We start from the raw sequence: 72,089 nt of genomic DNA, 5'->3' as shown, positions 1-72,089 counted from the left end.
GAGATTAGTTTATGTGACAGTCACAATCATAATATCCATCCAATAATAATCAGTGAAGCCTTACTCTGAGCATTGCTCCACAAACAAAGCTCCTTAGAAACATCTTATCAGTTAAATAATCTCTTTATGAAACCTCCTTCATTGCCACTTCACAGGTTCTGCCACCTTTCTGTCTGTCTTGATGATGAGAGTTTGGAGCTTAGTGTGAGTGCCTGCACAAGAGGAAAGCATGCCTAAGTTGGCTTTGTTTAACAAAACAGGGCTGGGAGCACTTTACTGGCCAGAGAGCCTCTGGCTTGGCAGAGTTTGCTGGGCAATGCTCCTAACTCAATGTCCACCCACAATAAAATGCTCTGCCAATGGAAATTTCTGAATAAGCTCCCAACATTTCACATCAGCTCAGCAGAGTATCGCTGAAGCAATCTCAGCAACCAGGCAGGAGCTGGAAAAGAGGCAGTGAAATGCTCTGTGGAAATACAGGAGAACTTCCAGGGTTATTGAAGCTTACTGCTTGTCTTTTCTGTTTCTGGTTAATCTGTGATATCATTAAGGAATGTGTGTTGCTTCCACCAGTCTTCCTGCTTGCCTGTCTCTCAGCCTTCCGTCTCGACACATGTGTTATTCCACTTTATGCCAGACTCTTCGGTAGATTAGCAAACTACATTCAAATAACTGAGACATGCACAGTCTGGAATACAGAGAATTAAAGCCTGGAAGATGCTCTAGTCTTAACAATAAGTGTTTCCTCTCTTTAATTACAACACATTCTATCATATGAAATGAAAGCATATTAATATCACAAGCATTAGTCAAAGGGAAAACCAGAAGCAAAAGAGATAATCAAAAAGTACATGCTAAAAAATAACATTCCTGCTATATCTTTTTTTGCATCACATTTTGTTTGTTAACCTTCAAATATTAATGACAAATTCAGCTAAGTTATTCTTATTCAATGATTTACGTGCAAAAATATAAATCTCTAACATAAACCTGAGAAACAGTAAAATTAACTTTGTGCAGGCTGTTTTGTTTTTGCAGTTCAACATTTTCTGGTTTTATGAGGAGTTCTGCTTTTATTTCTGCAAAGCATCAACAATCTACAGTCCAAAAGATCACTTTCAGCTTTGACTATTCAACATGGAATCAAGGTTTATGTAGAACGTAGCTCTTTCTGAGCTCAGCTCTGTACAACTGACTGAAGCACGCAGAAACCTTCCCTTATTTTGGTTTAATACTTTAAGAGTGGCCTGAGACAGACAGGTGACCCATCCAGAGAACAACCCACCTCTCACCCTAATGACTAACTTTTTTGTGATATTGATTGTTCAACAAACCCAAACAACTGCTCTGTAAGAATTGTTTTTACATTTCCTGCATAGTTGCTCTTGAGAACAACAGATGTCCACATAAACGGTAAACTTGTGGTTGTAACGGGTGAAGTATTCCACTTCACAGGTAACGTTGCATTCTGTCTCTAGTTCATTAATCAGAAGTGATGGATGTTGAACCCTGTCCATCTGTGTGTAATTACAGTGCACCAGTTGTGCTGTTGTAAACAGTATGACCTTTATGACCCAATCAAACTAAGTTTGTGTGCAGCTATTGCTGTATTTGGTACAAAAATTGTTTTGATGCTCAATGTGTGACCTAATAATTCAGTAAAATATTCCCTCCGCTCCCTGAACCCGGACAGTCTGTGCTACCTTTCAGTTCACACATATACAAAAAATCCCACTGCATCAAATCGAACCTCCCCAGACTCCAACAGGACAAGCGGGACCCCCTTAGCCCCAACAGAGGACCCCAAACCTCCTTCCCCCCCAATCTACCCACCTCCACTTATCTCCATTAAGCCCAGACTCCCCTCTCCTGGATTTTACTGACATGAAAAACCTTGTCAGGATCGGAATACAACTTACTAACAAATCAATGTAGGAATGTGCCATAATTTTCTCCAGTTGAATAAATACAAAACTGAAGTAAACGAGGAGCGATCAAGAGTTAGCCACAGCTTTAGTTACTACAGCCAGAAACCACAGATCAGGTCTGAAATCTGCATGTAGTGATGGACTCAGAGCCAAACCTTCAGAGGCACAAGAAGACAATCACTGAGTCAGTCTTCTATCACCTAAAGGACATTTCCAGGATTAAAGGACTAATGTCCCAACAGGATCTTAAATAACGTATCCATGCGTTCATCTTTAGTAGAGTTGGTCACTGCAGAAGTGTCTTCACTGGTCTGCCTAAAAAGTCACTCAGACAGCAGCTGATCCAGAACGCTGCTGCTTGCATCCTTACTAAAACTAAGAATGTGGAGCACATCAGTCCAGTTCGAAAGTCCTTACACTGGCTCACTGCATCTCAGAGAACAGACTTTAAAATACATCTGTTAGTTTATAAATCACTCAATGGCTCAGCACGAAAATACAAAAAGATGTGCTGTATCAACCTTCCAGACCACTCGGGTCTTCTGGTTCAAGTCTACTCTGCCTCCCCAGATTCAGATCCAAACACGCTGAAGCAGCATTCAGTTTAGAATGGAATGATTTCTAAATGTAGTCTGTCTTCATGTTCAGGGTTAAAGGCAAGAGCATTACAGCTATTATACCAGAAACAAGGATGGGTCTGGCCAGAACGAGGCCCGGAAACAGCACCTCAAGTTGGACACTTCTCTAAAAACTGCCAACTGGCTAACTGGAACTGCGAGGTAAAACCTGTGATTAGTTGTTCATTTCAGATTCGGCCACACAGATTTGTCGTGTTCTTAGGGAAAGAAGCAAAAAACGAAGCCACAACAGCATATTTGGTTCAAAACTGGATACTGTTGATACCCTCAAGGAACTGAATTATAGAATCATTCACCAGCCAGCTTAAATTCACAGGCCACTTTATCATATACACCTATTCAGCTGCTTCAAACCAACTCAGCATATTTAGGCATCTAGACATGAAGAAGACAACCTGCTGAAGTCCAAAAAGAACATCAGAATGGGGAAGAGGGATAATTTAAGTGACTTTAATGTGGCATGGTTGTTGGAGTATTTTACAAACTGAATTTGACACACAACCATCAATCGGGTTTACAGAAGATAGTCAGAGAAGATTCAATACCCAGAGAGCAGCGGTAATTCGTAAAAATATGTCTTGAGGATGTCTAAGGTTAAAGGAGAAAGGAGAGACTCGTTTGAGATGATAGAAAGGTGACCACAACTCAGATAAACAGTGATAACAACCGAAGTGTGCAAAACATACAACGTGAAGAACCTTGAAGCAGATGGGCTACAGCAGCAGAAGACCACAGCAGGTGCCACCCTTGTCATCTAAGAACTGAAGTCACTAAAATTGGACAAGGTCGGAGTTTCAGTTTCAGCTGCATCATTCACATGGTAGGTTCAGAATTTGTGGTAAACAACAAGAATGCATGGATCCATCATCAACAGTTCAGGCTGGTGGTGGTGGTGTCATGGTGTGGGGTATATTTTCTGGGGACAGTACCAGCTGAGTATCATGAATAGAGTTATTGACCACATAATGACCACGGTGTACCCTACATCTGATAGCAACTTCCAGCAGGATGATGCACCATGTGAAATAGTTCAGATCATCTCAAACTGGGTTCTTGAACATGATAATGAGTTCACTGAACTCCAATGGCCTCCACAGTCAGAACTCCATCCAACAGACTACCTCTGGGATGTGGTGGAACTGGAGAACGTCATGAATGTGCAACCGACAAATCTGCAGCAGTTGAGTGATGCTGTTATAGTTTTGACCTTCATTAAACTTCATCAAAATGTATGCAACACAGGTTAGTTTAAAGGAGCGAGTTATAATCAAGAACAATCTGAGTACTAAGAAACGATTTGATTAAATGTGCTACTGCCAAACAAAAAAAATAAAATTAGATTTATAAAATACCAGAAAGTTTACAATGTGATTCCAGACAGGTGCAATGGGAGTGAGCAGAAAGCCAACAGGTTTTGGCCTGAGAAAACCAGGAGAACAATCCAGTCGGGCCAGTTTTACTCCAGATGGATCATTATGTATCACAGTGTGTGTGTGTCCACTGAATCTGAACCTATGTGGAGGAAAGTCTAATAAAAGAGAACTAATATTTCCAGTGAACAGGCAGAACAAGAACTGTGTTTACGTGATGAATGTGTGAGACGGCAGTAGAATCAGTTCTCCATAATGTAAATGCAACAGAAGCAGAAGCATATCTGATGTTGTGATTTGACATGATTGAAAGGAGAGAAGATAGAAGGTGGTCATATCAGAACAACTGGTAACTCTAATGACTTCAGTGGGTGTAGCAGAAATACAGCAGACAACTGGACCGGGTGGAAGTCCTGTTCAATAACAGAGTACAAGATGGAAAAAGGGAACCAGCGAAGGTTTGATGGTTTGGATCTCTGGAACTCAGTTTGACCACAAACTCTATTTGGTTGACAAGATGATTGTGATATCTTTGTGTGGTGTGATCTCTTTTCTAACAGTTTCTCAACCAGTATTTACTCAAATTGTCTGTGTTTGTGACGTCGGCCAGGCGTCCCTTATCATCACCAGTCTTGCAGCCAAGGCCTTAAGTCACATAAAGACATGGCAATACTGTGACATTTGCTGGAATGACATAAAGAGAAACCTAACCATGAAAAAACCTACAGCTTTTAACTTCAGCTTGCTCAAGTCAGAAGAGCCAGCCTGCTTCAGCTCCATGATCTAAACTCAAATCTTAACCCTCCCTGACGAAAACACCACGGGGAACCTCAAACCAGGTTGAAAGGGCATTGCTGCAGTTAAAAGCAGACACACAATATACTGACTGCACAGATGAGAACTGTCTGACCAATGCTAGCTACCCCATAAGTAGAGTACAGTACAGTATAGTTCAACAAACCCCTGATGCCTTCACAGAACAGCTGTATGTATACAAGTAATACATGAGATACAGGTGAACTCTACTGATTAGGTGACCTCTGGGGAAGTTGCTTGCAGTGGATTTTATGAAAGAGGCATCAGAGTAACGTGTTCAATAAAAGTACGTTGAATACTTCTGCAAGGCACTGATGTTTAACGATGCTCAGCAGAATATAATGGTAAAGTACTTGTTTTATTTATGAAAATCACAGTCGAAATAAAACGTGTAATGCTGTTAAACATCAGTTTTTCACAGATCCTTTCTACACTTTTGTTCTCTAAATAATTGTTCATGTTTAGATTCTTTATTTCCTGTGTGCAGTGCAGCATTATTTAAGGCGGAATGTCACAGTCTATAAAGGTACGATACAGACGATGACTGGCACATGTTGTCTACCTGGACTAAAGGATTCTGTGTACAGAGTGTGATAGGGCAAAAATATCACATACTGATGAAGTCCTAAAACTGAGGAAGCACAGTAGAAAAATGCTCCAACAAGCTTTCACTGAGAAGAGGGAAGACCTGACAGCAGAACAGCAATAACTACATTCCCTCTTAGTCAAGTGAGTCCCTGTCAGCAAACATCTATCACTTGATCCATATTAACCCCGATCCTTGGAGCCAATGGTTGCTCTTTCACTTCCCTCCAGCCCAGTACGCGAGCATGACTAACAGCCAGGGGATCACTAACATCAGCAGCACTGGCAGACTACAGTGGCTGAAAGCAGCTTACAGTGTAACCTCTGCTAAACAAGAGTTCACTGAACTTGGGTAGCTCTCTGTTTGTGCCTGGAGGAGAGCCAATGAAAGCATAAAGCCAGCCTGTATCTTGTGATTGCTCGCACAGTGGAACCCAACACTGAGCAAACGCAGAGTATCTCCTCTAGAGCATCCTCCTGCTGCTTCCCCATAGGCTCCTCATAACAATATAATCACCTTCAGGACTGTGCTTTGGGAACCAGCATTCGAGAGTCCTGGGTAAAAAAGCAGGATGAATTTCATAAAAGAACGCTTTGCATAGAAAATAGTAAATGAGTTTATTTTTCTTTAAATGTGTACATCTAGATATGCATGAGGCCAAGAGACAGACAGGTATGGAGGCATTGTGGACAGTACCATAAACTGGACTCCTAGTAATGGTACATGAGTTGGAAAGGATATTACATATTTGTAGTGAATGAGTCATTTTGTTTGTTCATCTTCATAAGCAGGGCTGTACCTGGCTGTGTACACAAGGGGCCCAATGCGCTTTGTATGAAAAGGTGTTTGGATCAACAATGTCTAAAGCCGCCATCTTACAACAATAATTGTTCTATCTGAGGAAATCGTGAACATCATATGATGATGATGATGTGACTATAAACAGTATGAAAATGTAGTCCTAGTATACAACTTTGGTTGCTACTGAGATAACAAATACGTGTTTCTGAAAACAGACAAATGCTGCAATGCAACACAATCAGGAAGTTGGTCTTAACAAATACACTATTTTGGGTCACTTGCATTCACTCATACAGGTCCTTCTAAAAAAATTAGCATATTGTGATAAAGTTCATTATTTTCCATAATGTAATGATGAAAATTTAACATTCATATATTTTAGATTCATTGCACACTAACTGAAATATTTCAGGTCTTTTATTGTCTTAATACAGATGATTTTGGCATACAGCTCATGAAAACCCAAAATTCCTATCTCACAAAATTAGCATATCATTAAAAGGGTCTCTAAACGAGCTATGAACCTAATCATCTGAATCAACGAGTTAACTCTAAACACCTGCAAAAGATTCCTGAGGCCTTTAAAACTCCCAGCCTGGTTCATCACTCAAAACCCCAATCATGGGTAAGACTGCCGACCTGACTGCTGTCCAGAAGGCCACTATTGACACCCTCAAGCAAGAGGGTAAGACACAGAAAGAAATTTCTGAACGAATAGGCTGTTCCCAGAGTGCTGTATCAAGGCATCTCAGTGGGAAGTCTGTGGGAAGGAAAAAGTGTGGCAGAAAATGCTGCACAACGAGAAGAGGTGACCGGACCCTCAAGAAGATTGTGGAGAAGGGCCGATTCCAGACCTTGGGGGACCTGCGGAAGCAGTGGACTGAGTCTGGAGTAGAAACATCCAGAGCCACCGTGCACAGGCGTGTGCAGGAAATGGGCTACAGGTACCGCATTCCCCACGTCAGGCCACTTTTGAACCAGAAACAGCGGCAGAAGCGCCTGACCTGGGCTACAGAGAAGCAGCACTGGACTGTTGCTCAGTGGTCCAAAGTACTTGTTTCGGATGAAAGCAAATTCTGCATGTCATTCGGAAATCAAGGTGCCAGAGTCTGGAGGAAGACTGGGGAGAAAGAAATGCCAAAATGCCAGAAGTCCAGTGTCAAGTACCCACAGTCAGTGATGGTCTGGAGTGCCGTGTCAGCTGCTGGTGTTGGTCCACTGTGTTTTATCAAGGGCAGGGTCAATGCAGCTAGCTATCAGGAGGTTTTGGAGCACTTCATGCTTCCATCTGCTGAAAAGCTTTATGGAGATGAAGATTTCATTTTTCAGCATGACCTGGCACCTGCTCACAGTGCCAAAACCACTGGTAAATGGTTTACTGACCATGGTATCACTGTGCTCAATTGGCCTGCCAACTCTCCATACCTGAACCCCATAGAGAATCTGTGGGATATTGTGAAGAGAACGTTGAGAGACTCAAGACCCAACACTCTGGATGAGCTAAAGGCCACTATCGAAGCATCCTGGGCCTCCATAAGACCTCAGCAGTGCCACAGGCTGATTGCCTCCATGCCACGCCGCATTGAAGCAGTCATTTCTGCCAAAGGATTCCCGACCAAGTATTGAGTGCATAACTGTACATGATTATTTGAAGGTTGACGTTTTTTGTATTAAAAACACTTTTCTTTTATTGGTCGGATGAAATATGCTAATTTTGTGAGATAGGAATTTTGGGTTTTCATGAGCTGTATGCCAAAATTATCCGTATTAAGACAATAAAAGACCTGAAATATTTCAGTTAGTGTGCAATGAATCTAAAATATATGAATGTTAAATTTTCATCATGACATTGTTGAAAATAATTAACTTTATCACAATATGCTAATATTTTGAGAAGGACCTGTATATTAATTTGAGTGAGATCCCATTTTGATAGGTTTGGGTTTCATAGGTTACAGGTCTTAATATGCTGTTGATCCAATCTTGGCATCTACAAATCTTCTGGGAAGGCTTTCCACAAGGTTTAGTAGTGTGTTTTAGGAGAACGTCTAACCATTCTTCTGAGAGCACCGGTGAGGTCAGCCACTGATGCTGGGCATGAAGCCCTAGTTCACAGTCTGGACTCTAATCCATCTAGAAGTTTTTTTTTTTTTATCAGGTTGAGGTCAGGACTCTGTGCAGGCCAGTCAGGTTCTTCTAAACTAACTCAATCAACCATGTCTAGAACATGAAGGGAGCATCCTCAAACTATTCTCACAAAGTTGAGAGCAAGAAATTATCCAAAATGTCTAGGTATGCTGAAGCATCAAGAGTTCCTTTCACTGGAACTAAGGGGCCAAGTCCAATTCATAAATAAAACAGTCCAAAACCATTATCCTCCCTCTACCAAACATTAAACGTCCCACAATGCAGTCAGGCAAGGGCCGTTTCCTGGTAACTGCCAAACCCAGAGTGGTCCATTGGATCAGCAGACAGAGAGGCATGATTGGCCATGATCTCCTTCAGTAAAGGTCCATGAGCAGCATATTTTAGCTGTCATTCTGCATTATGACTCATACAGAATTATAACAATTTTACATTTTCTTTTAAAAACAGAAATATATCTCTATCCCACATTATATCCCAGGTGTATCTCTAGTGCCAGCTGATTGTTTGGGTCTGTCATCACTGAGAGGGACAACAATACACAACCAGTCTGGATGATAGCATTAAACACAGTAAATCAAACAGCTGCAGGCCTTTACTGACAGGTCAAACATTAGGTTAGTCATCATTCTGTGAGAAAAAGTCCCCTAAAGAAACCTCCTCCCTCCCTGCTGCCTTCCAAACAGGTTCAGGCTCAGCAGCAGCCAGGACACAGCTCCCAGCAGTGTGCCATGGTGCCAACTGTCACTGAAAAACTGTGGTCACACCCAGCAAACTGTGTTTGACTGGATGGGAAAAGAGGAAAGGTTTTGGCACTACCGTACTGGATGACGAGGCAGGCCATTTTATCTGAATTCACATAAACTGGTCATCTGGTTTTCTAACTCAGTAGAACATATATAGCAAAAACACAGTAAGAATTTAACTGAATGAATGGACAGAAAACACAATGCAATCAGTCCTAATTCTTCTTTTCTCAGGAAACATTTTAAATCTGAACACTCAGGGCTAAGGCCTGGGCCCGTAAGTTGTATTAAAGTATAGCAATGTTTTAAACTGTTATGGTTTAAATCTGCTAAAATGTTTGTGTGCATAGCAAGGTGTTATACTGTACGAATCTCACATGCCCCTTTTGCATTAGTACGTACTCTATTCCATTCAAGCCGAGTCAGAGTGAAAGAAGAAAGCCAGAAAAGGCTGCGGGGAGCAACAAGAAACACTCTGGATAAGTACAGGAGAGAGAGGGAAGCCATAGAGCGGTACAAGCTAAGGATAGTGTGATGATAAGCTAACGCTACCTAATGCTAGCTTGCCATAGTGGTCAAATACACAATACGCCCAGCAGTACAATGATTTAACAGCTGAAGAAATCTGTTATTAAAATATGCTGTTAATAGTGACACGGTCTTCGATCCCAATCAGTGACCGACAGCCTTCTGACGTTGCGTTTTCATCACGGGTCGGTTTGCTTGGAACAGTAAACAGGCAGGTACTAGAAATATTAACGGTTCCACATAACCGTTACTGATGGAAAAGCCTAAAAAGCAAGTAGAGCCGTGTTGAACAGAGCTGAGAAGGGACTAGCGGAAAAGGGGCAATAGTGACCTCATCACCTCCAGCCCTTTCTTCAGAACAACAGCTTGGATCCAGGTAAAGTTCTGCCTTCAGACTGTTGTTTTACTACAGCTGGACCTACTCTAGTTTCATCCCAGGGAACAAACCTTTCAGATAAATTAGGTGTAATAAAACCCTGATTAGTTTTCAGTGGGACGATTAAACTAGTTGACATTACTATGGCAAACAACCTCTCTTCTAGTGAAGAGGACAGCTTGGCAGCAGTGGGTGTGAACAAGAGGAATGTCATTGCAGTCATACACCAAAGATGCTGCACACTGCTGTGATAAATCTCAGATCTCAACGGGCTGATTGTGACACTCATGGCACTAAAAAGAACTGGTCCTACTTTATAAATGCCTTAATCAGGGCCAACACCACAGCTGGCCTGGGGGGGCTCAAGAGAACCTGAGTTCACACAGGACATGTTGTACTGATAGCCCATATAGGAAAACCATCACCACTTAAAAGCACCTCAAAATTGAATTTTATTAGATAGTTTCTGCTGTGTTTGCCTGAGCTGGGAAGACTTTTGTTGCACACAGTAATTATTTATGAAAAGAACAAATGGCTGCTTGTGAACACTACATTCAGTTTTGTTTCTCCTCCATATGGAAGTCTGCTTTCTGGACAGAGATAGGTAGCACAGAATAAGAACTTCCTGTTTATTCACCATTCACTTTGTGAAACACGAAGGGATGCTCACAGAATAATGCTTAAAATGATTATTTTTAGTATTTCTCATTTTTTTTCTCATCTACCAAACTGTAGCAGTGTTGTTGTCGTCAACAGCGACAATTATGAAATTATTTTATTGACCCCATTTTTTCATAGCAATAATGAGACAACGAGATCAACATGCCTCTTTAAAGACTTAAACCAGAGAAGACGTGTGTTTTCGTTGACGAGACGAGACTAGATGAAAATGTCGGTGGTCTGTCAGACGTTCAAAATGACATTTCTGTCTATTGTGCATGTAATCTGTCTGTGAAAAGCTAAAATGTATCTGCAATGCTGTTCCATCCAATCTTTATTTGGTCGCACCCACCACTACCATGAGTGTTCTGATTCATTGATGGACCATAGCGGTATCGGCAAGTACTACGAAGGAAACCACGAAAGGATGAATGGACTTATTTGAAATATGATACATCCTAACCAAAAACCGAATGGATTGTAGCAGGAGATGGTGGTCAATGTGGCCACAACAAGGTGGGAAAATGAAACAAATCTTAAGCTGCACCTGAAAGTTCACCACGCTAATTTTATTACGAAGGCAAGTTACAATAAGTTCTATTTACATATTATATACATACAATGTCACTCAATAATCAGCTTGTGACACATTCAATAGTAAGCTTAAAGTTTTCCATATTGCTTCTGGCGCAAATGGCCTGCTAACTTCAGGCTACGGTTAGCTTGGGTGCGCTAAAGTCAGTTTATTAGCTTATGTGTGTTACTGTTATGTGTACAACATGTAGGAATATTTGACAATGCAACACGTGTGGTGTGTGGCCATACTGACCCATGTTCGAGTGAGTGTCTGAAACATGGAGGAAAATGCTTCTGTAACATTAGCAGCATGTTTAGCTATGTTGATGGTGTGGCCATCTCTTTGTGTTTTTATTTACTGTCAGCATGCTGCGATATGTTAAACAGGTCAAGTTATATCTGCATTGTTATCATGTAACGTCTGCTAGCTTTAGGCTAACTAAGGGTACATCAGTGACGTCATGCATCCTCAACCATGATATTTGCCGGTTGTAATAAGCTTACAATAAAGTTGGACACACACACACAAAGCAAAGAACCTCAACAATACCGATACATTTTAATTTTGGCCATTGCTCATTAAAGAAAGATCAGAGGGCTTAAGTACAGGGTGGATGCCAGTCATGTGGTTAATAAGCTATCAAAACATATTTCTGTTTTGCTTGTTCAATAGTTAAGACCATGCTATTTCTTAATATGGTAGTATTTTGTCAAATTGATTTTTTAAATATAAAATGGGCTATATATATATAATACCTGTGTGTATAAAGTCATTCAGTCAGTCAGACTAAGACTGACTGATGACTGACTGACCTGTGTGTATAAATGTTCTTTAAGATATGATATCTACATTTGATTGTTTTGTATTCACCTGTAGACCTTTACAGGAGGTGTACTTTGTATACAGAGATAGGGAATAACAATATTGTTTTTCCAAAACTGACTGCAGGACTTTTATGCCGATTTTTGATGTGTGTGTGTTGTGTTAAGAGTGTTCTAGTCTGCTCGGAAGAATGTCAGGAAGGCTCCGACCTCAAACTGGGGATATTCAACATGTAGGATTGTCTTGGCCTGATATCCTACTGTGTGGGGTGTTCCCCAAGGACAAATGAGCATGCAGCCTGTTGAATGTGACATGCAGCCAATCAGAAAGCAAGGTGGCAGAAACATGGAAGGGAATTACTCTGAACTCACATTTGATTTCGAGAGGGTTTGCAAGATTTCTCGTCTGACATCTGAATGTTTGAGGGAAATCTGTTTGTGTGGTGTGTTGTGCTTGCAGTGTGTCTGGACATCACAAACGATTTTTGAGTGTCATGTGTGGGGTATCTTAGGCTTTGAAAATTAACCAACAATTTGAAAATCTTGCTGTGTGAACCAGGCAGACTAAAACTAAGATGGCTGCCAAAAACAACACTGAACTGTAGATATTAGGACAAACTACTGAAAACTGTGTTCCCTGAAATAAAATATTGCCAGACCCCAGATTTCCTTAAGTTCAAATTTGACTAAAAGAACAAGGAGGCAATCAAGAAATACTCTATCTGGACATGTTTACCCTGTGTTATCCATTAAGCTCAGGAAAGGTTTATAGATTACTATGGAAATTAAATACCAAAAACATTCAAACTAGTAACACCCTACTAGTTAAATGTTAACTTGTGTTAATCAGAGGACATAAAACTAGCGTGCAGACATTCTGAAACTGACAGCACAAGATCTTCTGATGAGTGGTGGATATAGGTGGAGGGGTAACAGACTAGTTAAACCTCGAGCTGCCACTGGCCTTAATTATGGATACAAATAAAGATGCACACAAGGAATCAGCCGGTTTCCGGCTCTGATTGGTGAGGTGCAGGTTAAATACTGAAAAATCAGATTTTTGATATTCCTATATTATATTTCGAAGTAAATGCATCAAAACTAGACATTTTCAATATTTTTGGTTTGTTAATACATCAGTAAACAGCATATACTTATACAGTTAATTTTGTAATTCATTTTCTGATGAATTAAACACTCAATACTCACTCATTCTCCAGCAGGGTCATGCACACCACCTCCCTGACCCCCGGGTTGTTGGCCTTCTCGCAGGAGCAGCCCTGCAGGCTCCACGTCGCCAGGCGCACCACGGGCTTCCCGTCCCGCAACCCGAGCGGCGGCTCCACGTTCGGTCGCACAGAGATGATCTGTGCGGGACCACCCGGAGGGAGCTCGAGGTCGTCACTTTGGAGACTGAAAGAAGTGGGGCTCGGTTGGGACTTTGTGGTACTGGTCAGTCCTCCGTTGGTGTTGGTTGAGGGCGCCCTGGAGCGCTCCACGTACACCTGGAAGCGGATTTTGTCCAGGAGTGAGCTGTTGATCTGATTGACCCTCACCAAGTCCTCGATGTTCCTGAACGGGCCGTGCTCTGTCCTGTAGGACACTATGTTCTTGACTATTTTCTCCGTCAGGCCCCGGATACTCAAAAGCTGCGCCGCGGTGGCTGTGTTGATGTTGATGCCGGTGCAGGACTGATGGTCAAGGTCTTTGCGCAACGACGATGGCGAATGCTGGGACGAGTTGGTCCTGGAGGAGACGCAGATTTCCAACTTGATCGCCTCCAGCTTGGTGGCTCCGATCCCACTCACCAGAGCGAGGTCCTCCACCTTTTTGAAGCCGCCGATGCAGTCCCGGTACTCCACGATGTTCTGCGCAACAGTGCGGTTGACTCCCGGCAGAGTCATGAGCTCCTCCTCGGTGGCCGTGTTTATGTTGAGCCGCTCATGGTTGACCAGGATGTTGCTGAAATTGCATGCCGCACTGAATTTGCGCTTCCCGCAGCTGAGGTCAGTGGGGTCCCTGGGGATGGAGCGATGACAGCCCAGATTTCCCCCCATGGTGGCGGGTCACAGGCAGACGGGTCCGTGTAGAGAGGGGCAGAGTGAGAACAGGTAGGAGAACACCTGTGATGCACAAAGCTGACAGAATGTATCCACCACACAGCGACTACATGCTGCGCACAGCCCGCTGACACGCTGCTGTCTCTGCTGGAGCCCGTCTGCGTGCTCTGACGGAGAGATACGCTGTGAAATCCAGAGTGGGCAGTAAACTTTGCCCCGTGTGTCTACATACATACACACACACACACACACCCATACACAGAATGCTCTGACAGTCAGGCATCAATTCCTCAGAGTCACATCTCTCTCTGTTTCCGCCCTGAAACAAAATCAGCCTCAGTAGGATGACATCCAGACCAACAGCAGATGTATGGGGTGCACAGCTTGGGGGCTTTTAAAACACTTTACAAATGTAGTTTTTTTCAACCTGTGCTTATTAGATCAAACATATTGTTCACATCAATTCTGCTGTGAGACTTTTATTTTGAAGCCAAGTTTTCTTTCTCTTCCGTGATGACAGCCATAGGGGGCGTGGCTTCAGGTTTGGCAACCAAATGCTCTATCAGGAGGAACAGGGCTTCATATCATACATGAAAATTTCATTTCGTTTATTGCATCTAGATATGACTTTATAATACAGGCCAGAATATCGCATTTTATTGTCTTTACATACACAGCAATAACTTCATATCTGCTGTGGCTAAGATAACAGTACACTAAGATACATTATATTGAAGGTAACAGTTTTATCCAGCTGGAAGTGTCAAAAGCAGCTGGTAGATTATTTGAAATGGGGTTTTGTTAACCAGTTATAAGCAGTCAGTATCTTACCTGCTGTTGTTTAGTTTTTTAGCTACAGCTTCAGTGGGCCTAACTGAAAGCAGATGTCATCTCTTTCCTGCAAGAAGCTGGAGGAAATTCTAACCCATTCAGATATGTTGGACACACTGACTCCGTGACTGTAGCAGACTATGGCCAAGTGGTTATCGGCATAGATGTAGTAATAAATGATTTAGTACTCCATAATCTGAGCTAGGGTGATCATATACAGTGCCTTGCAAAAGTATTCACCTCCCCTTGGCTTTTTATATATCTTGTTACTTTCCAGTTTGTAATTTAAATCTTTTTCATACTATTTTATGTGATGGATCTACGCAAACCTACTCTAAGTTGGTAAAGTGAGATGAATGTATAGATAGACAGATAGATAGATAGATAGATAGATAGATAGATAGATAGATAGATAGATAGATAGATAGATAGATAGATAGATAGATAGATAGATAGATAGATAGATAGATAGATAGATAGATAGATAGATAGATAGATAGATAGATAGATAGATAGATAGATAGATAGCAAATTTGCATATACAGGGGTTGGACAATGAAACTGAAACACCTGTCATTTTAGTGTGGGAGGTTTCATGGCTAAATTGGACCAGCCTGGTAACCAGTCTTCATTGATTGCACATTGCACCAGTAAGAGCAGAGTGTGAAGGTTCAATTAGCAGGGTAAGAGCACAGTTTTGTTCAAAATATTGAAATGCACACAACATTATGGGTGACATACCAGAGTTCAAAAGAGGACAAATTGTTGGTGCACGTCTCGCTGGCGCATCTGTGACCAAGACAGCAAGTCTTTGTGATGTATCAAGAGCCACGGTATCCAGGGTAATGTCAGCATACCACCAAGAAGGACGAACCACATCCAACAGGATTAACTGTGGACGCAAGAGGAAGCTGTCTGAAAGGGATGTTCGGGTGCTAACCCGGATTGTATCCAAAAAATATAAAACCACAGCTGCCCAAATCACGGCAGAATTAAATGTGCACCTCAACTCTCCTGTTTCCACCAGAACTGTCCGTCGGGAGCTCCACAGGGTCAATATACACGGCCGGGCTGCTATAACCAAACCTTTGGTCACTCATGCCAATGCCAAACGTCGGTTTCAATGGTGCAAGGAGCGCAAATCTTGGGCTGTGGACAATGTGAAACATGTATTGTTCTCTGATGAGTCCACCTTTACTGTTTTCCCCACATTCGGGAGAGTTACGGTGTGGAGAAGCCCCAAAGAAGCATACCACCCAGACTGTTGCATGCTCAGAGTGAAGCATGGGGGTGGATCAGTGATGGTTTGGGCTGCCATATCATGGCAGTCCCTTGGCCCAATACTTGTGCTAGATGGACGCGTCACTGCCAAGGACTACCGAACCATTCTTGAGGACCATGTGCATCCAATGGTTCAAACATTGTATCATGAAGGCGGTGCCGTGTATCAGGATGACAATGCACCAATACACACAGCAAGACTGGTGAAAGATTGGTTTGATGAACATAAAAGTGAAGTTGAACATCTCCCATGGCCTGCACAGTCACCAAATCTAAATATTATTGAGCCACTTTGGGGTGTTTTGGAGGAGCGAGTCAGGAAACGTTTTCCTCCACCAGTATCACGTAGTGACCTGGCCACTATCCTGCAAGAAGAATGGCTTAAAATCGCTCTGACCACTGTGCAGGACTTGTATATGTCATTCCCAAGATGAATTGACGCTGTATTGGCCGCAAAAGGAGGCCCTGCACCATACTAATAAATTATTGTGGTCTAAAACCAGGTGTTTCGGTTTCATTGTCCAACCCCTGTACATATGTATCCACCCCTTTCTGGTGCAACCAATTATGTTCAAAAGTCACATAACCAGAGGCTGTAAAACCACTAAGCAACAGGCATCACACCATGAAGACCAAGGAACTCTCCAAACAAGTCAGGGACAAAGTTGTTGCCCAACAAGTACAAGATGTGGGGTTATAAAAAAAATACCCAAATCTATGATGTTCCCTTAGATCCCCATTAAAGCATCATCTTCAAATGGAAAGCACATAATACTACAAGAAATCTGCCAACAGGGGGCCGCCCACCAAAATTCACAGACCAGGCAAGGAGGGCATTAATCAGAGACCAAAGGTAACCTTGAAGGAGTTGCAGAGCTCTACAGCAGAGACTGGAGCATCTGTCTACAGGACCACAATAACCCATACACTCCATAGAGCAGGGCTTTATGAAAAAGTGGCCAGAAAAAAGCCATTACTCGGTGTTAAAACCAAGATGCACATTTTGAGTTTGCCAATAGGCCCGTGGGCGACTCCCCAAATGTATGGAGGAAGGTGCTCTGGTCAGATGAAACTAAAATGTAACCTTTTAGCCAAGGACAACACCAGGCATGTGCAGAGGGGGTGTCCTCCACTGACACCTAATGAAAACATGCATTAATAATGCTATTTAATGTTATTTCATAAGAGACATGACAAGACAACGCCCCCCCAGTCACCCTGTTTACCTTTAACCTTTGGCTTTTAGGAATCTATGGTTAGACTGGAAGATCGTTGTTCAGTGATGAAAACTACGCAACATGAAGGAGCTGGAGCAGTTTTGCTTTGAGGCATGAGTGAAGATCCCAGTGGAAGATGTGGCAAAGCTCATAGAGACTTATCCAAAGTCACCTGAAGTTGTAATTGCTGCAAAAGGTGGCTTTACAATGCACTGACTTTAGGTGGGATAAACAGTTGTGCACAATGATGTTTTCTGTTATTTTCTCCTATTTGTTGTTTACTTCACAATAAGAAATAAATAAATCTTCAAAAATGTAGGCATGTTCAGTAAATAAAATGGGGAAAACTCTCAATCTATATTAATTCCAGATTGTGAAGCAACAAAACATGAAACATGCCAAGTTGAATTAATACTTTTGCAAGCACTGCAAATGTCTAATAAAAGGGGCACGAGAATAGAGCTTTGATGAGTCCCACATGTGATCTTTGTTTGTTCAGATGATTCGGTCTGGTTCTAGAGAATTACATACCTTTGGTGGTAAGATATTGACTCAATAGAACCCTGGTTAAAAAAAATCTAATCTATCTAAAGGACTATTTCCAAAATTTTTCTGAAAGGAATTATTTAAAAAAATTAACTATAATAAGCACAGTTAACACTGTAACTAAAACTAATATATAAAAAAACAAACATGAAAGAAAATATAAGGAAAAACAACTGAAGACTGCTGTAATGTAACTGGACTCAGTGTTAAGGTCACCAACAATAAATTGATTGAATTGGTTGTCTGCTTTCTCCCTGATTAGATTTCCATAACAGTTTTGTTTCAGATAAGATGTGCTCTGTTACATTCTTCATCATCAAAATCTATAAGGATTTGCTCTTTCACTTTTCCTCATGAAAACACAGCTGAGCCCTCTCTAACAGATTAAACGATTTGACTGTTTCTTTGGCCAATGCCGCAAACTGTAGCTTCAGTCTTTCCAAATAGAAGTTGGAAACACACACACACACACACCCACACACACTCTTGTTTTGCTATATGTAGTGAGGAGCATGTGTTGACTCCCATTGACTTCCATTGACTTTCAGTCATTTTCAACCCTTTCTATGCCCTAACCCTGACAATAACCCTAAACCTAAAAATGACCAGTTCATGCCTAACTCTAACCTTAACCTAAACTCAATTCACACCTTAGTCCTAAACAGTTAGCAAAGTAGGTCGTGAGGACCAGCAAAATGTCGTCACTTTGGTACAAACGGTCCTCAATTTGATGTTGATATTGGAAAATTGGTTCTCACTGTGATACCAAAACAGGAACACACACACACACACACACACACACACACACTGACCCAGTTTTATTATATTGTGTTGTTTTTTAGTCCAAAAATACAAAGCTGACCAAACAGTTGATCAGAGAGCTCTTGTGAACAACTAATTAATTCATCAAGATCTTATAAAACAGTTAACATAAGTTGCTTCAAGTAATTACTTTAAAACCTGTTAATCTGTTGCATTTACATATCCAGCAATAATATTATATCGACAGTTAACAGTGACAGTTTATTAAAGCCTCTTTTCATAATGATGCAGCTGAATATGTTAGGAAAATACTTGATCAGATATTTTGAGGTTGGGTTCTCAGAGGGTTCATAAGTAGTCAGTATCTTACCAGCAGTACTCAAACAGCTTAAATCAGGTGTCACATTTGCATTAGATTTATATTTTTATAAAGGTCTATACAAGATACCAAGAAGATTACAGTGGTCTTGATGTATTTTTTTTAGTTGTCAGAGAAATGTGTGGGCTTCTTGATAAATTCAAAAGTTCTGACAACTTTTAAAATTAAAGCAGGGGTTCTGAAATGTTTAAAAACAAGTCCTGCCAACATGAATATATTTACAGACATTTTAAAAGCGTACTACAGCAGGACATGGTCTTGTTCAAGTTTTTGTCTGTTCTGTCATTAAAAACAAAACAAACTACATTTGACTAGTTAAATGATGTAATTTAATTGTGTTCAATATGTATGTAAACTTTGAAGTTAAAAAAATGAGTAGAAAGGTTCCTAGAAATCAGAATTGTGCCAGTCAGATGTTTCTCACCAACCCTGTCCTCAAAATCCAATATGGCTGCCCTAAAAATAAAACCTGAAATAAAAAGGGCAGCAACAAAAAGTAATTTGCACCTCTGATGATTTCTATTTGATAAAATCAATCAGGCACACACCAACGTATGATTTAAGTACAAAATGCAGATAAATGTATGGATATTAGCATGCATGCTAGCCTGGTCACTGACCACATCAAGTAGCAAATCCCATTGGTTTTCAAACTTGGAAGACTTCAGAGGTAAATGTGGGAAAACATCTGCAGCCACCAGCCCTTGTTCCTGGCTGCTCTGGTACTTCAAGGGGTCCTTCAGGACTTAACCTTAACATAGTCTTTCTAAAATATAGGTTTCTCATCTATTGGTGTGTTTAAAAGCTCTGGGGTTTAGTGACATGTTGTGAGAATATTACAAGTACAGAAGGTGGGTTCCAGTGAACACTATGAAAGAAATGCATCAATAATTTCTGTGGAGCTGCATGTGTTTACTTATATATCTGTATTAGTCACACTGAATAGCAAACACCTTCTCACGTCTCTGTCAGGTTTCTGATACATGTAGCTCATGTGTGAATCCAGCTGAACCTGAGGCGGAGAATTCACAGTAAGCACAGAAAACACCTGGAAGCACAATTGAAAAGATTGATCTTCCAGAGACATTTTTATCTGTAAATATCGACGTGCAGACGATACGGAAGCGTTACTGTTAAGGCAGGAAAAACCAGAGGGTCCAGGGTCTGTGAGGGCTCAGATGGATGCAGGACCTGATGAAAAAAAGCTCTATGGAGCTCTTCTGTGGCAGATTCACCTCAGCAGAAGATTTACTTGGATAAAATAAGGCCAGAGAAGGTCTATGAAACGTTTTCCTACAAGCCTGTTCGCTCATGTTGTATGTTAGAGTAGATTCACACATTTTCTTTATGCAGTCATGGAAAAAACCTATTTGTCTATGACTGTTAATATAATCCCTTAAAAAACTAAGTACGCCCGATGTTTTAACAACTTTAGCAGTAATTGTTCAATCACTCCTTAGTCTCTTTAATCACTAAGGAGTAAATTTGGCCTATTCTTCCTCATAAAATGTTACTTCATGGCTTGTATGACCCAGTTTGGACCCAGCTTCAGCAGTCAAACACATGGATTTGCATTCAACTTTAGAATACAGGTCCTTCTCAAAATATTAGCATATTGTGATAAAGTTCATTATTTTCCATAATGTCATGATGAAAATTTAACATTCATATATTTTAGATTCATTGCACACTAACTGAAATATTTCAGGTCTTTTATTGTCTTAATACGGATGATTTTGGCATACAGCTCATGAAAACCCAAAATTCCTATCTCACAAAATTATCATATTTCATCCGATCAATAAAAGAAAAGTGTTTTTAATACAAAAAACGTCAACCTTGAAATAATCATGTACAGTTATGCACTCAATACTTGGTCGGGAATCCTTTTGCAGAAATGACTGCTTCAATGCGGCGTGGAGGCAATCAGCCTGTGGCACTGCTGAGGTCTTATGGAGGCCCAGGATGCTTCGATAGCGGCCTTTAGCTCATCCAGAGTGTTGGGTCTTGAGTCTCTCAACGTTCTCTTCACAATATCCCACAGATTCTCTATGGGGTTCAGGTCAGGAGAGTTGGCAGGCCAATTGAGCACAGTGATACCATGGTCAGTAAACCATTTACCAGTGGTTTTGGCACTGTGAGCAGGTGCCAGGTCGTGCTGATAAATGAAATCTTCATCTCCATAAAGCTTTTCAGCAGATGGAAGCATGAAGTGCTCCAAAATCTCCTGATAGCTAGCTGCATTGACCCTGCCCTTGATAAAACACAGTGGACCAACACCAGCAGCTGACACGGCACCCCAGACCATCACTGACTGTGGGTACTTGACACTGGACTTCTGGCATTTTGGCATTTCCTTCTCCCCAGTCTTCCTCCAGACTCTGGCACCTTGATTTCCGAATGACATGCAGAATTTGCTTTCATCCGAAAAAAGTACTTTGGACCACTGAGCAACAGTCCAGTGCTGCTTCTCTGTAGCCCAGGTCAGGCGCTTCTGCCGCTGTTTCTGGTTCAAAAGTGGCTTGACCTGGGGAATGCGGCACCTTTAGCCCATTTCCTGCACACGCCTGTGCACGGTGGCTCTGGATGTTTCTACTCCAGACTCCGTCCACTGCTTCCGCAGGTCCCCCAAGGTCTGGAATCGGCCCTTCTCCACAATCTTCTTGAGGGTCCGGTCACCTCTTCTCGTTGTGCAGCGTTTTCTGCCACACCTTTTCCTTCCCACAGACTTCCCACTGAGGTGCCTTGATACAGCACTCTGGGAACAGCCTATTCGTTCAGAAATTTCTTTCTGTGTCTTACCCTCTTGCTTGAGGGTGTCAATAGTGGCCTTCTGGACAGCAGTCAGGTCGGCAGTCTTACCCATGATTGGGGTTTTGAGTGATGAACCAGGCTGGGAGTTTTAAAGGCCTCGGGAATCTTTTGCAGGTGTTTAGAATTAACTCGTTGATTCAGATGATTAGGTTCATAGCTCGTTTAGAGACCCTTTTAATGATATGCTAATTTTGTGAGATAGGAATTTTGGGTTTTCATGAGCTGTATGCCAAAATCATCCGTATTAAGACAATAAAAGACCTGAAATATTTCAGTTAGTGTGCAATGAATCTAAAATATATGAATGTTAAATTTTCATCATGACATTATGGAAAATAATAAACTTTATCACAATATGCTAATATTTTGAGAAGGACCTGTATTTGATTCAGCTGTGCTGGATCGGGGATGCATCTAAAAGCTGCAAGGCAGAAGCTCTGAGGACTGGAGCTGGAGACTCCTGCAGCAGGTGACGTCTTTAGGCTGTCATCATGTGTGCAGTAATGTGCTTCTAGAGAGGGAGTTCCTGGTAGTTAGCATGTCCAGTTAGCTTTGCCATAGAGTTAGGAGCTTATGCTCCAGTTTTGAATCATAAGACGGTTTTAGCATAAAAGGCTTTGTTATTTGCACCTCTAATCTAATAACAATGAACAGTAAAAGTCACTCTGTGGAATGTTTCACTATAAAGTTTTATATTTAAATAACATTTAAATGTAAAAATATCAGTCTGGTTTCAACATTACTACCTCTGCATTTGACACCTAGGTCACATCTAGCGAGCACTAATGTGGACTTCATCTTGCCTCCAGACCGAAAACCTATAGAAAATCTTTGGGTTGAAGAGGAAACCTGTGGACTCTGGACCATCTGCACTGATTGTGCACAAAAGAAGGTGAAAGATACTTCCATCTGTAGTCTTGTGAAGTGTGAGACTGAGGGTTATCCTGTTAGCTAAAGGAGCTTGTACAAAGACAGCACAAATGCCACAGGAGATGTTACAATTATTTCTTAACATGGGATGTTTTTACCCATTGAATAAATACACTTAATTTACAGGATGATATTCTAAAACGTTCAGTGTTGGATTGTGTTGCTCTAATAAAAGGTTAATTTATTAGAATTTTCTTTTTACACATATTCCACAGGTGCTGACAAATATGCCTGGATCAGTAGAAAAGCAGAAAAGAAGGCTAATCTCTTGCTAAAGCCATGTAAGAAGATGATTTAATGAGAATGCTGTTGGTGGAAAAGCATATTTCTAAGCATAAAAAAACAGAAAATATCCTGTGGACTGATTTCCACGATGAAAAGTCTAATAGCAGATAGTATTATCATTATGTGCGGTCATCTGTTTGAAAATCCAAATTTGGCCTCATGGCTCTTTGTTTACCCAATCAAATGTCAGTAACTGAGATATATGATGCTGATGGTCGCCCTGACACTGGATGCAGTCATTCAGTCAGCTGGTGGAGAAGAAATAAACCTGTGTTCACATTACAGCTCTATTACCAGACAGGATGCCCCTTGGCATGCATACTGAACACTGGCACCTTTACCAGACCTCGCCACATTATGTAACATGGACTTAGAACAGGAGCCCTAAACAAATGTTTAAAGCTGGGCTTACAAGTAAAAGTGTTCATATTCTGAGAAAGATCTTCTAAAAAGAGGACTGCTTCAAACTGAACAATTGGGGGAAAAAAAGGCGGTGACTGCATATTCATTGCCACCGATGGGATCCTCTCATAACTTGGGTCACATGTCCTGGTTCCATTTGACTTCTAATACTTGGGGGATCAAAGCCAAAGAAGTTTATGCTGGCAGCCAGTTTTACTGGGTTCTTAAACCCAGAATTCCTAAAACTAATTCTCTGTTTCATACCAGGTGGAAGATGAGTCAGCATGATGAAGGACCTTTAACAAACTACAGTCTGGTATTAAAGCAGATGATCCCATTTTTACACAATTTGTCACAATTTTACTGGTGCTGGATCAGTATGATTGTCCTACAGTGTACCAAACTAATCTAGATAGTTTATATCTTCAGAAACGCACCATATGCAGATGTTTCTCAACTTCTAAAACTGGGCTCGCACACCCAAAGTTTTATCAGGGTTCTACTGGGGTCACACACTCACAGTTAGATCTGTGTTCTCTGACCTGTCATACCACAAGATTAAGCAAACTTCTTTGTCATTGGCTAATGATCTTTGCACCTAGTGGACCTCAGACGCAGATAGGCCAATCAGCAACAGGGGAACCAAAAGCAGACAGGATGTGTGACTGTTAAGGCTGTGGTGTAAGGCTGCAGAACAACATTGTCTGTGTGTTCTACAAACAGCAGCTTTGGGTCCAAAGGGCCTGGCTTTTATTTAAACAAGCAAGAGAGAAAGATTAGGCTACAGTTCCTTCTAACTGTTTCTAACTGGGTCTGTCTTAAAGGATCATTTGAGCAACGTGGACACGACATACCAGAGTATGACATGTTTTATTTAAAGGATGATACTATATTAGCTGTCTGTGTGATAAGAGTTCTTTACTAACATCTAAATCCATCACTTTGGCTGAAAAACTGGATATGTCCCATAATCATCCCTTGGTGAAGTGTTTTGTTAAATCCCCATACCTCTTTATAAGATGCAAAGAAGAATGTTTTGGCTAATATGCATATCTGCCAACAAAAAGAGGATGAAGAATAATGGCCCAAAGTAGACACAATGCTGCAGTTTTCAACCTTGTAGCTTCAGTTTTTGTGGTAAATGTCATTGTTTGGTGCAGAGGTAAAACATGCAACCCATATTAAGAGGCTTCAGTCCTCGACGCGGTCTATTGCAGGTTTGACTCCCGACCTTGGCAACCTTTGCTGCATGTCTTCCCCCTCTCTCCACCCCTTTCCTGACAGCTTACTGCTGAAAAAACAGGCCACTAGTGCCCCAAAAAACATTTAAAACAAATGTTATGGTACCCAAGTCAGATGCAATGCTTCCTAACTGGAACAACGTAGACTACACCTTTCAAGTCATGGGTCAGTCTCTGATCCAAGCAGAGAGAAAAATTAATGTAATGTTCACAAATGATGGAAGAATTAAGTGTCCTCGCCTGGAGTCATAGAGATGTTGCTTCAATCTGTCGAGGTCAAGAAAACTACGTGGTCAACTACTTTCTAACCCTCACCTATGTCATAAGATGGATGCTGACCGAAAGGGCAAAAGTCTGGATACAAGCAGTTGAAATAAGTTTCCTCTGTAGGGCGGCTGAGCTCTGCTTTACCGTGAGTTCACAATGACTACGTTCCATGTTGGCTCCGTCTTCCATCGAAAATTATGCCATGCGGCAATTCGCACTTGATGTGTTTTTGCCTTTAGGATTCATTCATGCATCTGACAAGAGCTGTGTCATTCATGAATTTTACCCCCATTGAAATTCACTCATGTGCTCTGTCATCCGATAAAAATAGAATCAATCCCTACCTATGACAGACGACGGAGGAGGGCTCTTACTTACTTACTTTTATTTTGGTAAATTGTCCACACCAAACAAAGGAGAAAAAAATATATGACAATAAACAAACCCACAGTTTACCAAAAAAGGAAGAGGCCGAAGCAAAGCTTATTCTTGCCTACCCTATTTTTTCTTTTACCTTACAACCTACCAGGATGTCTTCACAATATAAATCTACATAACAGCGTATGATTTTATCAGTTTACATTTTAAAGCTCTTTTAAAGTTCACCAAGAAAGGACATACCTTAAACTCATCATTCAATTCATTCCACAATTTCACACCAATAACTGAAACACATCTAGACTTTATCTGGCTCTTCTCTTTTGCACATTCAAATATAAACAAACCTCACAAATTATATTTATTCTCTCTTAGCTTAAATAATCTCTGAATACCAGAAGGAAAGCTATTGTTCAATGCTTTGTACATTATGTCCAGTATTTTTATATAAACAATGTCTTTAAATTTTAATGTATTACTTTGAATAAAGAGTTTATCAGTTGGTTCACGGTATCCCACCTTATTAATAAGTCTTATAGCTTTTTTATGCAACTTAACTAATTTATCAATAATTGTTTTATTTGTATTTCCCCAGATTTCTGAGCAGTAAGACAAATAAGGCATAACCAAAGAGGAATATATAATATACAAGCCTTTAACATTTATTAAATCTTTTATTTTAACCAATATTCCAATAGTTTTAGCAACTTTATTTCTAATATATCCTATGTGAGGCTTCCAACTAAATTTATCATCTATAATAACCCTTAAAAATGTTGTCTCATATACTCTTTCGATTTCAACTCCATTTATACATAACTATACATTATAGATAAGATTACAAGAGAATACCATAAATTTAGATTTTTCCTTCATTTAGCGACAACTTATTATAATCACACCATGTTTTCAACTTAGCTTAATTTTTTTGTATTGTTTTTATTATTTCATCCATATTTTTTCCAGAAAAAAAGAAATTTGTATAGTCTGCGAACATTATAAACTTTAAAATACAGGATACTGCAAAAATATCGTTTAAAAAAAGTATAAATAATTCAGGTCCTAGAACTGAGCCTTGCGGAAGACCACATTTTACTTTGTCTGTTTGTGACTTTGTGTTGTTAATTTGTACATATTGTAATCTATTACTCAAGTAACTCTTTAACCACTGATATGTAACCCCCCGTAAGCTATACAATTCACATTTACCTAATAGTCGTGCGTGGTCAATAGTATCAAATGCCTTACATAGGTCAATAAACACACACGGTATTAAGCTTCAGGTCAACTGCTGCAACAATGTGCTCCACAAACTCCATCACAGCTAAAGTTGTGGAGCAGTTGTTCCTGAAGCCGTACTGGTGTTCATTCAGTGTATTATATTTATGAAGAAAGGAGTCCAGCCTTTTTATGAATAATTTTTTCCAAACTTTTTGAAAATTGTGGTAGCAATGATATCGGCCTGTAATTTGTTAATATTTACTTGTCTCCACTTTTATGAACTGAAAAAACCTTTGCTATCTTCATTTTGTCAGGAAAGGTTCCAGTTAGAAATGATCTGTTACAAATATAGGTGAGAGGTTTAATAATACTATAAATGACCTCTTCCACAATAACCATATCTATTTCATTACAATCTTTGGATTTTTAAAAAAATTTTAACTACGTCTATTACCTCACTTTCACTCACTATTCCCAGAAACATTGTATTAATATTGTTAAATTTATAAGTATGCCTTCCATCTGTAACCTTTGGCAATTTATTAACTAAATTAGGACCGATATTAACAAAGTCCTTGTTAAAAACTTCAACAATATCCTCTTTTTTTCTACTGTAGTGTTGTTGTGTTTAATACCTATTGTGAAATCTCTATCTTTATTTTTAATAATACTATTAATTATATTCCTGGCTCTCTGTCATGCCGCAGTGCCATGGAACAAGTGTTAATTACTGCTTGACTAGCATGGCTTCTATTTCTTACAGAGAGCAAAAAGCATGGATGACGGAGTCTGTGTGCATGAGGGGTTAACCACAAGGTGTAGAGCTGTTGCTCCTCTCTATTAAAAGAAGTCAGTTGAGGAGATTCCGACATCTGACCAGGGTACCTCCTGGGACCCTCCCTATTGGGTAAGTCCCACTGGGAGGAAATCCTGGAGCAAACACAAAACTTACTGGGACCTTATAGCCCTTCTGGTCCACCCAAATGAGCTGAAGAGTATTTTTAGGTTGGAATGTCTGGATTTCCCTTCTGGACCTTTTATAGGATCTGATCTCAGATCAGCTGACTTCCTTTCCGTATAGGCACACAAGTACAGGTAAATATGAGAAAGAGTCCAGCTTATATCATTAAATGTATTAGCAGATGCCTCTTACCCATGACAGGTGGACATGGGCACCAGCCTCTGCCATCGGCCCTGTGTTTCCATGGGAACATCCTGTGTTTACCTATAGGCGTGGCAGTGTTTCCATGGATTTTGCAAATGATTTCAGGAAAATCTTCAGGGAAAAACAAAGAAAGCCAACAAACCTTAATATTGAGATCATTATATTATAAACAACTGGTTTATCCATCTGTTAAAATCTTATAAACAAAAACATTTGACTGATGAGACCATGCTGCAATGTGCTTTTAATAAGACCTTCAATCTCGTCTGCTTAGGTAGAACGGCGTGGAGGTTAGAAGGAAGATATCTGTTTAGTGGGTCAAAGGTAATGCCAACAGAAGCTGATGGAGAGGTCTCTTGCTCAGCAGAATTGTAGTAAAAACAGCTAGGTTCTGGTTAAAGTTCAGACAGAGATATGCCTAACCCAGGGAATGTGTTGTCTCTAAATTTACTAGCAAGAGACGCCCTTTTGCAATGTTATGGTGCCACCTGCAGGACAAAACTCCAGAACATTTTGCTAAAAACAAACATTTTGCAACAACCCAGGGAGTGTCGGAATAAAAAAAAATCTTTTGTACCCTGAATGAGTTTATTATTGCTCGTATGCATGTGTTGTCAACATGAATGGGGCCCGTCTCCACTGGATTGCATAGTGGACTCACAATAATAAAATGTTGATATACGTGGTAGGTGACTAATGATGTCGAAGTATCTGAATGAACTGCATGCTTTTGTCTTGTTTTAAAGAGGTATTTCATTCAGGACGACACGTACAGCACCAACTAAACAAAAGATTTGATTGGTTCAACTGAGTGACGGTATGGTCGTAATACCTGGAATCCGAATTGGACCAAAGTCCGCCATTTGGTGATGCCTGGCGTAGGGGGTATGGCCATTGCCACCTCAGCATTGGGGGACGGGGGGTATGGGGATGCTGGCCGCCTTGGTGGGGTGTTGTCTGTGTAGGTGCGACTGGGGGATCCGGTTCCTGGTCTCGGCCTGCACGGCTGGGGTTGGCGGTGTGGCTAGGTCGAGGGGTCTCGGTGCCCTACGTCTTGCTGTGTGCCTCTTTGGCCTGGGGGCTGCTGTTCCTGTGCTGGGTGTATGGCTGCCCATGGGATTATGTTGCCTGGGCCTTCCAGAGACGGGTCTACCGGCCCTCTTAGGGTCTGTGAATTAGAGGCCTTGTACTGTTCTCATCACACTTACAAATGAACACTTCCAGGTGAAAAACCTGCATTCACACACCCATTCAACATAGAGTAATTTCTATGCATATGCTCGCACAAACACACACCCTTGTCTTTCTATCTTTACAAGGAATTTCTTTGGCGTAACCCTGACCCTAAACCTTAATTCACACCTTAACCCTAAACCTAACCCAAAAGCAGCAGATGGTTGAAGGCTATACAAACACAGGTTACTATAACATCAATGTGACCTGCCTACTTTGATGCTGAAATGAATCTAGTATTAATAAAGTTAATCACGCATTCAGAGAAAACTAGCTCCATTGGCACATGTAGGCAACTATCTATTTTGGTATTTTGTTGTTCTTAAGGGGACTTAAATTAATTAAAGGTGTTTTAAAACACTTCTGTTAATCTCTTCAAATTAAAAGGATTCTTTATTTTCTCAAAAATATGGTTAAAACATCCATCCATCCAGTTCCAGCTCTCTTCAGATTAGAGTATTCAGGGTGAGTATTCATCTCACCACCTGTTTTGCTATTTTGGTGCCATTACAGCACATTTTATTCCAGTCCATTATAGTTCAGACTCATTGATTCCCCCCCCCCCCCCATTTTACTAAGGTGGTGGGGGTGGGTATTCATTTTATGGCATATACATTCAGTAACAGTTCAGAACAGATTGGCTCCTTTGGTTTGTTTGGCACATAACTGGCCTAGTGTGCAGATAAGCAGGACTTTCAGCCAATTTAAAACACTGGGGATAAACCTGGAACTAGACAAAAGAACCACATTTAATTTCCTAATGCCTTCATTGATCTCAATGTTGTACTAAGTTCCTGCATCCAGCTTCAAACCTTTAAAGCAAGGCCGGTTATCAGTTTCTTATTTCGTATTTTAACAAGTTCCACTTTCCAAATTGCATTATTCCTCCATCATACCGTTTCTGGTATGTCAGTTGGCTTTCCTCACTCACAGTAAATCTAGCAGGTGCTTAGTCCATATTATTGTTTAAATGTGTTAAAGTTAGAAAAACAAATAAATGTTATGAAGAACATTATTATAATATGTAATATCAGCAGCAGGAAGACTTGTTTCTTTTCAGTTTTAAAATAAAGCGATTAGATCATGTTTCATATATTAGTTTAACATTTTTGTCTATTTTTACTGAAAGTTATCATGCCATGAAAATCTCATACTGATATAATACAGTATAACACTGCTGTATTATACTGTATTTGTGTTGTGACTTACAATCAAGATCCTTTATTTTTCCCATCAGTTTCATAATGTGACTTTGTACATTAAAAACATGACATTACAATAAAAAAGGGCAGTCCAACCAATGTTTAATGTTGTTAACCTGAAGCATGACAGCTTCATGTTCTCCATCTACCACAGAGTGCTGTCCGCTTCATCATCGTTTGAAATACGTTTCTGTTGGAAAATATTATGCTAAATTTGTAGAAGCTGAAAATGTCAAATCCAAGCACCCCACAAACGATTGTCCTGACTTGTTCCACTCTGAGATTTCTGTTTGGTTTCCAGGAGCAGGGCTGGAGAACACCAACTATAACAAACAAAACACAACACCATCTCTATACAAAGGCCAATATAAAAGAACAGAAGGTAAGAAAATATTAATAATCACGATTAAAGACTGCTACTCCTGGTTACAGTTTTAGTTGAAGCAGCAGAATACAACAGTGGCTGAAGTTCCCACCAGCCTCACACTTTCAGTGCACAGGAAGTGAAGGGTGGACCCTTTGTTTGGGTTTTTGGCTTGAAAAGATCATGCAACATAACCTATTCCCAAAGCAGAAGAACAAAGAACGACTGAACTCTTTGCATCAGAAACATTCAAAAGTGGTCTTTCTTCTTTGCTGACATGTTTGTGTGCTCCAAAACACATCCAGAACTAAAATAATAAGGGTAATTAAAAGTTAAATTCAGAGAGACAGTGCTGCCCCCTGGCTTTCATTCGATACACACAGGAAGATGGTCAAATGGCAGGTGTAGTTTGACCAGGAGATGGTCTGACAGTCAAAGCTGGCAGTTTGGCAGATCATAAGGAACAGTCCAGAGAATTAAAAGATCTTCTTCTTCTTGCCCTTGTCAATGGTCCTGGAAAACCAAGAGCAGAAATGCAGAGTTAGACATTGAACACATTCATCCACAGTCTATGTAGTATTGATATGATTTGTCAGTAGAATAAACTTAAAGTTGCTGATACATTAATGCAGGAATCAGCCACAAGATTAGGACCACATGTCCAATGATGGGGATGTCTACCTCAAACTGCCAAAGCAGCTCTAACCTGCTTGTAATGGAAGAGGACTTCAGATGAATCAGCCTCACCGTGAGCTCTTTATTGGCGACTCCATTTCCAGATGTATATTTGGACTGGGAAACTGGGAAATGGGGCATTTGGGGGACAAAACCTTTGTCTTGTTCATACATGATCCTCCTGTGGAGACTCTGGAAATGTCCTTCTTGGTGGTTTTAAGGTTGTAGCTGAACAGTAGACTCAGAAGTAAGAAGCTGGTGGTAGAAGTTCTCTGTATTATGGTTTGTAAAGCTAAATGGGAAACTTCAATGTTCCCAAAAGGCAGACTTTAATGAAAGTTGGGTGTCATCTCTGCTCTGCTTTGTTTTGTTTTTGGTGTCACTTTTTCAGGATAATTATTATTTGAAGTTTATCCTTGATTCAGAAAACATTCAAAATTAGTAATCCATGACTTTCTGTTTCTCTGGAGAATACATATGATGTGACACAGTGACAGAAGCCACTGGCCACAAGGCTGGATGGGGACCCATATTCATGTTGCCACCACAGTGAGCACGACGTAAAAACATCTTTAGAGCTAACTTTTAGTAACCTGCAGCAGAGTGGCATCTTGGGTCACAGGGTCTCCATAGCAACTATTAGACACCGCCTACATGCCAGCTAGCAGGATAGGAGGGATCCCAGGTAAAAGCCTTTTCTGTCTAAACATGTGACTTTATAAAACTAGAATATTCCTTGGAACCTCAGTGCAGGTTTCTTTAAGATTGTTGCAAATTTATTACAAATAGAAATCTAATAAATCACTTTTACGTAAGTATCCACAGCCTGATCCACCTTTGGCAGCAATTACAGCCTCAAGTCTTTTTAAAGATGATCCCACAAGCTCAGCTCACCTATCTTTAGGCAGTTTCACCCATTCTTCTTTGCAGTAGATCTCAAGCTCCATCAGGTTGGATGGGGGATGCCTGGATGTGCTTTGTTCAGATGAGACCAATGCTGAGCTTTTTAAAAACAATCACTCCAGGTGGGTTTGGAATGAAGCAAGTAATGAAGATTGAAATAAGCACCCCATGTCCACAGTTAAGCATAGCAGAGGCTCCATGAAGCTGCAACCTTGTGAAATGTTAGAGGAGTGCCCACTCTGCTAACCCACCTTTGGGTCACCCAACAGTGTGACTGCAGCTTTAAATCTTATCAGTGCAGACTTCTATTTGAAGCTGCTGAGTTTGAGGGTTGATTATCTGGTACTCAGGAGGACATCATGCAAAGAAACGTACTCATAAGATCAGAGCATCTAGTTTTCTGCTGCAAGTAAAGATATAGTAACTGAATTTCAAAATATGCCTCAGATGTGAAACATCAACAAGTTTTTGAAATTTTAGCATTTAATGTGTGTACTCGCACTGGCCGCTTTATCTGGGACCGGGTTGTGTAGGCAGCAGACTCAGCAGAGATGCCCAGACGTCCCTCTCTCCAGACACCTCCTCCAGTTCCTCCAGGGGGGCCCAAGGTGTTCCCAGGCCAGCCGAGAGACATAGTCCCTCCAGCGTGTCCTGGGCCGTCCCCTGGGCCTCCTCCCGGTGGGACGTGCCTGGAACACCTCCCGAGGAAGGCGTCCAGGAAACATCCGGTATAGATGCCCGAGCCACCTCAACTGGCTCCTTTCGATGTGGAGGAGCAGCGGCTCTACTCCGAGCTCCTCCCGGATGGCCGAGCTCCTCACCCTATCTCTAAGGGAGTGCCCGGCCACCCTACGGAGGAAGCTCATTTCAGCCGCTTGTATCCGTGATCTCGTTCTTTCGGTCATGACCCAAAGTTCATGGCCATAGGTGAGGGTAGGAATGTAGACCGACCGGTAAATTGAGAGTTTCGCTTTTCGGCTCAGCTCTCTCTTCACCACAATAGACCGGCTCAATGCGGCAGCAGCACCGATCTGTCTGTCGATCTCCCGCTCCATTCTTCCCTCACTCGTGAACAAGACCCAGACAGGAGCTTCCCTTCAACCTGAAGAGGGCAAGCCACCTTTTTTTTGGTCGAGAACCATGGCCTCGAAATTGGAGGAGCTGATCCTCCTCCTACCCCCTTCACACTCAGCTGCAAACCGCCCCAGTGAATGCTGTAGGTCTTGGCTAGAGGGGGCCAGCAGGACCACGTCATCTGCAAAAAGAAGAGATGAAATCCACTGGTCCCCAAACCAGACCCCCTCCGGCCCTTGGCTGTGTCCAAACTTCCTGTCCATAAAAGTTATGAACAGGACCGGTGACAAAGGGCAGCCCTGCGGGGTCCAACATGCACCGGGAACAGGTTGGACTTAGTGCTGGGAATGAGCACCAAACTCCTGCTCTGCTCGTACAGAAACTGGATGGCACCCGATTCCATGCTCCTGGAGCACCCCACACAGGGCACCACAAAGAACACAGTCGGATGCTTTCTCCAGGTCCACAAAACACACGAGGACCAGTTGGGCAAACTCCCATGAACCCTCGAGTACCCTGCAGAGGGTGTAGAGCTGGTCCAGTGTTCCACGGCCGGGAAGAAAACCACACTGCTCCTCATGAAGCCGAGGCTCGACTATCGGCTGGACTCTCCTCTCCAATACCCTGGCGTAGGCCTTACCAGGGAGGCTGAGGAGTGTGATCCCCCTATAGCTGGAACACATCTTCCCACCATCCCAGTCTGCCAGTCCAGAGGCACTGTTCCCACCGCCAATCAATGTTGAAGAGGCATGTCAACCATGACAGCCCCACAACATCCAGAAATTTGAGGTACTCGGGGCAGATCTCATCCACCCTTGAAGCCTTGCCACCATGGAGCTTTTTGACCACCTTGGTGACTTCAGCCTGGGTGATGAAAGAGTCCGACAGTCCCTGCTTCCAACAGGGAAGGCGTGACGGGAGGATTGAGGAGATCCTCGAAGTACCCCTTCCACCGCTCGATAATGTCCCCAGTCGAGGTCAGCAGCCTCCCCACCTTCACAGTAAATAGTGTTGGAGAAGCACTGCTTCCCACTCTTGAGACGCCGGACAGTTTGCCAGAATCGCTTCAAGGCTGACTGGTAGTGCTCCTCCACGGCCTCACCAAACTCCTCTCAGGCCGGAGTGTTTGCCTCTGCCACCGCCCGGGCCGCGGCATGGTTGGCCTCACGGTACTCTTCAGCTGTTTCAGGAGTCCCACAAGCCAACCACAGCTGAGAGGACTCCTTCAGCTTGATTGCATCCCTTACTGCCGGTGTCCACCGCCGATTTCAGGGATTGCCGCCGCGACAGGTACCACAGACCTTACGGCCACAGCTACGGGCGGCAGCATTGACAATAAAGGCGGAGAACATGGTCCACTTGAACTGTATGTCTCCAACCTCCCCTGGAACCTGGTCAAAGCTCTCCTGGAGGTGGAAGTTGAGCTCAAGGCTCCGCCAGATGTTCCCAGCAGACCCTCACTATAGCGCTTGGGCCTGCCAAGTCTGTCTGGCTTCCTCCTCCTTCCCAGTGGATCCAACTCACCACCAGGTGATGATTGGTGGACAGCTCAGCCCCTCTATCCACCTGAGTGTCCAAGATATACGGCCGAAGGTCCAAAGACATGACTACAAAGTTGATCAGCAGCCTCCTGCCTAGAGTGTTCTCATGCCAAGTGCATTGACTGGCACCCTTATGGACAATCTGTGACTGGCACAGATGTCCAATGATGAAACGATCAGATCGGCGAGGCCATTCCTCCCAATCACATCCCTCCTCCCCTCACATTTAACGTGATCATCATTTAATACTCGGGCTCCTTTTAACAGCTTCCTGTCAACCATTACCGTGAAGCCTCTAGCTTCTGCTGCTCCAGAATCCTCTGCTGGGTCTCCCAGGTGGCCTTATCCTCCTCGTACTGACGGCGTTTATCTTCCAGTTCTTTATACTGAGCTTCCAGGTTTTTCTTCATCTGCTCATGACGCCTCTGGAGCTGCAATGACAACAGAATCCTTTCTGAGATCTGCTCAAGAAGTTGAAGGAATTACAACAAACTAAGTCTTGCCGCATCATTGTACCTCAACTTGAGAGTCTTTGAGCTTCTGGAGCTTCTCTTTGACCTTCATTTCAAACACTTGCTCCATTTCCTGTTCCATCTTCATCATCTTGGCCACATGCTCCTGTCGCTCCTCCTCCATCTGTGCTAAAGGACTCCTGAAGACATGAAGAAAGGTTCATACACACAGCACATAGCAGCAAGAGTGCAGAAGCTCAGGCATTTCTGACATCCCAGAGGAACGGCTCACAACACTAGTGAGCAGAGGTGTGCTTATACCCACATGGCAACTCTTTGACTTCAGAATCAGGATAGGGGGAGCAAGAAGAACTGAGAAAGGAGGAAAAGCTCAATTTGATTGGCATTGCTGGAAGCCTTCTATAACAGATGGCTTTCAGAAAGGGTTATAGCTCCAAAGTGGCAGAGAGGAATCCATGGACAGCTGCAGTGGTTTCATAGAATCATGTTTTCTGAAGGATAAACTACAGGCTGATTTCATAAACGTCTCTGTCACCAGTGTCACATAGTCAGGGAGATAAACTAGCTCCTTGTTTCTCACTTAGCAGAATGGATGGAAGCTAATACCAGCTTCTGCATTGTGACGTATTAGGAAGACTCTCAGTGCGGCTGAAAAACAGAAGCTGACAAAATAAAATCTCCGTCGTTCAGCTAAACTACGCTCCCCATGACAAGCCACTTCTAGCTTCCTTAAAGGATTAACCAGATCACTGAAAAATATGAATAATATAATACAAGGACTTCAATATTCACATCCAGTAATTTATTAGTGGAGTTTATGAAGGGTGCACGCAATCTGAATTCCTGGACATTTTAGCATTAAACAAATATTTTCTCCCAGATTCTGTTCTTTCTAAAATATGTAATATCCTTTGTAGAAACTTAACCTTAAGTTCGTTCTGGCTCTTTTAGGTTCCTCAAAGTGAAACTAATCTTCTCATTAAGCTAGTTCTGCTGGAACTTTTAGTGTTTCTGTTCTACCTGCTCCCTTACAAACCAATTGTAATTTACAGTACTTTTTTTTTTTTTTATTTGATTTTTTATTTATCCTCTCCCTCTCTGCTCCTCCTTTCCTCTTTAGCTCTCTCTGTGTGTTTCTGCGCTGCTGTGACAAACAGCCTCTGACGCCAAAAGACAGAAAAAAGAAAGGAGAGGGCAACAGGCTTTCTGTCTTCAGTCTGGAGCTTTAGGGAGGCAGATGCCTGAGTGAGCTACACAAATGACGATTAAAAAATCAAGTACGACCAGAACCGAGCCCTTGGTCCTGCCCCTCAGGGATAGCTGAGCGGTCCAGGGCAGCGGCCAGACTACCAGGAATTGTCCCAGTGCGCCTGGTGACAGAAGCCACCTCTTTTAATGGCCAATATTAATTTACTAGTGTTGGCATCAAGGCCAGAAACCAAATTGAACAAAATTCAATTGACAGTATGGTGATCTTTATGGCACAGTAGCTATACCTGTTAACATTATCATGCACAATTACCACACTGCTTATAGATTTATGTTTAGGGAAATGTACATATTTCTACATATCATAACATCGATAATTTTCTCATCTTTAATTTGAGCCATATTTGATAAAAATCAGATTAGATATAAGGACGCTACGATTATTTTCCTGACAGATGCATGCTCATCCTGCATCAGAAAAGCATGACTTTGTTGACATGACTCAATGTATACCAATGGTGCCTGGATGCACAGGTCACTATCTATAGTGGCTAATAGGCAATGTCCTATCCACTAATATACATCAATGGTGCCATATACTTTACAGCAGAAAGAGGCTTTCCAAACAAGCTACTTGTTCAGGAACTTTAATATGCGAAGTGAGAGAGATGGAGGTTTAGGTTTTCTCTTTGAGCTTCCCATGGATGGGAAGTTGCTTTGATGTCCACCTCTGGGAGGATGGGCAGTTGTCTTGAATGCTCTCATTTTGTAAATAATCTCTCACTGTGGCACGATGAACTTTAAATTATTTGGAAATGAACTTATAACCCTTCCATGACTGATGGCCAACAACATTTTCTTCTCATAGTAATTTATTACTGATATCTTCACTCCCTGGACCTCCAGTAGGACCTCCAGCTGATCTTCCCTGGTTATGAAAGCAGCATGGACACTCTCTCCTTTCAGCTTTTAGAGCACAACTAATGGTGTTATGTGTTTTGTTTTCATGTTCATCTCATGTTGCATTCTGCCTGGTAAGGATTAGTTGCATTTTCAGGATTCCCTGATAAAACCTTAACATTTTAAACCGTGACCAAACAAATGAAAAGTATTGCAGCTGAAAAAATGAACAGTAAAGAAATAAAGAGAGGGGTAAAGCTGTAGCCTTTTATAGAGGGAATGAAGAAATGAGGTAACACTTACATGCCATCAGGTGTGTCAGTTCTAAAAACAAAGAAATGCACAAACACTTAGCATGCTGCTATAAATCATGCATTAGCGTGTGTGAGAGTGCTGGTGGGTAGAGATGAATGGTGCTGTTGGATTAGCAGTCAGATGGTGCCTCGGTTAATGTTGTTGGATTAAATACAGCTGATGACCAGTTAGTGGGGGGTTAGTGCTGGACCATTTGGATAAGGAATCAGTAAAGCTTTGAATTTGTAAGCTTCAGTCAGCCTGTGAGTTGCTGATGACTTGGACCTGTGGCCCACAGGGAGCCTCAGGGTTATACTGGGAGAAAACCTAGCTCATACCATGAGGTTGGGTCACAGATCTAATCCTACGGGCCTTTGTTTCTTTCATTAATGTGTCCTGTAAAGAGCTGGTGAGCACTTGGGTATAAAAACTCACTTGGTTAGCTGCCCCTTGTTCTTATTGTTGTCAATCCCATTATAGTTGACTGCAGCAAGCTTCCTGCTGCGATAGTTCTCATAGTGAACATTGTTGGTTACATCCTTCAGGTCCTGCATATGGGTCCTAAAAACAAAGAAAAAAAAAGAATATGAATGATTCAAAAGTCTGCTACCTTCTCCAGGGGACAAATGAAGTGAACTATTCAGAGCGATCCACTGCAGAAACAGCTATCCATTATTTAAGATGGATTGATGTCAAGTTGCTGTGCAGAGGAATGTGTTTAGAAACTGCCGTGGCAGGTTAGTGGGTTAATGTAGAGAGATGTGAGCTTTTACTCACCTTATAAGCATGTTACGGAGAATTGTAAAATCACAGTGATCTCCATTTTCAACTGCAGAAGAGATACATGGTTTAGATGGTGCTAATTAAACTGAGATATCAAAAGAGGAAAGGAGCACACAGTGAGGGAGAGGGATCAGGCCTCATGTCTCATCTCCTATGAGACAGCTTTCATTAAAAACATAAATCATTTTTCATCCTATCTCAATGGGAACTAAGCAGCAGGGAGAAAACGATCTGCTGCAGTTCCACAACATCCCACAGTGTGGCATCAGATGCATCCCTCCCAGAGTGCAGCACAGTCCTCTGAGGTTTCTCTGTGGTAGAGTGACTTGCATAGCTTCTCAGGGACCTTGCCCTCCCTCTCTCTCTCTCCCTTCCCGCCTGCTCTATATATTTACGCTGACATGTTGCCAGAAACATTTTTGGTATTCCAGAACTCACTCCCAGTTGACGGCCAACCCTCGCCAAAAGCCAGTTTCATAGCAGCACACCCACAAGCCATCTAATTGGCCATGTTATGTTCAGTCCTTCAGCTGTTTGTTTTTCCACATTTAACCAACAAGCAGATTCTTTATGAAGTGGAACTTCTGCCCTGAGTTGGGCCACATTTATTCGCTCCTCTTTATGCTGCAGATGTTTGACAGGTCTTCCCACAGAGTGACAGCAGCTTCCTGTGTCACGTCAAACAGTGTGAAACTTTCATATCCTCTGCTGAACCCAGGGAACCTATAGTTTCTCAATGATCTCTGCCCAGGCTTTTGTTCACATGGGCTACAAATGTGAGTCAGACGCTGGTGCCTAAACGTTTCTAGTTTATCTAGATGTTTGCTTTTCAACTGCAGTAACTTACAGAGCTGAAGCAACTCCTGTGTATATTTATAAGCTTTGAAAAACTGGACATAAAAAGTTTATAGATTATTATGGCAGCTGTGGATATAACCATCATAGATGAACCTGATATTCTACAGTCTTTGTTTCAAAAAGAATCAAAAAGCCCAATCTGCTAAGTTAGGTCATGCTGCCATCACCTAACTAATCAGTGAAATATAGAGTGAAAACATAATGGGTTGTGGAGCTCATCAAGCTGACATCAGAAAATGATATTCACAAGTGCATTGCAAAAGTATTCACACCACATGCTTCAATGGATCTGATCCTCTCTCTCATATTCAATGAATCAGAATGTGTGTTTTCATTAGCTGTAAGCAGAAAATCATCATATTAACAGAAATAAAGGCTGGGAAACATCCACCGGTGTGGAATTAATCAATACTATGTGTTTCACTTGGTCAATCATATTCTCATTTATTGAATGGATCTGGGCTTTCACTCTGACAAACTAGCCTCAACATGACTGTGGACATGGTGCTTTCCTGTGTGCACGAGTGGGATGTTACATTGTAGTTGATCTGTTATTGATGACCTCTGAACTCTCACCTTCAGCCACACCCCAGGGGTACTGCCTCCCACGAACCCGTTTCCCGTTGACCTCGATAATCGTGTTGCTGCCAACTACAGCTAAGGGTAAACGATCCTGCAGAGAGGAAGGAGAGGACCCAACTGTTAAACACCTCAAGGACAACTGCTAAAAATACACATCAAGGCCTGCATCTTCACAAACACTCAAAGAAGCTACATAGCTTGGAATAATTGCAAATGTCACACAGGAGATATAAGGAGGAGCTGACCTTGATTTTTCTTATCATCTTCATCTCCTCGTCAACATCTGTCTCTGGGAAATCGTAGATTTTGATTTTATGCTCATGGATTTCTTTCATGATCTGCATGCAGTGTAGAGGGAGTGAGATGTTAAACCAACAGGAAAGATGATCTGAGGTGAGCTGAGCTCCATGTGAGACAAATACATCAATAGTCACTGTGGAGGCTGGTCAATACCCCCAGGAGGGATCTGGCCATCAGCTGTGTGTGCTTTAATGAGCCACTCTGACACATTAACTGCACTGATAACAGCAACGTTTGCTTCACTACTGCTGCTTTATACATAAACTAAATGGGGAACAACACAGTAGGAACCAAATACATGTAGAACATCCTCTATCTGATGTATGAGGCTACACAATAAAGCTGCAGAGGCTCCACACCAAGGCTAAATTATTGCAAAGTTTACAAGTATTACATTGCTAGCTTTACTTTGAATGAGGAAATGCTCGAAATGTTTAACCGTATTCAGAACCAAGCAGATTAATATGAACATTAATGTAACCAGGTAACTGATCTGAAAATCCTCAAAACTGTTGCAAAAAACCCAAACACATCAGAGCAGGACTAAATCAAGTGGAACTTTTTCAAGTAATTCAAATAATTAGGTTTGGTTCTTTAATACAACATAATCAGTAAGGACAGGTTGTTTATTGGATTGGTGTATCTGTCTATTTGCACACAGAGCAATGTTCAGAGGGGCCCAGCCTGCGGATGCCTTCACGATTAAAAACAAGAAAAGAGAGCTGGAGAACCATTACTGCTGATATGTTCTCAAAGATCGCTTCTATAAATTCAGACCAATTCATGCTGAACAGAATGATGAGAAGTGCTGCAGCTAGACGTTACACACATACCTGTTTTTTGAACTGTTGACACTCTTCAGGAGTCATTGTGTCAGCTTTGGCAATGAGGGGAATGATGTTGACCTTTTCATGTAACCTCTTCATGAATTCAGTGTCTAGAGGCTTCAGCCTGGGGACAGCAGCCAGTTAGAGAGTTTTACATTTAGTCAGACAGAGAGATTATAAAGATTATAGTGCAGGGGTCTCCGACTCCAATCCTCCAGAGGTACTGTCCTGCAATCCTTTCATTTGATTCAGGTGTGTTGGACCAGGAGTGCACCTAAACGTTTCAGTACAGTAGGTCTGGAGGACTGGAGTTGGAGACCCTTGGTAAAGTGGTTGAAATCATGACAGCTGGACTAAATCTTCAAACAATGCTAATCTATAAATTCTGACAGATTTAAGGAGCCATAAAGGGGGGTTCTCAAAGCATTAGATCATGTGAAGGTTGATGCTACGGTCAGGTCTGGTACTGTGTCAGGACTTTCCTGTGTGCTGTAGACAGTGTTCCAGGACCACAGCTAGAGACAACAGAGCTTTGGTTAAATGTTACTGACCCACTCATCTGATTTTAACCATCCCACACAAACTTAACAACATAAGACCAATGTGTTTATAATACGGTTGCTCCCAGTTACATCCCCAGCCTATGAATGCTGTAGCTTCTATAACTGTTGCTCTGACAGACTGAAGACTTATCTAGAGAGCCAGACTCACCATTCAGCAGCTGATGTTGCAAATAATTGGTCCCTTATGGTGCCTTTCATTTTGCCAAGAGGGACCTCAGAGGTGGACTATGTCCACCACACTGGGTCAGTACAAGCATCAAAGACAAAAACCCTCTTTGGTTAAGCGGTCCTGTGTGGCCTAGCGAGTAAGACAACTGTGTGAGTACGTCTGGCAGCAGCAGCAGCCAAGGCACAGATGAGAGGAATGAGGTCTCCAGGTCAGTGAGCTCAGGGCAGATTACACCAACATTATTCCAGCCTGTTAGCCTGTAGGAGGCCACTGAATCAGGCAGACAAAGCAACAGCCCAACGCAGTCTCTGTCTTCAGATCCAAGTCTGCTAAAAGTAATACAGGAAAAAGCTTCCTTGCTTGTATTTCTATTAACAAACATATGTTTAGTGTTTAAGCACTAGAACTCTTGACTGTTCTGCCAGAGAAATCCCTCAACATCACAGAAACATGATGAAAGAAACTGGGTGAAAAATCCATAATAGAATCTATAATTTTTCCAGCCTGGTTTATTTCACGGCTGCAACTCTGAGCTGTTTAGCATGCTCATGCTATGTTTGTGTAATACTGTAAGAGTCAAAACATAAGTTAAACTACCTACAAGTTCAGCACAGTGAATAAATCCAGCAGGACGTACCCATGTCCAGACGGAGCAATGAAATACAAGCAGCAGTGAACTCTGCTGTCTGGCATTTGCCGCCTGTTGACCCGCGATTCTGCGTTGAGGAAGTCTTCAAACTTACTATCGATGTGGTCAGTCACTGGCTGCCAGCTGTGGAGGGGACCAACTGTTAGAATCAGTCACAATTTAACAAACACTCAGTTTAGAATCTAAGGTTAAATATCTGAGCATCTTACAGTTCATTAAATACAACATTTCTGCCAGCTCTACCTTCACTGATTCCTTAGCTTTAACAGAGTAAGCAGCAGCCAGGGGAAACATCTCAACAATGATCTTATTTTAATTATGTCCAGATAGGCAGAGGCGGCTGATCTGGTGATATCAGATCATGAAGGATTAGAACATGTTGACAAACAGCCAAAACAAAGAGAGTGTGGTGTGGTCTATACAGCACATTCTGCTTGTTGCTGTTCTACGCTCTTGTACAGATAACTTTCCTAGCTTTAGGTCTTTCTCTATAGAATTCGGCATTGTATTATAAATGAAATGTGGCAAGACAAAATATCTGATTCAGACGTGCATTGATCAAATGAAATCATTGCTTCTGAGTTAAGCCAAACAGCCTGAGACTGACTACTGCTATTGTGTTCTTTTGGTTTGTCAAAAGAGAACAAACAGAAAGTAGCACAAAGTAGTGCAGAATTGTGGAGAGAAAATAATACACGGTTTCCAAACTTGATTAACTAATAGAAATCTGAACAGTGTGGAGTGCGTTTGTATTCAGCCTCCCTGAATCAATACTTTGTTGAACCATCTGTCAGTGCAGCTGCAGACCTTTCCAGGTATGTCTTAAGCAGCTTTTGACACTAAGATTTGCTCAGACCATTTGAAATAAATAGCTCAAGCTCAGTCAGATCAGATGGAGAACATTTGTGAACATCAATATGTGCACTTAGACTAGGCCATTTCAACACGAGTATTCTTTGAGCTATACTATTAGATTATGGTTCTGGCTGTATGATTAGCATCGTTGTCATGCTGGGAGGTGAAGCTCCTCGTCTGCCTAAACACTGACCAGCGTCCTAGTCTCTGTTGAAGAAAGGTTTGCCAACAGGATGATGCTGCCACCACCGTGTTTCACATAGTGCATAGTCTGCCAGTTATGTGCAGTGTTCTTCCCTAGACACATCACTTTTCCTGTAGGCCAGAAAGGGTAATTTCCACAAATGTGCTCTGTCCTTTAAATGGCTAATGGTGAACTGCAAATGAGAGTTGTTTTTTTTCCCACAGTGGCATTCTTCTTACCAGTCTTAAAATAAAGGCCAAATCTGTCGAGGGCACTACTATTAGTTGTACTGTTGACAGGCGATTCTCCTTGTGGATCTCTGCCACTGCAGGTGATGGACTGAATCACATCTTCAGTCCATCATCTGGAAGATGCTCAAAGCTTGGGAAGTTGTTTTAGAAGCTAACACTTGTTCAGACTCCTTTGTAAAAACAATGTTGAAACCATGAATCATCTCCTTCCACCTCACAGCTATGTGGTGGTCTATCACAGAATACCCCAATAAAATCCACAAAGGTTTATGGTTGGAACCTGACAAAATGTGAAAAACATTAAGGAGTGTGAAAACCTTTGCAAGGCCCTTTAAACTATAGAACAGTATAGTGAACAGTACCAGATAGATGAGCTCACCAGTCACTGTTGTCCACAGCATCTCCAAAGCCAGGAGTGTCGACGATGGTTAGCAGAAGGTGGACCCCTCCTTCCTTTATCAGAACCTTTGACTGCTCCACCTGTGATCATGTAGCATGAACAGAGAAAACAGGGCTTGTGTTAGTTATTGTTTCATTCAAAAACAAAACCCTTTGCCAAGTTACAGCATTTCTTAATACGCTCCATGTTCTGTCAACATGGACGGGTCAGCACGTGTACGTTTTTATAGACCAACATATAAACTTTCTAAAGTCTTTTTTAAACAACAGCAGCAAATCCACAAAATAAGACGTAAGAGCAGAAAGGAACATGTTTGTTTGGGGGGTCAGAGCAACCAAGTGAACAAAGATGCCTCTGAGCACGTCACTAAGGCCCGAGGGGGCCGGGCTGTGATCAGCAGACCAGTGTGGGGTCGAGACACAACTCGTGATCAGCAGATGAACTTTGATTTAATCAGCAGATCTGAAGCAGACCTCGTCTTCCCTGATGTTCCTTTCAAGAGGACACTCTGCAGACCTCTGAGTGAGATGAGCTGCAGTCAGTGAGGTGTGAAAATGTCAAAACAACAGCAGACCAGTCTGAGTTTAGGTTTCCTTAGAGAACAGATACTGCCTGAAGCCACTGACTGCATGTGATGGGTTGAAATTCAGAATTGAACTTATGGAAGACTTTTTATGAGGGAGCTGAGAGTTGAACCCATATATTTACAGACCCTTTAGAAAATGGACACATCTTTTTTTACCTCACTGTCTGACACAAATGTAGACCACACTTCACAATTTAGGTCAGTTAGATTGATCAAATTAATCTAGTTTTTCAAACATCAGAATGAGATAGAATGTTTTATTACTTCCTTCAAAATCAGACGTTTACATACAGTAGGATTACTATGCCTTTAAAATATTTGGTAAAGCCCGGATGATGACGCAGCGGCATTTTAAGGGATTGGTTAATTCATAATCTTTGAGTTAACTGGAGGGAAACCTGTGGATGCATTCAGAGCAACACCTTAAACACACTGCTTTCCTTGTGTGACATCACAGGAAAATGTAAAGAAATCACGAAGAGAACTGCGGTCCTCCACAAATCTGGTTTATTCTTCAGAGCGGCCCAGAGATTAGTGTGTTCTGGTGTGAATCAACGCTAGAAGCAAAAAACCTTGTGAAGATGCTGATTGAAGCAGGTAAGGGAGTGTCATTAATAACAGTGAAACCAGTCGTGAACCAGCCTAACCCAGCCTAGCCCGAAAGGCACCTTGGAGAGGAAGAAGCAACTAGTCCACAAGCAACATGAAAAGCCAGATTACAGTTTGTAAATGCACTCAAATAGGCCTGCAGCTAGTCATTATATTGTATTCAACTAATATATCTACCTATAATACACTAACAAACTAAAACTGTAGTGTTTGGGCACAATAACCACTGTAAGAAGCTTGTGGAACAAACTCCAAATACTGATCCCAAAAAAAAAAATAACGAAACAAATTCACTCTTTCCTTATTCTGCAGTTTAACAAACAGACAGTCTACTGATCAACTTAATTGACCCAAAACAGGAACGTTTAATGTCAGACAGTAAGAAAAAAAGGTTGTATTTCTTTTTATACAGTGTCTAAGTAGATGGTTTCAATTTTATATAATCCATCCAGCAAATTCTGGTTCTGCTCTGGGTCTCCTCCCAGTGGTAGCCACCCAGTCCTGGGAAAGTTCTACTACTGTTCTAAAACCTTACAAATCGCTCATTGAGCTTCCCAGACTGAACAATGTTTCCTCGTTTCTTTAGATCAGGGCATGATATGTTGCTTTTTGAAATCTTTTGGCCTCCTTCATGTTATCATCCAGGTTCCATTTAGGGAAATTCTTGATACTGTGGGTTGGGCTGTAATCCGGCCTGGGTGTGACTAGTCAAATTTAACAGAAAAACTTTGGGTAATCACAGGTAATTCATCTATGGTTTAACAAGAGGGGTGATATATGAACATATGCTGACATGAAGTCAACAATGACTTCATGTCACCAAAAAAACGATGAAAAACTTTTTATATCGTTAAAATATTGACAAAACTAATTAAAGAAATTAGTAAAATCATTGAAAAATAATTAATTATGAAGGTAAATTTTCAATTTCCATTCTTTGCAGGACAGTTGTGACATTATGTTTTTAAAATTGACCTACAGACTCTAAAAACTATATGTTCAAGCTTTAATATTGTAGATGTTTATGATAAACTTGGAACTCCTCCAAGATATTCTCAAATAAAAAAAACAACGCGGTGAGTGAAAGGGAGACAACCCCATAAAGTCCTTGATAGAGTAATTAGTATTTTCATTGTTAATATTGACTGGCTGCGAGTTACCTCCAGCAACACAGTTAACAAGGTATGATGCTCCTGAGGCAGATGATCAGTTTTTGGCAGAACATCATTTTATGGCACAACATCCACGTGTCCCAGGGAAGTTTTTCCAGTGTGCTGTCCCAAGTGTGGAATGCTGTGTCATGCAGGATGGGTACGTATACCCAGTATACCCAGTTCCCACGCACTCCTCATATGGGACAGATTAATGCAGTGGGACTGCAGACAGAGACCAATCTGATTCAAAGCCAGTTCTCATGAGCTGTTTGACGTATGCATGTTTTAATTTTTTTATGCAATTAAACCAAAACAGAAGACACCATGACTGAACCTAAATATTGTGGCATGTTTAAAAACAAACCAAACAAAACTTTAACAGCCACCAGAGAACAGAAAACCATAGATAATTATTCTGTAAAATAAAAATAGTGCCATTGACTGTGTCTGTATTTTCTTGTTTCCTCAAAACTATTTCTCTAATTGGGGTTTTGTGTTTTCGAGTTGCGCACCTGTAAACCCGCTCCCTCTTCATTTGCCAGCGGCTCAGTTGAAGGACCACTGACACTTGATGATCTCCCAACTGTTGCCAGGGCATCGACAGCCCTGGTCAGCCCAGACAGAACACTGATAAGCTGCCTTGTGTGCAATGATGGCCTGAATGGCAGAAGGAGCGTCACATTGGACACAGCTCTCACCTCCTGCGGTATGGCCTGCAATCAATCAGTCTGATTTCTTTGTTGCTGCAGCAACTCCCAATCAGTCATTACAATTGGGACACCTTCAGGGTTCTGCTGAGGCATTTTCTGGTCTCACCTTATTTGAGGAGTGTGGCAGTTGGACCTCTGATGAAGATTCTCCATTAAGGAAGAAAGAGATGAACATTTATCTGTTCTATATTCAACGAAACACATGATGCACATTCATGTTGAATTAAATAACTGAGACTGGATCCAGTACAGATTGGCTGTCCTTAAACTGGACCATTGTGTCCAAAGTAAAGTGATCTACAGGAGAGACGGTAAAGAAGAGACTAATGCACAATGATGCCACATTCTGCAAACTAATATCATTAAATATATATATTTAGATAGAGATATATTTAAACAAAGTAGAAGACAAACCTAAAAATAACTGCAGTCATTTGTGGGTATTTCATTTAAAATAGTGCAGCACCTATGGAGATGTTAACTGGTAAAACAGATCAGATCACACTTAGCATGTCTTGGTGGGTCTGAAATGGAACATTAGAAGGTTTTGTTTAAATGACAAGGATTGTTGTGGAGACAACTTGAAGCAGACTTCCATGTACTGTGCAACAGGGCTGACCCAAGCCCCAGACATGTCTAATAAAAGCAATGAGCTCATGGGAAAAAGCAGCTACACCTTCCCATTCAGGTCTACCAGTGGAAGAACAACTGTCACAGTGTCTGAATGGATCCTGAAGACTGTTCAGTCAAATATACAGCAAGCATGCTAATATAAAACAATCTAGAGATGACTACCAAGTCACGCAGACATGCTTCACTTCCTTCCTGTGAAAACATGTTTTGCTCCACCTGTACTTTGATTGCACCCACGTTAAGGTAACCGTTAGTTCTTCTGATGTCATCTGCAGTTATTTTCATAGCTGGGTGTTTTCAACGTTTCCCAGACTGGAAGCTAATCTTAGCATTATTATATGACCGAATCTCAACTATTTTAATCAAAATATCATACAAAGAAGCATTTTTAATTCAAAAACTTTACTTTTCAAACTATATGTGACTTTAGCTGTACAAAACTGAAACATGAAGTCTGTTATAAGTTGCATGTAGTTTAATGGGAACTCCAATCATCCATACATATTTGTTAAAAACTTCTTTAGGTTGCTTTATGTTTATTTGAATGATTTGATGAGTTTCTCAGAAGCACAGTAGGTAAGGTCATTAGGTAAAATATTAGAGGAGTAACTAGCACCTCTAAACACATGATTATTAACACATCAGAGCAGATTTATGAAGTAGAAGCGAAACTAAAAACTCAGTTTTTCTATCATACCGCACCCTATTCTCCAAACCAGTCTGGCTTACCATCTACCTGCAACATGAAGCAACTGCAGTTGTCCTGCAGCAGATGTTTCCTGCTCAGGTGCTGCAGCATTGAAGGGCTGCTATTATGGATGCTAATTCCATAACAGCAGGACGGCTGAACAGAGTCCAGCAAAGTTGTTCTGTTTTATCCATTTAAGCTTTCCACCTCTGTGTGTCATGCCAGACCTTTGGAAATCTCAGAGCTGGGATAAAGGAATACACACAGAGACTGCCGTTTTTCTAATGCTAGCCACGCTATTTGCCAATATAAGATGCTGACATCTGTAATCATTTTCTCTTGAAAATGTAAGTAAAGCCCTGTTTTACTCAGGGACAGGTAATGCAGCCTCCGTTCCTACTATAAATGGGATAAGAGATTCTTAATGATGTCCCTGAAAATCAGAATCAGCTAAAAAACAGAAATCAGCCTAACTGTAAAGAATACTAATGGCTGCAGCTCAAGCAGTGGAGAAACAAATAAAAAGGGGACTGATTTGAAAGATTATAAGAGGAAATGGACATGTCCTCTGTTGTCCATAAGCACCTCCACTGCAGGAGGTTGCTACATGATGTAGTTGACAGAACTGCGTCCTAAAACTTCACAATAATACCTACAGATTCAGCCGCTGTCACATACATATACCCAAATACACAGTGAGATTTTGTTTAGAATGATTCAATACATGTCAAGCTTCATCATTTCTTTAAACAAGCAAATCAGATAAATAAAAGACACAATTTCTTAAAATACCAAGGATCCAGTACATTAAACAGATATACACTGAGTGAAAGAACAGATCCCTGATGACAGACATCTTAATATTGCATAGTTTGACCTATGACACCATGCTTGTATTGCGCTAGATGAAACTATACTTAAAAGACAAAATAAAGCCAGTTAATCTTGTTGTGTTCATATTAAAATTCAGCTGAATTCCTAAGTAGTACCTGAACCATAACACAGAACGTGTCTGTGCATCAGCAGGACAAGAATGAGCCCATTCCTCGTGGCAGCTTGTTGGCTAATCACCAACTCCCTGCCTCACAAGCTCTCATTAGCCAGGAACAACAAAGACATCCACCCAGGTTTTCTCACTTTCAGCTAACACCCTCACATAGTAAACTAGATTATATGACAAACTGCATTCCTTACAGTGTTATCACATTCTCTGACAGCCTTTGCAAATGAAGAAACCACAAATGTTTTAAAGTAATCAGTTTGTGATTCCTGGGGAGCTACAGAACAAGAGCTATCTGTTCTCTGTTGAAATCATCTCAATCATTCCAGTGATCAACAAGAAAGCTTCATTTAAAACCCCCATTTTACCCTAGGACTGAAGCAGGGGGATGAATCCTGAAGTATCAAGTCTGTGGGAACAAACACACACACACACGCACGCATGCACACACACACACCCACCCTAAATCTCATTTAAGAGCTCAAGAGGTGTAAAGAGCAGCAGGTTGAGGATTGACAGAGACCCTCAGTAGGCTGCCAGGAATTAGATGAGATTTAGAGCAAAGTAGAAGACCAGGAAGGAAAGGGGAGATTCTTCCCATTGAGCTGATCCACTGTACTATACCCAAACTGAAGAAACCAGAATATAAACTGTTCATGGTGGGTGATTCTACATTTCCAGCTGAATGCTGTGGAGAATGAAAGCCAGAGGAGCATCTTCACACCAACTGCTTCACTTTATCTCCTTCAACAGGAAACTCCAGTTAAACCATACAGCTGTGAGCTGTTTAGAAGGAAACTGCCAGATCTCTATCTTCATCTGTCACTGCAAGCAGAAACAACAACTAAAGACTCACTTGAAACCACAGGCAAACATTTAGAACAGTCTTTAGTGGCAACATCAACAGAAAATCTAAATAGTTGCACCTGTAGCTTACATGAGTGTTGTTGCTTTCTTTATTCCATCAGCATAGGAGAACTTCAATGTTTTACTCTTTAAAATATACCAGAGTGAGTGGGAGAAAATTAATAAGACGTTGTTGTGACATCGTTAGATGTGGAGGAAAAAGGGGGAACTTCGCAACCTGAGAACCTTATTCCAACCGTGAAGTACAGGGGTGGCAGCATCATGTTGTAGGGTTGCTTAGCTACATGAGGGACTTGTGGACCTTACAAAAAAGATGGAGTCATGAAGGAAAAAAACCAATATGAGACAATTTTAAGGCATAAGCCAGTAAGTTAAAGCTTGAGCACAAATGTGTCTTCCAAATGGACAATGTCCCTCAGTATACCACCAAATTACTTCCAAAGTGGCTGAAGGACATTGAAGTCAGCATTTTGGATCGACCATCACAAAGCTCTGATCTTATTCCCAGAGAAATTGTGTGGGCAGAGATGAAAAGATGTGTGTGAGCAGGTAGGCCTACAAACCTGCTCTGTCAGGAGGAATGGCCCAACATATAAGCAAACTAATGGGAGAAGCTTGTGGAATCCCAAATTGTTTGACCCAATCATACAGCTTGAAGGCAACTCTACCAAAATCTAAAAAAAGAATTGAAAACATTTGGATATGAAGAAAGTGCAAAAGAAAATAGCTACAAAATGCTTTTAATATTCTGGAATTTAGCCACAGAAATAATTTTAGCAATCCTAAATGAACTGAAAACGTTTAATTTCATTTAATGTCTGAAGCATTATGTTATGTGTTATAGTTCTGAGTGTATTTTGTTTATGAATAAAACACCATGAAACTGCAGAACCGTCTCGTTAGTCAAGGTTATCCCTTTATATTGTATAACTTATTTGAATGCTTCTTTTGACCAATAATCTGATGGTAGAAAGGTAATTAAAACCAAGAGCAACGGTTTGCCTCTAGCTGAATGGACAAATGTCAGCAACATTTTTCATTAAAAATATCCTGGTCTGACTACAGATTCATTTCAACTCTCCAATTACTACCAAAAGACACATGTGGCACTCATATTTGTACATGCTCAAACAACACATCTGGGTGTATTTTAGTTAGAAAGTTTAGCCTCCAATCATGGCCACAAATGCTATTAAGTGGTTGTGGTCTTAGGCCCTGACAATAATTAGGCAGAAATTACATAAACCGTCTCCTCTTTCTTTATAGCTTCAGCTGAAGAGAGCCTTTAATATTGCATTCATTTTGTTGCAGTTGACAAAAATGCCTCAATGCAAAGCAGACAAGATGTTACAACACTTCATGCATGTATCGCGCTAATCTTATTTTCAGTATTACGCTGCACAGTAGGGCTGCATGCATTTACAAAATCATAAGATGAATATATTATTGGTAAATAGTGCCTCATTAATATCTGTTGCAATAAATCAAAATTTCCAAACTCCTTCTCTTGGTCATCTTTTCCTCCAACTCTGTGTGACCTTCAGAGTTCTCAGCTTTGTACTGTGTCAGATTTGGGGACCTAGTGCAGTGAGACTCCTTCCAACAGGTCAAATATTAAAATGACATGAAAAATGTGAACTCATGACACTTGGACACATTTTAAAACAGCCCTTTGCAGTATTAATATTGGTAATAACTGGTATTGTGATATTTGGGATAAACGTTTTCAGCATATCTGCTTTGATTTAATGTAAAGAGGTTTCATTTTAACTCAAACTTAAAGGGATAATCCAAACTGTCCATTTTAGTGCGCTATAAAATTACAATACTTCAACAAAAACGTAATATCAAGCAGTTTAAAATTAAAGACGTATCAAACCAGATGAACTGGGTTCTCTTTCTAAAAAAACAGATGGATAAAAACAATATGGAAAATGACATAATATCCAGCCACAGGTCTGTTATTATAGCAACCAGGTTGGATACTTGGACAGACCAGTGTCAAAGTAAAACTAACCAGACAATGATGCTTTGGGTAACTAAAAACCTCATCTAATTTATCTTCTGCTTTTAAAAAAAGACAATTTCAGTTCTACACTTGTTAGGTTAAAGAAAAAGGCAAGATCATTACTACGAGGACAGTAGGGGTATCCACCTGTACAGTTTTTTTGATCCTGTGGGATGGACCAGGATAGTCTGGGGAGTATAAGTCCGTGAGAAAGAGCGAGTTGATCAGCGTTGACTTCCCCAGTCCAGATTCTCCTGCAAGACAAAGAACAGGGACAGAATAATTGGTTGGGAGTAACATTAAGAATGTACTTCATGCTTCACTTGGTTTCTAATCTTCTTTTTCATGCCAAACGCAGGAGCAACATGACACAATCTCCAGATGTTCATCAACTCCATTCCTGCTGCAGTCTTTTGCAGCCTGACATTCTTCACATGTTTTAGATTTGTACAGGAAATGACCCGCCCTCCTTTTTTTTTTAAATAAGCCTCTGATAACATTAGCTGAGGGAAAGACAGACAGGGCGGAAGGTCTTTTTCCCCCCCAAATTCTTTTCCTGTATGCATCTCAGGAATCTAATCCAAGGATTTTGGGGAAATGGAGGAATCAGCAGCAAAATGTTATCTGTAGCATAGGAAAGACATCTGAAATCCCAGAATCTATTAGATGTAATGAAGAACATTAGGGGACAGAAAGTGACAGTTTCAACCAAACTATTTGGAAAAAATTACAGTTTCACAAAATCTTACTTTTAATTTTCTTTTCCTTCAGACACAGAACTGATTTGGGAACTGAAGGTGCTGTGGTGAACAACAGTATTTTTTAATATTAAGTAGAAAGTAGCAAACTGAGTCTTCCTCCCTCATGAACAACTTCCACACTGAAAGTTGATGTTACTCTGACCTGGTGGGACTATTATTATGAGTTTCTGAAGGAATAATCACTGGCCTGGCCCGATCAAGTTAAAAATCGGCTAAATTCTGTCACTGGCTGCTTTCTTAATACATCTGTAGTAACAGGTTTCATGTCAGGCTCTTGTATGTGACAAAACTTTCGTAGACACATCTAAATGTTTTAGTTCATACCAGTTAGCCCAGCAAAGAGGACTGACAGGTATGAACTAGGCCTTATGCTGCATAATAAAGCACTATCTCTGAGCTAGTGTATTTCCCCAAATGGATGCACAGCCATTTTCATTTTTGAAGAGGAGTTTAGTAACCTTGTAAATACCTTGCACATTTGTATCTTTCCTTGAAATTTCACAGGTGTCAGTTCTGCTGCCAGCCATAATCCTGCAGTAACAGGTAACTGTAATTGTAATTGCTACCTTTTTGAAGCCCTCCACGTTTACCCAAACTACAAATTAAACTTTTTAGTTTTTGAAACTTTTATTTCCAAAATAATAAAAAGATATAGTCCCAAAGAAAGTAACCGAAACCATTTGGTGCACAATATTTTGGACAGGCTGCAGTGGTGATAAACACAGAGATGCATAAAACCAGGAGAGCATGACTATGGTAAACCAATCCCCTCAGCAGGACGTCCCAGGTTGAGCGCAGGGCAACGAGGAGCTGCTAAACAAAAGCTCCTCTGTGAGTGAAGAAGCAGCCATAAGCCACCCTGGCATTAGAGCCAAAAAGCTGCTTGTGACCTTTACAAGTGGTCGGTCTGTGGCCAACATGGGTCACAGCCGCCAAAGCTCAGCCAATCAACACCCCATGAATAGTGAAGATGAAGAAAAAAAACAAAAAAAACAACAATAACAAAGGAATCTTTCAGTAACCACCCCAGAGTTAGAAATATTTTCCAAGAAGGGCAGAGTCACAATTTACCTTACAGCAGAATGGGCTCAGAAATGATAACTGGCTGGTGATCAAACAGTCAAAATGACTAAACTATGTTTAACATTGACAGCGAATGTAGACGTTGCACTATGGACTGACATTGTAAGAAAGAGTAAATGTCTGAAACACTAAAAGAAATGTAGGCTTTGTTGAGGAAAGGTGACAGGAACAGCATCTCCAGAGTCACTTTTGCACATTGGTAAAACGTTAATCATAGGCAACAGTTTTTAATATTTGGCTCTAATAACCTTAGCACCGGATTCCCTGATGAGGTTTCATGGAGCTGAGATGAGAGAGAAATGAGGATATTATTTTCACTGAGCTCTTACATGTTTTCTGGCTGTTCCATCACCTCACTGTTTTATCTGTAACATAACCATTAGTCTGATTGGTTTCTAAACTAGGAATGGATACTGATTTTCAAATATTCACCCTGTACTTGAAAACTTAAATATAGCACTGAATTGTCAACCGAGCCACCCATAGTCCTCCATCAGCAGTTTCACTGAGCAGAGCTAGGCGGGACTATGGAGCTAGATGCAGATCTAGATGCGTTTAGTGGAATGTTTTGTAGCTGTATGTACGGAGTCAGGTCGTCATTTAGAAAGATATTGTACTGCTCTCTCTATGGGTTATACCCCTAAGTGTTAACATAGATAAACAGCCAGCCAAACTCCTTTTTTAAGAGCCTGGAAAGTGAGCGTGCTTGCTCTTTAATTTGTTTGAAATCAACAAATGGTACAGGATGATGGCGTAGAATTGGAGTGAAACTATAAAAAACACAAATAATACTCCCATAAGATTTCCATTTTGACAAGATTTTCCATTTTAGGTAAATACATAGTGGAGTTACAACAAAATGACTATATAACCTAATATGGTAATATAATCAGCTTCAAATCCACAAATATCAAGAGGTGCATTTCCAAATAAACATTACTACTTACAACCATTGCTTTCTGCATAAAAGATTGCTTTGAATTCACCAGGATTAACAGTTGCATGCTCTCTCCCGCTGCACAACTCAAAAACATCCTGATCTTCCTTAATGGTGTGCAAGTTACAAAACATTTACTAAACTATTATGGATCATGTTATGCCAATATTAACATGAAATGCCCCAAAAATGTGGGTAATTTTTCTATCGTACTGTTGAAATGAATTACATTAACCATGTCATTATATACTTTTTAAGGTTAAAGAATGTGTTTGGTTTGTGATATATGGAGGGCATTTGGCAAATAGTAAAAAAAAAAATACAATACATTTTATAGGACCCTTGGTTTAGGCATCTCATTGATGGCAGACAGTGTCATTTTCTTGGTATTTGTAAGTTTTACAAATACCATTGTTTATTTTTTTTTTAGTTGGTCACGTTTAAGGTCTACTTGGCATTTGTGCCATTTGTTTACTTTTGTTTGTAAGTTGAAATAAATTTGATCACCAGGATTTGCTCATCTAGGTTTGGACCTTTGAACATAAAGTTTAAAGTTTGAGAACCTCTGCTCTTGTGTCTTTTTCTACACCGTCATCCCTGTCCCATCTGACAGAACTTGCTACTATTGGTCTTACTTCTAAGTAGCTTATTGCTAACTTTAATGGTGACTGCATTGCTATATCCTTATTTATAAGTCTCGTTGAATAAAAGGGGTCTACCGAAAGGAATAAAATGAAACAAATGCCACAGTCTGTACTTTGGCCAGCTCCACTCCACTTTGCCCGTTTTGCGACCATTTCCATTACTGGCTTTTCCGGCCTGGAACTGGCCTGATGGTCTCTGCTCATCAGCAGGTCCCATCAGGGCTAAGCAGTGCCGAAATGTGATGTGAACAGACTGCTGTACACTGACTGGCCATAGGCATGGTCAGCAGTATGTCAGCGGCATTAGAAAGTGTACGGTGAGGTAGCAGAGAGAATGACAAGACATGGATTTTCCTGCACACGGGGGTGCTGGGAAAAGTTCCAAAAACTCAAGAGCAACTACAAAAATATCAAGGAGCACAATGGCTGAAACGGGTCAAACCGAAAGCAGTGGCTCTACATCATCAGGGAGGTCTGGACTCCAAAACCTCACTGTTTTAAAAAGAACAGGATGGGTGACGGTGAGCGTATATTTTACTTTGCACAGCACGATGCTGACAGCTGTCAATGGAAACACAACAGGTTTCATGCTGAGTAGAGCGAGTCAGTGCAAAGTGGAGCCGTGCTGTGCTGGAACTGAATGGAAAATAAGCAAAAGTGTATGACTAGAAAAGAGCTGTATAAATTCAGTTCATTTGCCATTTAAAAATAGTTCTTAGTCAAATCATCACTTCCACTGCACCCATCTAGGAGTCTATTTTAGGGATTCTTTAAAGACAAATCTATAAGACTTAATTTTTCTCCTTGTCTACTCTACCCACTCGACCATAAAGCCTATGTGGCGTAAATTGTATCATCTGTACCCCCAGACTTTGATGACCAACCAAGGGCATTTTATTGCTTCATCAGTATTCCTTTCATGGAACACTGTGGGTAGGTCGTTCTCACTGCGCCATGACTTGCAAGAGTCTTTTAAATCACTCTGGATGAATCTTGGCCTACTATGCAGAATTGTTTTAATTCAGTTACACTGAACCGTTTCTAACCATAAATGGCCTTTTTAAGATAATCTTTATTGGAGTTTAGTCCAGACTTTAACTAGGCCAATTCAGAATTAGACATTCTCCTTTAGAATTGTCTGGTAGAGAGCAGAAGGTAAGGTACCATCAATTACAATAAGGCCATCCAGATCCTAAAGTCAAACAAATCATGTTTGAGTGTCAGTGTGATATTGCTTTTTCTGAAATTCTTTGTTTTACACCAGATGTAATGCAACACAAACCTCCTACACAAGGCTTAACAGATGTGTAGTTCTTGGACTGTTGACTTACAGCAAGAAGCGCCTGTGTTCGCATCTCAGCTTGGGGTCTTTTTGCATGGGTTAAGCATGTTTTGCCTGTGCATACATGGGTTCTCCCTGGGAACTCTAGCCTCCCCCAAACAGTCCAAAAAGATGAATGTCGTAAATGTGAGTTATTTTTGGTCAGCAGGGGTGTTGGTCTTGAAACTATCCTATTAATGCCATTTTTGCCCTGACTCTTCTTGCATTCTTGAGAAATAAACTCTGATCTTAACTGAGAAAAGCAAGGCCAGCAGAGTTATAGAGGTTGTTCTGTCTTCTTTTGTGATCCATGGATGAGTAGTCGATGACCTCGAGTAATTTTGGTAGGTCAGCCACTCCTGGGACAGTTACCAACTGTTCCATGTTTCCTCCAGTTGTGGACAATGGCTCTCATTGTTGTTCTCCGGCACCCCAAAGCCTTAGAAATAGCTCTGTAACCCCTTTCAGAATAATAGATGTCAATGAATTTGTTTCTAATGCTTTTTTGAATTTCTTTAGATTAAGAGTGGATTGGTGCTTTTTAAAATATGCTTTGGCCTACTTCATGTGGTCAGACAAGTGAATTTTTGAACTGGGCCAGGGTGTGGCTGGTCAAACAGAGCCCAAACGTGGCGAATCAGGGTTAAGTCATGACTTAACAATGTCAGTAACGTTTCTTATTCTGCCAGGTGGGTTTGCATACCTTCTCTTTTCTTTAAAAATAAAATCATTTGAAAACTGCATTTGTATTTATTTATGTTACCTTTCTCTAATTTTAACAATTGTTTAGTAATTTAAAACGTTTAAGGGTGACGACAAAAACAAAAAAACTGAAGAAATCTGTAAGGGGCCAAATGAACCCCTTTGGTTTAGCTGTAGCTACTACTAAGCCTTTGTAAGAACATTTTTGATTTTCTGCTATCATTCTCTATTCTACATGAGGAGGGCCAGTCTTAAGGGCCAGTCTTAGAGAGCTGCCTACTGAGTAGAGGATCAGTAGGCAGGCAGCTTGCTTCCTTTAAAGGAAATTTCCAACAGCTGTGTGAAATATGTGGATTTATCCAAATGCCCTATTCGTTATTCAGCAGGATGGTGGAGGGAAGAAGGAAAATACTGGCTCATGAGAAGGACAGGCTGCAGCCATTAATTCCTTCTTCTAGGCCTTCCAATGACACATGGCTTGTAATGTGCAGGTGATGTAAAAGATGCAGTTGGTTTCAAAACTGTTGCCTGAGAGCAGTCATCTTTTCCCCACAGCTCTATTATAAATGGGACTTTCCATTCACAATATGTAATAGAAAGTATATAAAGCATTGATGTGCACAAAGTCCTGGATATGCTCTAAAGAAGTATAAATCAGTATCAGCAAAGGCATACAGCTTTACTGTATGTTGGGTTAAGTGATGCAGTATTAAACTGTCATCTAGGAAAAAAATACACAACAGGCTCTAGCTGCATGGGTCAACATCTAGGTCAGTATCTGCCAACATGGAAATCTCTGCCAAACATTGACTTTTACCAACAAATGGCTCTGGCCCACTTCCACTTGTTTGCTAGCTGATGTTCTACTCACCCAACGCACTAGCACTGATACACAGAAGGAGATGTGAGTAAATCTGTAGGTAGCCTTCTAGCTCTGTAATGTGCTTTAATTAGAAGCAACCATGTAATGCATACCTGCATGACTTTACTATTTAACAGAGTAACCAAATTAAATTGATCAAATAAATCATCTCAAGTTCATTTAATAACCAAACGCTAATACAGAGTTAACAGATCTGTTGGTTCCCCTAAACAGAACATTAACCCCTGCATTATGAGTATATTTAACCCTAATTAGAATCACAGATACCTTTAAGCTTATGGTCAGCCATTCAGCCTATTTAAAAAGGGAACAGAGGCCTGAACATGGAGCAGAGGAAGCAAAGCTGAAAGCTCAGGAACTCAGAATGAAGATCATAGATACCCATGTTAAAGATCAACTCCACACGGCTTCATGGTCCTGTCATTAATGTTGCTAATAATGCTACAAAGTTTAAGCTTCCTAGTTCTACAGCCAACCTCCCAGGAATGGATGATAGAAAAATAAATGAAACAAGAAACCCATCCAGAATGAATTCTAAGGCCAAGTTATGTACCTTTCTGATCTAACTGTCTGTCGCCACTAAATGGTAAAGGGTTTTTTGTTCATAAGATTTTTATTTGTTTAAATATGTGAAATATTCTCAATCAATAAGCAAAGGAAATTCTGTTTTGTGTTAACTGTGGAATAAACAACAATTTAAATCATTAAACTTTTGTCAGTTTCTTGATAATCTTTCGGAAAACATTCCCCTCCCAGTAAACTGTTAATAACCAGTAGGAAAGAAAACTGCACTCCACCACCTTTACCACAATGTGTTGTCCCTAAACTGAAATAACCCAAACCAAGCAGGATTTTACCACAATTTAGTATTTCTGGAATATCTGCTGAAGAATTTCACAATTTTTCATAAAATCCACACGCATCAAGTCCCAGCAGAGCCAACTTTCAAGAACACCCCTTCAATGAGGAAACTTAAGAAACTGACAAACGCACAAATACTTCAACTATTGTAGCAGGTATGAAGCTTTTATAAAAACTCTGCTGCTCCAGTTGCACACTGCACATGAAATTTTCTTTCCTGAGAGCACACAGCAGGGGAAACACCAGAGCATGATTACATGCACAAAGATAGGACGAGTCCCACTGAGACCAATTTCTGAGCCCTTGGGGCAAGATGGTACTGCAAGTCCTGGACTTTTGGCACAGGATGTGACATCTTGTGGCCATTCAGGACAGTTTCCTGTTCAGGTAGCAGCATGTAAGACTAGAGAAAGCAAATGCCACGCAGGAGGACCTCCTGTTGAATAGGCAGATCAGGCTTTGAATTTTGAGAGCAAGAATGTAATGACAGGAACTCTCTTCTCTCCACATAATTTAAATGAGACAGCTAATCGCAAATGCACACAAGCAGGGACAGAGGGATGGATTTCTGGCTGCAAGCAGCATTTATGCTGTCAGTCAGTAGCCACAGACCTCCAAACTCCATGTGGCTTTCAGATTAGATTAAGAATAGTTCATAGAGAATCTTGTGGAATGGGCTTCCATGGCCAAGCAGCTGCATCCAAGCCTCACATCAACAAAGTACAATGCAAAGCTTCAGATGCACTGCTGTAAAGAGACCACTGTACCTTAAAGCGGTGGAGAGTGTTCTCATGACTCTCTTCCCAGAAATTCAATGGACTTGGTCTAGTCTGGATTTGGCTGTTACCAAGGGAACAGTACTTACCTGACTACATTGTGTCATGTGTAAAGTTTGGTGGAGGGAGGATTATGACTTGCAGCTGCCTTTAAGCAGTTGGGTTCAGCTCCTTAGCTCCACTAAAAGGAACTCAAAGCTTCAGCATTCGAAGACATCTGGGACCCAACTTTGTGAAAATGGTGACATGGAGCCGTAAGCATAGTCTGGCTTGTGGTAAGTGGACTATGTGTAACATGAATATCAGGCTTAGACCAGATCAGACCCAATTCAAGAACACACTAGGAGTCCTTACACTGACAGAACATATATATAAATCATTTGAGTCTGGATATTGTAGGCAGGCTGCAGCCTTCATCTGTTAACATGTGGAGCAGACCTGGACAATATAATGAATACATTTCATGCATCAAGTGCAATGTCTGACATGACAATATTGTGTCTGTTTGAGTATAAACGTCCATAGCAACTTTTTTTTTTTTCCATAGCAACTTCCCCCTGCATCAAATTTCCTGGAAGCAGGAAGCTCGGTTTCTCTTAACACTCCTGATCGCATCAGCTGAGGGGACAACACCATTAGAAACGTTAAGAGAACAGCTAGAGTTACTAGGCTTTCAGTGTCAGATTGTGGAATAATAAAGAAAACAGCTCTGGATCAAGCACTGGTGATCAGAAGGAGAAATTAAACAAAGGGGAGTTTTACCACAAAGTAGAGGAGAGACTACAGCTAAGGTCCATCAAAACTGCTTGGGTTTAAGGAAAGCTATGGTTTGGCTGCTAAACTGAGAAAAGGATGATAACCTTTAGTATTACTGCCTTTGTCAGATGGTGAGTACGTTGGCCCTGAGTTTTATGCTCCACTGTATAAAATGGCTTTCCTGTCATGTATTACTGTGTCAGCTGCTGGAATTTAGTGTTTTTGTTTTTAGCGGTTTTTCCCTTACAGCTTCGGACCTCATCTTGCTGGTGTTTTTTTCCAGTCTGTTCTTTCTGTCTGGTGTTTTGATGCTTGACATATATGTGCGCTATCATACTGTGTCAACGTCTTCAGTGTTTCTCTGTGTTTAGAAGGTAATTTATGGGTCAAAGGAATTTCTATATGTGTCAATCATAAGGTTTATTTGCAGACATGTTCACCAGTCTAATGTGATTTAGACTGCTGAACATACTGTGTCTTTAACAAGTTTGAAGTGAACGTGTTAAAGATCACATCTACTGTTGCATTGTGGGGTAAACAGCTGCAAAGTTTAGTGCTTTTGTCCTTCTGTTGAAGAAGGGTGAGAGTCTGATTTACTGCTCACAGCTGCAGTAGTGTTCACCATTATTATAATGATGTAGAACAAATATCTTATTGTGATCCATATAAACTATATTGTGATTGTAATTTTGGGTCTCTTCACGCAGCTCTAATATCAAGGTGTGAATACAGAAGCATGTAGGCAACCAGGTTAAAACAGATGTACTCACCAACAACCATAAGTGTGAACTCAAATCCTCTTTTCACCGATTTTCTGTAGACTTGGTTGGGAAGATTTGCAAATCCCACATAGCCCTCCAAGTTCTTCTGTTGCTGCAGATTATATTCACACACAGGTTTTACTTTTTCTCCAAAGCCAATATTCAAACATCAGAAGGAGCTTTTTATCCAGCTGACAAATGTGTACAGTTATTAGGAAAGTGGAGAAACCAAATCCTTACAGTTTTTATTTCTATCATTAGGCATTTTTTAACCTTCACCACTTTTTAGCTTTGACTGTTCCTAGAGCTGTTTAATTTAAACAGCTCTAGGAACAGACTACAGAGACTACATAAATGATGAGTCTCTCTAAACACAAAAAAATGACATGTTTCCAAAAGTATTCATACCACTGAAACCTTTTCCCATTCTGTCATGTTACAACCACAAGCTTCAGTCCACTATACTGGTATTTTGTCGGATAAACCATCACGAAGCTATAAATACTTGGAAACTGCAGGGATTGATTTTAAAATGTGTTATAAATAAATATGAATCTGAAAAGTGTGGTGTGCATTTGTATTCAGGCCGCTCTCTTAATACACTATATGACCTACATTTGCAAAAAAACATGCTGCAAAGGCTTGGGGTTATTTCTGTTCAGGACCGGTGTCCTGCTGGAATTTCAACCACTGACCCAGAGGTCTTTTCCAGCCTCTAACAGGTTTTTTTTTTCAATGATTGGCTTGTATTTAACTGTATTTAACTTCCTATCAACACTGCCCAACTTTCTTGTTCCTTCTCCAAGCAAAATGTTTCACCATTTTGATGGTGTGTTCAGGGAGATGTACCCTGTTGGTTTTCCTCCACAGAGTTTTACATCTTGGCCAAAAAGTTCAAATTTTGGTTTCATCTGACCAGAACACTTTTTTTCCACATTTGTTGTCATGTGGGGGACAGATGGCTTGTGTCGCATGTCCTGCTCTTGGATCAGTGCTTCTTTGTTCTCTTTGTGTCTCTGCTCTGTTCTCTCAAACCCCCAGTCGGTCGTGGCAGATGGCCGCTCACACTGAGCCTGGTTCTGGTTCTGCTGGAGGTTTCTTCCTGTTAAAAGGGAGTTTTTCCTCTCCACTGTCGCTACATGCATGCTCAGTATGAGGGATTGCTGCAAAGTCAACACCAGTGACTGTCCACTGTCTCTACATGCTCATCCAGGAGGAGTGAATGCTGCAAGTCACTGACTCGATTCAACCTGCTGGGTTTCCTTAGATAGAAAAACTTTTTATCCAATTTGAATAAATAACTGAATTTGACTGAACTGTTCAATGATTAGGATTCATTGGAATGTATGAACCTGACTTGAAATCTGTATGATTCCATTGAACTGACTTTGTAAAGTGCCTTGAGACGACATGCGTTGTGAATTGGTGCTATATAAATAAAACTGAATTTAATTGTGTTAAACTTTCTCCCTGACCTGTCTGCTGTGCTCCTTGGTCTTCACGATGTTGTTTGTTCTGTAATGTTTTTTAAAGAACCTCTGAGGCCAGAAACAGAACATCTGAATCAATACCAAGACTGAATTACATGCAGTCAGACTATTTACTACATGGCAACTGGACTTAAAAATGAATGGGTGAAGATGGCTGAATAAAAATGCATGGTTTATTTATAAAAAAAACAACAAAGCATTAAAACCATTTATTCTTTTCCGTCCACCATTACATGTTTAAAGTTTTAGTAAGTAGGTTTGGGACACATAATCTCTGACCCCACTGGAATACACAGAGCAGAGTACTTACAGCTGGGTTGGAGAGCAGACGGATGGTAAGCAAGGTGGCGGTGGAGGTTGGCAGGTCCAGGATACAAAACAAGAAGAAGAACAATGAAAATAATTAGAATACCACATTATATTTGTCTTGTACCCTAATTCATCCCCTCAGCAGTATATTTCTGCACACTAATAATCTGCTAATTATTCATCTGTAGAATAATATTACCTGAGCAGCCTATAAACTTTTGCTTCTTTATTTGCATTGCTTGCAACCTCTCATGCATGCTTTGCATATATTTTAAATAAACCTCTGCTGGGAGTTTTACCCAGGTACTCCCTGTGAATGAATACATCAGTCAGGGTCCCTTGTTTTACTACTACTACTACTACTAGTGGAATACGTAATATGTTGGCCCCTATGGATGGATATTGTTTGGCCACTGCTGTTTAAACTGACTTAAACAACCCAGGGAGAGTTCTTTTGTTGAAAACACATCTGAATAATGTCTAAGTGCTCAAATGTGTTGTTTGGTTTAAAAGAAACATTTCGATTTTTTTTTGGTCCAACCACAGACCTGTTTGAGAAAAAGATTGATAAGAATACATAGAAAAGCAGTGGAATATGAACTCTAGATGAAAATACATGCAGTTTCAAAATGGTTTCTGGTTTCTGGCATTTTTTCATGATTTACAAACCTGTGGACCTTTTTAACTCTAAACACTTAAACCACACTGAGAACAGGCAGTTTTGCTTGACAGCAGACACCTTTAAACTGCATCCTGTGGCCCTCCATGCTACTTCCTGTTCTTTGGTCATATTTAAAACTAAAACTGTATGCAGATACTGCAAACATGAGCCTATCTCATAAAACGTGCACTTAAGACACAGTGTGCTCCTCTTACACCTAATATGACCGAAAGGTTTTTTTAATTCTCTTTAAATTCACGAAGCATTTGAAGCATCCACAGCTGTACCGCTGCATGCTGTTGTCTGTAGTCATTTATTAATGGCATAAGCTGAGCACATTAATAAGCTTGCTGAATTTCATCACAGAAATAAATAAGTGAGCTGACTTGTGTGTTTGTTTCTGCAGCTCTGCACATCATCGACGCTTTCTGGCTTCCTGACGGTGACAGACGTGTGTCAGCTAAAGAAACACACCAGGCATGTGCAGATATAAGATTTCTTTGTCAAAGGAACTACCAGAACACGGCCTTGACCACAAAAAATAAAATCAGCGCAGCAAGGTGCTGAGGCAGTAACAGAGAGTGAAATGCATGGTGCACTTTACTGATGAACCGGAAACTATGTGGGGAGGTACTCCCGGAAGCTGGGGTTACGAGGAGGTCTAGAGCGCTCAGGGCATAAAGCAGAGAGAAGAAGAGCGCTTCTCTCAAACAAACCAACTTCCCACGACCCTAAGAGAGCTCAGGCATTCCATGCAGCATCCTGCACTGTTTATTCCTCCAAATGGATCTGGTAATGCAAAACTGAGAATTTCTCAACTGGATTTTTACCCTGTCATGGGGATAGAAGGAGTTTTAACAAGCAAGAGATTTTAAAGTAAATTTATTTGATGACTTTTCTACAGCAGGATTTAGATGGGTTTCAAGGCCGGCATGTCCTGGGGTATAAAAGATCCCCAACCATCTTAGATACGATCAGATTTATTTCAAAAACTGTGACTACATTAGTAATTGTACCTATAATCTCCTTTTTAAACAGCTGCCAATAAGGAGCGTTCATGAGCCACTTGGCCCTGAAGTGAGCAGACTAGGAGATGCTTTTGGTTCACTGGCAGCAGTGTTGGTCCTAGCATGTCTTAGTTCTCCTTCAGTAAGCCATCATCACAGGTCCGACATATTAAGGTCTACCTGGTCATTTTAGGAAGTTCAACAGGTAGAACCCACCTCACGGTCAGGGTTTAAAGTTTTTTCACAGCCATTGTTGAAAGGTAAAATTAGTGAACCGTTCTACCTTGCAGAGATCCACATACCTGTAGAACATGTCGCTCATGTTTGCATACCAAAACCTTTTCTTTCATTTTTCATGCATGACTCATCAAAAAGCTTCTCCTTTAGAGAAGATGGGACAAGTCCCAGTGTTGTTGAGTGTTGGATAATGGACCAGAGTGAGCCAACAAGTTAGCATCACGTTGCTGCTGCACGTCTGGATGACTCGGATGAAAAATAAATGAGATCAAACCTTTTCTATAGAAGAATTAAGGTATTGTTTTAGCTCTTAATCTTACAGCCCAGAGAGTTAGGGATTATCTGTATAAACACATTTACATTCATACTTGATTTTTACAGAACATTTTCAGCAAAACTCTAATTAATTCCAATTTTACAAACCCCAAAAATAATAAAAACTACAACAATTCTCTGACCATTTCCATCAAAGTGCTGGGAGCAGACTCAGCCCAGTCATCACCTCCTCCTGGTATTAGCCTGCCGTGTCACCTGATACTCTGTGTGTAGCTGGCATGAAGCCGGAAAAACCCATCTGTACTGTCACTGTCACTGCCACTGTACAGTACACACACACACACACACACACACAGAGCATGTCGCTGGGATCCAGTTCTGTTTTCCATAATAAAATTGGGGATTTATTCTCCTACATCGAGCAGCATAAACCTGCTCTTTCATTTTTCTCCTGAAAGCATTTGAACTGAATCAGCTGCTTATTATCATTCGTTGAATCCGTGGCATTGTCTTCTTACAAAAATAGAAATCTTTCTGTTGCTGTAATGTGAGTAATGCAGCTGGCATCACACTGAGATTTGTCTTTCAAAGAATAGCAGACTGACCTGTTTCCCAACATGGTTGCACGCCAGCCTGGATGGCCCACACACTCACTTCTACCTGACACACACTCCTCACATAACTATCTTGTGCTTGTCCAATGGGCAGCTATAGTCAGGACAAAAGTGTTACTGCAAACTGATATTAAATGGGAGCAACACGTTCCCATCTTTTAACCATCCTAAAGATCTCCAGATCTCACAACAGAAGAAGAAACAAGACGAACTGATACATCACTGACCTTATAAAAAAGGATGAAATTACAACATATAAAACTTGGGGGGTCTGAACTGCTGTTAGTGATTTTAATCAAATCTATTGTTCTTCCTCAGGATTACAACACAGATAAAATGTGCTGCAGTTGCTTGATAAATGTAGTGGTTTTAAAAACACCAGAACATTATGGAATTACAAGAGTATGCCCATTTATGAACCAGAGCAAATTTCCAAAACTTCAATCTGATCTCCTTGAAAGTGCACAAAATGACAAGCTTTATGCTTGGGAGTGGGACTTCTTATATCTGATGCATTTAGTAACAGAAAAATAAAATGATGCTTCAGTATTTGACCTGCAATCCCCACCAGGAGTTGATCAAGGAGAGTTGGCCTATTCAAATCTGCTGCTGACAATTTATGTTGACAGAGAAAAGCAACAGAGGTTGTGCTGTCTTAGTATTTCATGTATATGCTGCACAGTCGCCCTTGTTCTGGCGGCAGCGCTGCAACAACAGAGACATTCAGCTCCTCCCTCCCTGAGCTGCTGTTGGAGGTTGCTGCTAACATTGTGAGTACAGCCAGAAAAAAATGCTAACCTATTTAGCTGACAAGGCAAATACAAAAGCATTTCATGTTTATGCATTATGCTATACTACATTACCATCATGTGAGTGGTCAGTGAGTCTGCAGCTATCGTTTCTGCTCTGATTAATCAATGAGTGATTAAGCTACTCGCTGTGCCATCCCCTCAATAAAAACTTTTAACTGACTTTTAAGTTTAGGAAATTCCAATAATAATGTTAAAGAAAGATAACCAGAATATTTTTTCCATTATATACCTTTTACCCAAGTTAGGGACAGTCTATTAGTGTGTGTTATCAAGTAGCTATAAATTAAGGTGGGCGATATGATGATCGTAGATGATGAGGGATTAGAAAATGTTGATTAGCTGCTAAAGCAGAGATCATGAGATCATCTATAAGGCTCACTCTGTGCATTGCAGTTCTATGCTCTAGGTCAGATCCATACGTTTAGTTTTCCTCCTTTACCTGTAACTCGGAAAAAAATCATTAAAATTTTATTCCGTGTTCGTGCTTTTTTGATTGCCCAGCGAATGCATCATCTTAGCAGCCAACGGGAACAGAAGGCAGTGAAAGTAAAGCTGTCTCCTCCAGCTGCTACTAGCTTCCTAGTGGCTAATGGTCATCAAGTAAACATTAAGCTGGGTGGTCTGGTTTGTCTGTTTAACTGCTTACCAGCTGGTCACATTTATTTGACTATCAGGGTTGCGTCAGAGGGTCTGATTCCACTCTTCGGAGCCATCGAATCTATGTAACCAGGGTTTAGATCTCTATTTATAGCAGTAATACGGTACACCTTCACAATAAAAGCCTTATCCAAGTATAAAGCACTCAGGGGTTGAGATAGCATAAAGCTAATGAAAACTGCTTCCAGTTTCCCGTCTGCTCATAAAAACCCTGCAGAGTGAATGCTGGGTGGTGCAGGCTGTAGTTCATCCCTGACAGATATCAGATCATACAGAGAATGATGACAAATATTACAACTACTTCTGCTAATAGTAATAATAACAATAATAATAAGGTAACATTGATGCTAGAGTTAAAATGACAACTGGGATGAATTTTCACACGCAAAAACTAACTGTTCTGATATGTGACTGCAAGTATAATGAGCTTCTGCAAGCTCCAGTTTCCCTCAACAATTAGGAATACAGGTACAGCTCCGAAAATTAGAATACTATTAAAAAGCTCAATATTTTTGGTCGCTCATTCAGAAAGTGAAAGTCATATGATATATATATATATATATATATATATATATATATATATATATATATATATATATATATATATATATATATATATATATATATATATATATATCAGTTTTATATAAACAAAAAGGTGGAATGCTTTTCGTTTTAGAGCAGAATAGTCTTTGACGATGTTTTTAATGGTGAAATAGTCATATTCTATAGTAAAGAAAGTAACCTGGGCTGATTAAAAGACCTGTTACATGTCAATTAAATGTCATTAATTCTAACCGCTAAAAAGGTAGCTTATTCATAAATTACTGTTTGTTGAAATAAATTATAAGTTCATTTTCTTATAAATTTATAAATTACCATTCAAAGTAAATTGAGGGAAATAACTTAGCCCATTTTAAAACGCAGTAGCTCTTCATTTCTAACCTACACATCATCTTGGTTTGATCTGAAAGTATTTCATTGTTCTTTTTAATTAAATTTGTGCTTCTGATATACAACTACGTTCAAAATAATACTTATATTTACATACACAGAAGAACCCAAAACAATGTCTAAAGCTCTGCAGGCCTCACTGCCTCAGATACTACTACTGCTATTTTATTTATAATGCACTTCAAAACAACCACAAGTAAAATCAATTAACATTTAAAACATAAAACTGGGTAAAAGAGCAACAGGGACATGGTTGAAAAACAACAACAGTAAGATCAAGAAAACAATAAAAACAATAAGGCTCCTGCTGGTCTAAAAGCCAAAGAAGGAAAGTGCGTTTTCAGATAATTTTTTTAAAACTTATCTATAAACAATAAGGTCAGAGCTCATGATTCAACAATAATCTGTGGGCTGGTGAGACAGAAGCACAACTTTTTGGAAGGTGTGCGACCCATAACACCTGGTACAAAAGTAACAGAGGATTTCAGGAAAGATCAAATGTCAAACAGTCAAACATGGAGGTGGTAGAGTGATGGTCCTGCTGTGCTTTGCTGCTTCAGGACCTAGATGACTTGCTGCAACTGATCGAACCATAAATGATCAGCAATGGCAGAAAATGTAAAGGATCTAAATCACAAAAGCCTGTCCACCTTTAAATAGCTAAAAAGAAAGAAGGAACTTAGGTGTTGCAGAGGCCTAGTTAAAGTCCTGGCTTCAGTCCAGTTGAGATGCTGCAGCATATGACCTTTAACAGGCTTTTTATGCTTGAGAATTCTTTAATGTGGCTGAATTAAAACAATTCTGCAAAGCAGAGTTGGGCAACAATTTCTCCATATTGATGTAAAAGACTCCATATCACTTATCAAAAATGCTTGACAGAAACTATTGTTGCAAAGGTTGGCACAAGTTTAGGGAATAATCACCTTATTATTTAAAAATCGCGTTTTGTATTTTACTTTGTCTGATATTACATTTTTTTGAGGATCCGGAACACTTAAGGGTGCCAAAAAAATAATCAAAAACTGAATAAACCTGCAATACTTTTTTCAGCTCACTGTAGTTAAGCTTTCTTTGGGGTGGGGGGTTGCCCCCTGTGTTTAAGACTCCTAACACCGCCTCTGGACCACAGCAATGAACAAGGCTGCTTCCGCACATTGCTAAATTCACTCCAGTCTGTGGATCCTGACAACTCTTCTCAGTTTTTAGGTATTGATTCACTGTATTTCCAAAGAGACGGGGCCATGTTGCCATAAGCCAGGCAGCAGGATGGCACTGAATGGACGGTTCGTGTTTACTCCGATTAGTTAAGGTCCAAAAGCGGTGACGGAGATGTTTCTGACTTAAAGGAAGAACAGGAAACTGTAGCAGTTTCTGACATGTTGCTGAACAGCGAGACATACCAGTCATTTCAGAATGTTCCCTAACAATTCTGTGCAACAGTATTAGGTTAAAGTAATGACAATGAAAATATTTGAAGGTATTTTGTCTGAACAAGTTAGAAAATAGTTCGCTAGAGCCAAGCCGATTTAAAAAGTTAGTCTTAAAAGAAGCTCCGGGGCAGAAAAGCTGAGAGAACTCACCCATTATGCTGCCGTTGCCCTCCGCTTCACCGGCCAGGACTTCTGAGCTTGACATTCCCACTGAAGGAAAAACTTCCCACAACTTACCGAACCAGTATGAGTGGAACGCTCAGCTCTACGCCGACTGTTCTACGTAACGGACGTGATTCATACAAGTCCGTCAAAGCAAAATCCGTGCGAGTAACAGCGGCAAGATATCGCGAGATTTTTATGGACCCAATTATCACTTAAAAAAACATAACGGTCATTTGTTCAACAGCATAATTAATTAATAATTAAACTAAGCCTTGATAAAACGGATAAAGGTTTGCTGAGACATTTTCATGGGTTCACTGTTCAACCTGGAGGGAAAAAAGTGACGTTTGAGCGCCATCTAGTGTTTTCTTTTACTAGACACGGGAAACACTTTATTTGCCCCAATGTTTCCTGTATAAAACAAATAAGAATCGAACTTCGGCTCTTAGCAATGATCTTTTCTCCACAGTATCATTCTTGTGCGGCTTTTAAAATAAAGAAAATAAAGATTCTGGCATTAATGAGCTGCAGATTATTATGATGGCTTCTCTGCCTTTTGAACAAGTGAAAATCAACCGAAAAACTTTGCAGACATGAGATGTCCCACGCAGCGACCAGTAAAATCAATCACCCAAGCCTCAGCAGCCCCAGTCAGCGGTAGATGCGTACAAGAAAGCCTTTGACTGTGAAATTAAATGAAATGGAGTGCGGCAAAGAGGAGAATGAGCTTGTCGCATCATGTTATATAAAGATGGCAGTTGGTGTTGCTCTAAACCTCACTGTAGTTGTTGAACACTAACCGCTTAAACACTGCAAGATATACAGTATAATTACATTTGTAAAGTACATCTTTCATTATTTAATTTTCTCTGGTGTTCGGTGGTTGTGAAGCTCCTTATGTCTCTGTCATCTTTGTGATGTTTGTGTTACAACAGATCAAAACTGCATTTTTCTCTAAGAAAAAACAAATGACACATTTTCTGTCAATTAAAACATCCAGATAGGGCAGAACAGAACGTAATGTTACAGATAATGATGAAAAGTTAAGAAATAAGACATCATCTATTTGCATCAGTTTGTCACCATGGTCAAGGTATACCTTCAGAAGGCAGCTGTGCTGTTGGTTAAGTACTGTATATGAAACTTGTTAGCAATAACCTTTATTAATATGCTTATAGCTGTTTTTCCCTTTTATACCATAGTGATATAAAGTATAAGTTCTAATGTTTCCCTTTTGTTAGAATAGGATAAGAATGCTCATAGACATACAGTACAAGGATAAATGGCCCAAGGTTTGTCATAAATGACCTGAAGCTGGGGTACTGGGTTTGATAGTGGAGCAGCTGGTATAACTGGGTTGATTAGAAAGCTACAGAACACTTAGATTAGGGATGGACTCCCGCTACTACACAATCTAACAGATAGACACCACAATAGTGGCACATAGTCTACTGATAATCACTGAGGGAGGAAACATCCATTGCATCGGAGTGCCAAATATAAAAACTATATGTGACCTTCTATCGAGGGTCTTCGTCATCCTCTAACAGACGGTGAAGGTCCAAGACGGGAGCCTCAGCGCTGATCTCTGTAATCATTCCTCTGCCTTAATTTAGATTAATGGAGCTAAAAGTTAGAAACTGTTTGAGAGTCGTTCCTTTAAGAGTCAAAGTTAGT

At 40.7% G+C, this 72,089-nt stretch overlaps 2 protein-coding genes across 3 annotated transcripts in view; both read right to left on the bottom strand.

The window, feature by feature from the left end:
- The window catches only part of eepd1 (endonuclease/exonuclease/phosphatase family domain containing 1), a 37,785-nt gene extending 23,494 nt beyond the window's left edge, over positions 1-14,291 (bottom strand). Inside the window, exon 1 of the mRNA XM_047384668.1 lies at positions 13,202-14,291. Within this exon, the coding sequence (XP_047240624.1) occupies positions 13,202-14,049 (848 nt within the window). The 5' untranslated portion in view covers positions 14,050-14,291. The remainder of the gene's footprint in view (positions 1-13,201) is intronic.
- Positions 14,292-30,291: 16,000 nt separating this feature from the next.
- On the bottom strand, positions 30,292-70,555 carry LOC124879101 (septin-7-like). Of its 2 annotated transcripts, XM_047383416.1 has the most exons (15): positions 70,398-70,555; positions 68,336-68,337; positions 61,810-61,912; positions 52,463-52,569; positions 44,040-44,140; positions 42,359-42,493; positions 40,996-41,113; positions 40,108-40,200; positions 39,857-39,953; positions 38,417-38,468; positions 38,075-38,200; positions 37,649-37,669; positions 35,280-35,415; positions 35,049-35,194; positions 30,292-31,083 (listed from the first exon to the last, which is right to left on the bottom strand). In XM_047383416.1, the coding sequence occupies exons 1-15, from the start codon at positions 70,450-70,452 to the stop codon at positions 31,047-31,049; spliced, it is 1,329 nt and encodes a 442-aa protein (XP_047239372.1). In that variant the 5' UTR covers positions 70,453-70,555; the 3' UTR covers positions 30,292-31,046. The 2 variants fall into 2 exon arrangements, with proteins under 2 accessions (XP_047239372.1, XP_047239373.1); XM_047383417.1 differs by lacking the exon at positions 37,649-37,669.
- Positions 70,556-72,089: the final 1,534 nt, after the last annotated feature.

The sequence above is a fragment of the Girardinichthys multiradiatus genome, chromosome 13 (assembly GCF_021462225.1).
Source record: "Girardinichthys multiradiatus isolate DD_20200921_A chromosome 13, DD_fGirMul_XY1, whole genome shotgun sequence".
NCBI lineage: Eukaryota > Metazoa > Chordata > Actinopteri > Cyprinodontiformes > Goodeidae > Girardinichthys > Girardinichthys multiradiatus.
Note: the sequence above shows the minus strand (reverse complement) of the source record. Positions and strands in the feature narration are given on the sequence as shown.

Excerpts from the sequence above, each read along its gene's own strand:
- LOC124879101 (XM_047383416.1), bottom strand. The coding sequence starts at position 70,452 with ATGTCAAGCTCAGAAGTCCTGGCCGGTGAAGCGGAGGGCAACGGCAGC. Across the intron at positions 35,416-37,648 it reads ACTGACACACCTGATGGCAT|GAGTCCTTTAGCACAGATGG; the intron begins GTAAGTGTTACC and ends TCATGTCTTCAG. Across the intron at positions 35,195-35,279 it reads TCAAAGACTCTCAAGTTGAG|CTCCAGAGGCGTCATGAGCA; the intron begins GTACAATGATGC and ends TTGTCATTGCAG.